Source organism: Oncorhynchus tshawytscha, linkage group LG07, assembly GCF_018296145.1.
Source record: "Oncorhynchus tshawytscha isolate Ot180627B linkage group LG07, Otsh_v2.0, whole genome shotgun sequence".
NCBI classification, from domain to species: Eukaryota; Metazoa; Chordata; class Actinopteri; order Salmoniformes; family Salmonidae; genus Oncorhynchus; species Oncorhynchus tshawytscha.
The window spans coordinates 10,525,347-10,597,435 of record NC_056435.1 but is presented as its reverse complement, the minus strand read 5'-3'; the positions used below and the strand labels follow the sequence as shown (position 1 = coordinate 10,597,435).

Below are 72,089 nucleotides of genomic sequence, written 5' to 3'. Positions count from 1 at the left end.
TTCATGATCTCTCCTGGATTTTCACACCCATGCACAGCCACACCCATGCACTTGCCTCTCCTAATGTTGTGGCTGGCTGGAAGTGCAAATAAACAATTGTTGGAAAAATGACTTGTGTCAAGCACAAAGTAGATGTCCTAACAGTCTTGCCAAAACTATAGTTTGTTCACAAGAAGTGTGTGGAGTGGTTGAAAAATGAATTTTAATTACTCGAACCATAAGTGTATGTAAACTTCCGACGTCACCTGTACATTCTGTATACACATACATGTATATGTATATATATATTTGCAAAAAGGTTATGGGTAATTGGAAGTGATGCAGACAGTTACATTGATGGAAGCTACAATCTATCTGCAATATTAAAGTTGATCTACCCCCTAAATTTCTTTATTTAAAGTGACAACAAAAATTACAATATAAAAATGTATTTTTTTGTTAATGCCTTGTCATGCTCCAAGTAGTCTTTGGATCCCTGAATCAAACAGTCAGTCACGAGAGACTTGGCTCCAACAAACATGCATCTGTAACCTAACTGTAAAGCCCTGCTGTTGACGCTACACTGATAAACCTTTCAAATATCCTGTATATTTCAAAGTTAAAGTCTGCAGTACTGCAGGTTTAGAAGTTCGGAGAGTGTTACTTCAGAGTGGCTAGATGCACATTACTGCTGCAGTAATTATACGTTCTAGTGAGGGGGGTCACCACCCGAGATAGTTTCTGAACCTTGACTGAAAGGGAATGACACAATAGATGAATTCATTCATCTTTCCTGCCCCCTCTACCCTCCTTCCACTCTTCTGTCTTGCCTTCAGCTTTCCTGATACCCAGATGTCAACAGTGTTGGGGGCTCGAAGGGAGGGGACAGGTGCCTGTCGCAGTTGGGGCTGAGAGATGAGATGACATTGAGGGTGAGATCACAAAGATGGCAATTCATCACTCTTCCAAACCGATAGATACCTATCGTGTTTCATGTGAGACCCAGATGCAGACAGTGTCGAAGTAACAAAAGTTTGTTACTAGTACAGGTCGAGGCAAAACGACAGGTCAGGGGCAGAGGGTCAGAGCAGGCACGTGGTCAATAATGAGTGTGGTGTGGCAAGTTACAGAACGGCAGGCAGGCTCAGGGTCAAAGCAGGCAGAATGTTCAAAACTGGGAAAAACAAAAAGAATAGGAACTAGCAAGGGGAAAACCACTGGCAGGTTTCACAAAACAAAACAAACTGGCAACAGACAAACAGAGAACACAGGTAGAAATACCCTGGGGATAATATGGAAGATTGGCAACACCCCGACAGGGGTGGAGACAAGCACAAAGACAGGTGAAACAGATCAGGGTGTAACAGATACCCCCCCGGACACTGTCTGTCTGAGTGGAGGGAGACGGACGAAGATATCTGTGCAGGGTCTAAGTACTCTTTGCCTTTCTTAATTAAGTAATTCCAGACCTTTGTAAAGGTTGAAAAAGTTGGTTGTATAGACCCCTTTCTATGTTTGCAAACATTGCTGCATGAGGGCGATGTGCGCAAGTTGGTGGCAGAACATGGGAGAGTTCTTCTAGAACGACAGCAAAAAAAGCCTCTATTTACATGTTGCTTTTGAGTGCATTTCACACTATTTTTAGGTTATAATTGGATATTAAGGCTCGTGTGAATGTCCTGCTTAATATAATGTTTATGTCATCGTCGAAAATCAACTGCATTACACTTAATGGCTAGGTGGCTAGCTTTTGCTACAGTAAATGTTGTTACAGGAAATGTTGTCAGCCCATGTCAATGAATGTTAGCATTCTAGCTAACAACTGCTGAATCCAAAATAGTTACTTTGCAAACACCACAACAAAATATATTTTCTTATTGTAAGCATATGTGAACCCCCAAAATATATTTTGTAATCAAAACATACGGGAGCAGATGGCGATGGCTTTCTTACTGCAACCAAAAGTCACTCTCATCTGAGCATGACTTCAACGTGCTGTGTCCTGAAAAGGGACCTACAGGTCATTGTACCCCTTTTATGGGTTTAATTTTCAAAATAGCCTGGAGATTGTGGAGACACTCAGAGTGTAGGACAATGTGCTAATCGGGAAGTGAGGTGCTTGGTTGATCTTTTATCCCAAACCATTGTTTAAATGACAGTCAGCGACACATTGACACATTGATAAATGAGCACATCCAAATGGCAAATGAGATGCAGGACACATATCTAAATGAACGTCATTTGTTGAGGCAGCATAAGACGTAAGCAATAATTGCTTCTGTGCACCAATGTTTAACATGAATATTAAGCGGGGACCTTACCTAACTTCATGCACAGTCATCCCTAGTTATATACAAGATTAAACTCTAAACTCTATGCAAATGTGGAATGTAACGTTTTGATTAAAATAAACAATCTGATTGATAGACATTAACCTTAAAACAATTACATTCCAGTACTTTTTGCATTCGATTGCAACTCTCAGTCCCAAAAATATTTTTTACAAGAATAATGTATTTGGTTTTGGCAATTTTGGCAAAGAGTATGGCAATTTCCAAAAACAGTGAATTGCTGTTGGTGCTATTTCGTAGAGGCACTTCCAAACATTCTTACTGTATATACTGTACAAATTGCTTTTTCATTTAAGAAGCCTGATCTGCAGAGGAGGAACATGATCTTGTAATGGCTGGAGCACACTGAGACACAATGTCTGTCCTCGGAAAGGGATTTAGTGGCCAGGGTCACAGTCCTACTGTCGCCATGTCCGCACCACTGGTCTCTCACGACATTTGAAACTTATTTGTATCATCCTCAGAGATTTGGATCTACATGCACTATGGGCCCTCTGGGACAAAATGCATTCTTCAAAACAGAACCAATGAAGATGCATTACGGAACAGACCACCTTACTGGAAAATGGATTCATTCTTGGAGAGTCAAGTGTCAATGCTATCCTCCCATTTCTTGCAAGTGATTATTGAACACTGTTTCAGTAAATTCTTAAATAGGGCATCATGTTTCATGATCAAACATTATTAAATGATGAATCCAACTCAAACTAAGCTCACGTAATGTGATACAAGCTCTTCATCTTCACGTGCAAAACAGTACAACAATAGTCAATAATGAATGTCGGGGCCGCAGAGGTATACTTTTCAGACATCCGATATCTTTTCAGATTGCAGCTGGACAACTCCCTCTGTCTCTTAGGCAGGTATGTTTTGACGTGTTAGAAGACACAGGTGAAAGGTTTGAAATGAGAAATGCCGTGGCCCTCAGACACGGGTGAACATAGCAGAGAGAATGTGTCGGGTCAGTGGAGCTGGGAAAGTTTTAAACAAGTGGGTTTAGTACTATTTTGATACAAGCTTGGCTAACAGTGTCAGTAATCACTTAGTAATCACCTCAATAGTGTGACTGTGTTGATTTGACTACATTGCAAGGCATTCGAAGACATTCCGGAGACAGAAACATCGGTTTATTCCCCTAATTCTAATATTTTTCAGGATCGGGTCCTTTAAGCCGGAATTATTGTTCAACATTTATCCAGCGCCGCCAACAAAGTACCGTCTGACTGTGGCCTCTTTGTAAAGGTTGTCTAATTGTTCAGATCTGATGGCGTCTCGGCCTCATCGCAGTATTGATGTATTGAATGCGACTCTATGTTTGGCTGCTGTGAAACCACAGACAGTATTTGCTCCCCATAGTTAGCCTGACCGCCTTCGTGTCCATTAAAGCAACAGCACCTCACTCTAATTGTGCCGTGGCCTTACCAGAAGAACATCAGAGAGAATAATGAGATCTAAAAACGAAGCATTTACAGGATGCCTGAGCTCAGCACAAATTCTGTCCAAGGCATTCTTGTGTTTCATGTTCCATTTACTGGCTTACTGAATTTTAACATTGAAACCTAAAATGGAGTTTAAAAATGTAATGTTTGTCATTTTGAGAGTTATTGGTGTTTTGTACAGGGGGTTTAAAAATATAAAAAAATTGGGGTATGAACGTGTTGATGGCATGTCTTATAATGCATAATAACTGCCTCACAATGCATTACATCCAGGAAATAAGTAGCATTACTACATGTTCATCATACATGATTTATGATAACCTACCCCTTAATCCTTTAGCTGAATTGTTCAGCTGCATCAAAGATAACAGCCATAAGACCAGCCATCAGCTGACGAAACATGACCATATAGATAAGATGTAATGTGGAATGGCTTTCCGCTTCAGCCCAGTTCACATTTCTCTAAGCTATTACTGAGCAATCTTGTCTCTCAATTGCCTCAATCTTGAGCAATCAGGCGCCACAAGGGTACAAGTCTGGCTGATGATGGCTAGCTACATTTTTAATGACAAAGAAAATGAACAGAGAGCGACAGAGGATACGTGCCAAATGGCACCCTATGCCCTATATAGTGCACTACAGTACTTTTGATCATAGCCCTATTAGCCCTGGTCAAAAGTTTTTTTCTGAACCATAAACACGTTTGACTTGCGAAAGTATTCACCTCCCTTGGCTTTTTTCTATTTTGTTGCCTTACACCCTGGATTTAAAATATATTTTGGGGGGGTTTGTATCATTTGATTTACACAACCTGCCTACCACTTTGAAGATGCTAAATATTTTTTTATTGTGAAACAAACAAGAAATAAGACAAAAAACAGAACTTCAGTGTGTATAACTATTCACCCCCCCAAAGTCAATACTTTGTAGAGCCACCTTTTGCAGCAATTACCGCTGCAAGTCTCTTGGGGTATGTCTCTATAATTTATCTTAGGGTTAAGCCCCTTTTTTTCTCAATTTCCGCCTGAATGATGTGACCAAAGTAAATTGCCTGTTGCTCAGGCCCTGAAGCCAGGATATGCATATAATTTGTACCATTGGAAATAAAACACGTTGTAGTTTGTAGAAATGTTAGGAGAACATAACACAACAGATATAGTCGGAGAAAATCCAAAGAAAAACCAACCAGAATTGTTTTGAGAGCGAGACCATCCTCTTACAATGGCAAGTATAAGGGCATACTGAAAATTAGCTCCCATGATGCAATTCCTATGGCTTTCACAGGCTGTCAGCAGTATATGTTCAAGGTTTCAGGCTTGTAACTTCCAAAACAAATAAGAAATATCAGTTTTAGTACAGGGACACAGTCTTGGAAATTCATGTTTGCGTGCGCCATGAAGACAGGATGCACCTGCTAAAATTGGTTTCCTATTGAACATACTACATTCTGTAAGAAATATTAGAATTTGATGACATTTTAGGGTATCGGAGTAGTAAATAGAAACTTACTTTGACTTGTTGAGACAAAGTTTAGGGGTATATTTTCAGATTCTTTCTCTGCATGTTGAACGAGTGGATTGCTCAAATTGATGGCACCATCTAAACAGACTTTTTGGGATATAAAGAAGGATTTTATCTAACAAAGCAACATTACATGTTATAGCTGGTACCCTTTGGATGACAAATCAGATAAATATTTTCATAAGGTAAGTGAATATTTAATCGCTATTTGTGAATTTATGAAACCTGTGCCGGTGGAAAAATATTTTGATGTGGGGTGCCGTCCTCAAACAATCGCATGGCATGTTTTCACTGTAATAGCTACTGTAAATTGGAGAGTGCGAATGTAAGCTTTCTACCGATATAAGACACTTATATGTACCAAAATGTTTAATATCCATAATTTGAATTATTATTTATTTGAATTGCGCGCCCTCCAGTTTCACCGGAAGTTGTCCCACTTGGGCACATCTAGCCACTGGGATTTTTGCCCATTCTTCAAGGCATAACTGCTCCAGCTCCTTCAAGTTGGATGGGTTCCGCTGGTGTACAGCAATCTTTATGTCATACCACAGATTCACAGATTCTCAATTGGATTGAGGTCTGGGCTTTGACTAGGCCATTCCAAGACATTTAAATGTTTCCCCTTAAACCACTCAAGTGTTGCTTTAGCAGAATGATTAGGGTCATTGTCCTGCTGGAAGGTGAACCTCCGTCCAGTTTCAAAACTCTGGAAGACTGAAACAGGTTTCCCTCAAGAATTTACCTGTATTTAGTGCCATCCATCATTACTTCAATTCTGACCAGTTTCCCAGTCCCCGCTGATGAAAAACATCTCCACAGAAAAACATCCCCACCACCATGATTCACTGTGTTCTTGGGGTAATGAGAGGTGTTGGGTTTGCGCCAGACATAGCGTTTTCCTTGATGGCCAAAAAGCTTAATTTTAGTCTCATCTGACCAGAGTACCTTCTTCCATATGTTGGGAAGTCTCCCACATTCCTTTTGGCGAATCCCAAACATGTTTGCTTATTTTTTTCTGGCCACTGTTCTGTTAAGCCCAGCTCTGTGAAGTGTATGGCTTAAAGTGGTCCTATGGACAGATACTCCAATCTCCTCTGTGGAGCTTTGCAGCTCCTTCAGGGTTATCTTTGGTCTCTTTGTTGCCTCTGTGATTAATGCCTTGTCTGGTCTGTGAGCAGCCCTCTCTTGGCAGTTTTGTTGTGATGCCATATTCTTTCCATTTTTAAATAATGGATTTAATGGTGCTCCCTGGGGTGTTCAAAGTTTTGGATATTTTTTTATAACCCAACCCTGACCTATACTTCTCCACAACATTGTCCCTGACCTGTTTGGAGAGCTCCTTGGTCTTCATAGTGACGCTTGCTTGGTGGTGCCACAGACGCTGGGGCCTTTCAGAACATGTGTATATATACACTGAGATCATGTGACAGATCATGTGACACTTAGATTGCACACAGGTGGACTTTATTTAACTAATTATATGACTTCTGAAGGTAATTGGTTGCACCAGCACCTTTTTTGTAAGAGTGTACTGGTCTGTAAATCTTTCCAGAATCTAAACCAGAGTTTATCTATTCACACTATCTAGTACACATCTGTAGAGCATCCTGGCACAAGGAATAGGATGTTTGCCACCTAAATCATGGAGGCAATATCTTATGGCATAAAAATATGTGCTGGGGCACAAGCAGGCAACCTCAAAGGCAATTCGTAGAACTTGGTACGGGAAAATAATTATTCCATTTAGTACGATACATTACATCAGGTTACAATAAGAATGGAATAGCGGTCATAGAATATCATACATATTAGAGGATGTATACTATCAAACATCTTATACGCAGTACAATATCATACGAATTGGATAACGTTACCTATCATTCATCTATGTGGACATATACAAGTATATGACTTTCTCTGAGACCAGGCTGCTTTTTGAGAGGTAATGACAAAGGTTAGGATAATTTAAGTTAAATCAAATCAAATTATTTGACACATGCGCCGAATACAACATTTCACCTTACAGTGAAATGCTTACTTAACCAGCCCTTAACCAACAATGCAGCCATACCAGGCCGAGCAGCCATACCAGGCAGTGATGCAACCAGTTAGGATGTTCTTAATGGTGCAGCTGTAGAACCTTTTGAGGATCTGAGGACACATGCCAAATCTTTTCAGTCTCCTGAGGGGGAATAGGTTTTGTCGTGCCCTCTTCACGACTGTGTCTTGGTGTGCTTGGACCATGTTAGTTTTTTGGTGATATGGACACCAAGCGACTTGAAGCTCTCAACCTGCTCCCCTACAGCCCCGTCAATGAGAATGGGGGTTAAGGTTAGGAAGGGTTAGAAAGGGTTAGCATAAATTCTACAGTTGTCCACGACACAACTTGAACACTCAACCGTTGGATTGCTAGATGGTTGCGGCATACGCACACCCATCCTCCCCTACCAACCTCCCTACTTTGGTTTCTGTCTAAAGTAACCAGACCATTAGTACATATCATACATGTTGGAGGTGCACACAAATACGTATAATATCCTTCGTAAGGATTTGAGGCCAGCCTGAAGCAGGAGCAAGCATGAATAGACAGTATGTAAGGACAGCAAAGGTCACAAATAGGCAGGAGAGGACATGTTCAGTTTTTCCTCCTTTGTGAGCTTCTTGTGACCTGGCCAACCTTTGGAGAGAATCACACAGCTGTGAGATTGTCCTTGCCCAATTGTAGGCTATCAGGTGAAAGTGAACACAATCTCTACAAGACTTTAAAAAATAATAATAATTGGTTGCTGTGGACAGACTGCCTCAAAGCAACTAAAAACAATGCCACTGTGACCTTTATATAAAATGCTACTTATTTTCTCCTTATATTCGCACCTGATCTGATTCAACCAGTGAGATATTGTCACGGCTGATGAAAGGAAAGGAACCAAAGTGCAGCGGTGTGAGCGTACATGTTCTTTAATTAAGAAAAGACGCCGAACAAAACAAGACACACTACAAAACAGTGCCATAAAGAAAGTCAACTTCCCACAAACACAGGTGGGAAAAAGGGTACCTAAGTATGGTTCACAACTCACGCCCTGACCAAACCAAAATAGAGACATAAAAAGGATCTCCAAGTTCAGGGCCTGACAGATATGTCAAGGGCAGAGCAGGATAAAGTATGAATTTAACATACTGAATGCATTTATTGAATGCTCATTCACCAGCCTCAGAAGGATCATAATTGTATCACCCTGTTGCAGGAATTCAAACTTGTGGTGGATTTGACATTTTAAAAGTTTTCTGAAGTTTGTAATTTCCACTTTGAAATTTCAGACTTGATTTTCCCGAACAAAAAAATTAACATACCCTACAAAAATATCCATGAACTATAATCCACATAATATTTCACATTTCTTTGTTGCAGGTTGCTTTTCAGAATAGTTTGTTTTAATATCTACTGTATGTTTTTGCATGCACATTGATTGATTAATTCATCTTATACAACACAAAGATAAATAAAAACATTCTTAACTAATCCAATCTGTAATTGGTTGGACTTATTTCGCTCGTTAATGAGATGGTTGTCAGTTTAGACGGGTTAGGTAGTCCCATTTATAAATCTTCCCTACCTTGGCAGTCATTCTAACTGTGATTAAAAGTTCAAATTATTTGGATTTCCTAACTCTGGTGATGGGAAACTGAGGCTTTCTGAAGGCTTCAGCGCTTTCACCAAATTGTGTCGAAAAATGGTTTGTTTTTCAGAGCTTCATTATCTGTTCACAATGCACATTAGTGACATCTGCAGGTCAGCAATAAATAGCAGCGTGTGATTATCAGATATATATTTTTTTTCTCCACTGTTTTCATTAAAACTTTGTGGTGCACCGGTAAGTCGTTGGCAGTGGTAGCCTATAAGTTGGAATTCCAATTTTACTAAGCTACTAGTCAGGTGAAACTTTTTGTCGGTGTTTGAAAGCAGAATTGAAAAAAGCACCGGAACCTCTGCAAAATCAGTGGAATCTCGCATTTTTCGACACACAGTTTAAAAAGAACATGATCAAATGAAGCTTCGGACGTCAGTGATGACGTACTTCTGATAAAGTGATACACGCATCGGCACACTGCTTCGAAGCTAGCTGCTTAGCGATTTCGACACATGCCCCTGAGCTCTGTATCAAACATAACATCACTACATAACTCTGGCTGGATTCCAATAGGAATTATATAACACTTTGCAAACCAGCATAACATGATTTGCCGATGTGGCCTGCAAACCAGGAGTTTCAGGACACTGTGTTATGGTAGAACAAGGCTGTCAAAGTATGGTATTTCAAAAAGAGTAATATTTTGTCATATAATAAATAATGTAATTTGTATTATAAAATATTAACCTGGTGAAGGCTATGGAACTGAAAGCTATCGAATGCAACAGCCATGTCTCTGTCACTAGAAAACACAGTCATGGGTGGTACTGGTACCTAAAAAAAAGTTACTCAAAAAGCACCCTGGGAAATATATATGCAAATAAGGCTCTACATCGTACAGTGTTAATCCAACATCGCCAAACTTGTTACTTTAACACAATAGATGTTAACACTGAGAAAGTGTAATAGTATCAGCTCTAATAAAGTATTCATTTGTCTGAATTTGCAAAACCCAAGGTGTTAGTGACGCAACAATCTAGGGGTGTTTGTTTATTAACCCTATTTTGGTGGGTTCATATCTAGTTACGAAGAAAGTGTTAAATGTGCTGTGTAGGAGTGCTTATTCAGACTGAATAGTATATTCAGACTGATAGTATAAACCCATGTATACTACTCATTCTACGCTGCATGCAGAATAAAATTAGACCTGGATTTCTCTGACATCATGACGCCAGGGGATTAAATTTGCCTTTGAATATCTTAAAACTTGTCTCATTTGAAAGAAGACCATCTTCTGTTTGTGTATGCATTGTATATTTTCTGTACATTTACTCATCTACTCTACAGTCTTTTGGGATAGTGAGTTTCTAGATGTTTCTAGAGGTTTTATAGATGCTACCATTTTTGCTGTCCCAAAAAAATATTATATTTTTCAGATCTGTGTACTTTTAATTGGAATTTGGGTAACAATAAGACCACGTATCTACTGTTGTGTAACAGACCAGGTAATGTCATTAAAAAGTTATTATGCACACTCTAGTAAGTCTAATAAGAATGGCACAGGATATGTACAGATCTCCAATACAGCACAACAACATTCCATTATCAGATGTACGTTTAGTTATCAAATTCCTAACAACTTCATTGGCATGGCAATAAATGGTGTATTTCACATATAATCTATCTTTACCATGATTTAATTGGATCCAGTTATCTTTGTATTAAACCTGAAACTAGTCCTTCAAAATTGCCTTTCAATTACATGAAAACACACAAAAACAAAACGCTGATTTTGGATGGCGTATTTGTCGTGTCCAACCAGAGTTGGAAAACTCAGGGTTTATTTAAAGCTGTTCTAAACCTTCCATCTGGCCTAATAGGGTTATGGCTGCTTGTGTACCCACAGAAAACAGATGTTGACTGGCCTTGCCAGTGCCTTGCCAGCCAACCCAACTGAGCACTGCATTATGTTATCTATGGAACAATGCTCTTATATCATCCAGGATGCACTTAAGCGTGTGTGTGTGTGTGTGTGTGTGTGTGTGTGTGCGCGCGTGCGTGTGTGTGTGTGTGTGTGTGTTGTGTGTGTGTTTAAAAATAAAAATGTAGGACAAAACACACATCACAACAAGAGAGACAACACTACATAAAGAGAGATCTAAGACAACAACACAGCAGAGCAGCAATACATGACAACACAGCATGGTAGCAACACAACATGGCAGCAGCACAACATGGTAGCAGCACAAAACGCGGTGCCAACATTATTGGACTCAATTTTTTAAATGTCTAATTCAATTTAATTAGACATTTAATGAGAGAAGAAACCAAAAGTATAAAAGTACAGAGAGAGCAGCAAGATCTGAAATATTATCGCAAATAAGTGATTAATAAATAAAATGACATGATTTATTAATTGGTTTAGAGCATCTGACCGTCCAATTTCAAATGGATACTGTTATAACATGAATAACACCACTTTCAGTCCGAATGACCTTGCTGGATTAATGGTGCAGAGATGATATGAGATAGATTAGGATTAGGTTTAGTATATGATGACTAACACGTTACAATGCAATAATCTGTGCTAGGCAATCACAATCAAATGCCAAGCAGCGTCTAATTAAATATAGGGCTGATGAGTTCATTATGGCATCTGAACTGAACAATCTATAATATGCGTCCAAATTGTTGGTCTCATGTGTTGATGCTATAGTGTGAAAGCACAGCGGGATATGCAAGTCCTGGCAAACGCTTGGGCGTCCGGGGAGCTGTCTGTGGTGCTGCATCTCTCTCTCGCTCTCTTTCTCTTTCTGTCTATTTGACACTTACTTTCTCTCTCACACACACACACGCGCGCGCTTGCAAATGAAGCAGGTGAGATGCTCACTGCGTGCTCAAAATTCTGATTGATTTCAAATTGGAGTCGCGACGATGCTTGTGCGTCGGAACGCACCAGAAGTAACCACCAATCCTTGATGAAGAACGTAAAGCAATTGTCCTTATAAATAGCGACTTTTGTTGCCTTGGAAACAACGTCTTTAAGATTATATTTGTGAGAGGGTCTCTACGATTTAATCACATGGCTTTTACAAAAATATTTCGAGGGTAGAGCTGGAAAGCGACAGGAACATTCTGAGTCCTGGGGCACACACAGGATCTATATTCTGGAGACCACGGGCAGATGCTGTACCGCAACTTGGATATTATGCCTGCTGTGTTGGCGAACATGAGCTCGAGAAGCGCCTCGTGGTTCTATATAGTCAGTTACTTTGTTTTAAGTATTTTTGGATCCATACATGCAGCAAGTAAGTCAATTGCAAGTCTGTTTACATCAGGCTAACCTATTCGATATCGTTGTTTAAGGTTGGCAAATATGTCTGTCACTCTGACACTCATCCAACTCAAGTTTCGTTGTGATATTTGAGAGGTCTATATATAACATTTTCCCACACTAACTCTGGTAGGATATTGTTTTAACACATTGGGACACTTATGTTAGGCTAAGAAAATGCATTTGGTGGGCTTTGGACGAATATTCAATTGTCTTATATACAATTGCATGGAGTCTATGTCGACTTCAAGTTGACAGGTGTTAAATGCTCATTAGGCTACTCAATGTAACTGTTTTGGAGGAGTCAGAGGAAGTAGGCTACTGTCTCAGGTGGTTTGCTGGGACATTCCCTCTTTCCCTCCTGGTGGTAGTGTTTCACACTGTTGTTCACTGTAAGGTATAAAATAACCAAGATCCTCTTTCAGATAATTGCAATGGACCATTGCTATCCGTTTTGCCTGAGTCCTCCTTCGAAAGCTCTTCAACATCCTCCAGCAGTCAGCTGCCTCACTCTGCTAAGCTGAACAGAAGAGAGGGTAAGTGTTGCCCCGTTCACTGGAAGCAAAATATTGTCAGTTCTAGTGAGGGATTTGGCTGTATTGGCCGGCATCATTAGAATATGAAGATTCAGAGTGTTTAATAGTCACATGTACAGGGTTGCAGGTGAGACTGCGGGGTAAAGTGAAAATTGTAGGCTCCGAGCTCCGACATACAGGACTAAGGGAAATAAAATCATGAAAATGGTGATTAAAAAAAAAAACAGCAGAAGAAATAGCACTATATACATCATAACTCTAGCAGTGATTAAAATAATAAGTGTCCATTGGGGTGGAGGTTGTTGAGAGGGAGGGGGGGACTGTTGAGTGTTGAGAGGGGGGTGACCATAGGGGGAGCAGCATGACCATTGAGTGAGCAGCATGACCATTGAGTGGGTGTGAGGACCAAGTGAAATAAAAACAATAACAATTATGCTCAAACAAAATACATAAATAATATACACATTAACAGCTGCAACAGTGATGAATGTCGTTGTTCATTGTCACAGAGACACAGATGCACACACACACACAAACACGGAGAGACACACACCCATTGTACCCTTTCCTGCACCAGGAGAGGGTGGCTGGGCCCCGGAGCGGTCAGACAGACAGCCGTGGCTCCAGCTGGACCTCAGGCAGAAGATGGAGGTCACGGCCATCGCTACACAGGGCCGCTCAGGGAGCTCTGACTGGGTGACCAGCTTTATGCTGCTGTTCAGTGACTCTGGCCTGGCTTGGAAGCAGTACGGACAGAGCGAAGACACTGGGGTGAGGCTCTGCCTGTCTGGCAGGTTGATGTTTATTGTCATGAAAATGCCCTGGAGGCAAGAAAGCGTCTTTTCCCGCTAGATGGGCCAGCTGCAATGTCAAAATTGGCTATGTCGTATAAATTCATGAACACTAAAATGTTACCATGTCACTGGATTTAAGTTAAAAGTTGGGTGAAAATAATATGAAATTCTGTTCCTCAGAATAGAGGGCATTTGAAGTTGACACGTCCCTTCAAAAAGCATAATGAGAAAAACAAGATTTGTGTAAGAAGTAGGGATTCATTTCAGGTTTTAACGGGAATCCTTCCGTGGCAGATATTATAAGACATTTTAAAGCTGTAAATTAGAGATCTTGGTTAAGTACATCACAGAAAAGTAGAATGCGAAAATGAAATGTTTTTCTGTAATTGATGGAAGAAAATAGGAAGAAAATCAGAAAGAATGAAAATCACACTTCTGAACATACTAAATGTAAACTTTTGTTCACCTCATCTACCCCCAGCTATTTTCTGCTCTCTGTACTCTCCCCCCAGAAGCTTCGGGTGGCCGCTTGAGAGTTACACAGAGCATAAAACACAGTCAACACAGTCTTCTGCCCTCTAGGGTCCAAGCTCTGCTGCCTTCCTTTTTGCTTGACTTGAATAACTTTATTTTGGGGGGTTTGTTTTATTTGAACAACTTCTGAATTGATTTGTGTGGCCACTGGGCCCACCAGAGACAGAGGTCGCTATTGCTTCTTCTCATGCTGAAAAGCGAAACAATTGGGCTCAGATGGGCTTAGGCCTCCACAGAAGAACCAATGCAAGTCATAAAAGAGCTTCATCCTCCCCTTAAATCTCATGTTCCTCCTCATTCTTCTCAAACGTTTTGGGGAAGAAATAGAAAAACTGCATCTTGACGCAAAAGCAAAGCCCTCATTTTCCCCCATTAGGTCTGGTTACTATTCGTGGCTTTTTTTCACACAATCTTTAAATGAATGATGACTTTTCATGATCTGTTACCAATTGTTAAAAACTTTGATTTGAATGTGTTTTGACCAATCTAGAAAATATCTATTCTCCCGCTCCTCTTCCCAGCAGACGTACACAGGGAACACTAACTCAGAGGGTGTGGTCCAACACAAGCTGGTCCATTCCATCGCAGCGAGGTTCCTACGCTTCGTCCCACTGGACTGGAGCACTACAGGATGGATCGGTCTCAGAGTGGAGGTCTATGGCTGTGTATACAGTGAGTGGGTCATCACATCAGGCTGTCTCTAGTCAGGATATTGTTTGTGTCAGTTGTTTGATCACCCGCAACCGCCCGACTACATGTGATAGTGAAAATCGGAGGCCCGCAAATATAGAAAATGTGCTGTACTCTGACTGTACGGCACATTTTCTATATCAGAGATGGCAAAAACATTTTTGACAGGCCTTTTTATGTTTCTGCTTATAATTTCAGATTTTTTTGTATGTTATTCGTTACTCAACTTGTCTATAATTTAGGTACATGCAGCTTCTCTTCTGTCATCACTTGTTGCTCTCGAAGACCAAATAAACCCTTGCTCACCAGAATAATGTCATAAATTGACAGAATTAATGCTTCAATCTAGTTGACATCACTAAAGTTTGTTTTCGCTTTCCTCTTTAATCTCTGCTTCTCTCGCGCAGCAAAGACGTTTAGGGACCGAGGAGAAAATGCAATAATGAAAAAAAAACTTGCCAGGGTCTGGGAGCACTAACAGAAAAGATTGAAAACACTATTTTGGTGTGTTGAGTCCAGTTAGGAGCAGAATTAGATATCTTCTCTTTCGGTGCCATTTCCTCCTTCTAAAGCAGGGCCGCCCAACCCTCTTCCTGTAGATCTACTGTCCCGTAGGTTTTCAGTCCAACCCTAATTCAGCATATCTGATTCAGCTAGTTAAGGTCTTGTTGAGCAGCTAATTCGTAGAATCAGGTGTGTTAATTAGGGTTGGACTGAAAACACACAGGACGGGAGCTCTCCAGGAAGAGGGTTGGGCAGCCCTGCTCTAAAGCTTCTTAACACCATTATAATGCTTTAAATCCTGTCTAGTGCAGAATTAAATCCATATTTCTGAAGTCTCTTAATGTTTCACGTTGTGTTATATATTTGCCATTTTATACCATTTTGGCAGACATTGTCAGGCGTAGTGTTCAAATCACCAGCAGTAGCTGTAGATTGTCCTGAAAGAATTGAGGATTCTGCACCTGCCTCTTTTGTTGACAACCACGTTCTTCATATTATTCTTTGGTATTATGGCGGTCCACAAATAAATGTTAAATGTGCCTGGCGCCACCTACAGTATTGGCTGTGTATCAGTCTACTATTTTGGTAGTATAAATTCATTACACTTTGTGAAAAAATTGCCCTACCAACTAACCCTACACCCATTGAAACCTAAAACTATTCCACTACTTGGTACTATCTGATCCTACACCAGGCCAGCAGCCTGGGAGGACGGGACACTATTGTTCAAAACACCTTGTAACTCTTCTGCAGTAAAATCTCATACACTCAAGTACTTCTCTGCAACTGCCACCACAACATCTATCCTCTGTGATTTACGTTCCAGTCCTGCAGTACAGTTGACAACATTGAATGTGGGAATGAGTGCTGTCCTCAATGAATGTCAATTTTCCTGACGGTTTTGATATCCATTCATCAGGATCTATTACATCTCATGGCCACAACAAGCTGTTTTAATATAATATAGAAATATACTTTTCTTTCTTCAAACATGCATACAGAAAGACAACATTTGGAATGGCCCACAATCTTCTAAAAACAGAGTCGTGTGGCAAGATAGAAAATGTAAGGTGATTCAAACTAAGCGCTTCTAATGAGGGATGGTAGGTAGCCTAGTGGTTAGAGAGGTGGGCCAGTAACTGAAAGGTTGCTAGTTCAAATCCCCCAGCTGACAAGGTACAAAATCTCTCATTTTGCCCCTGAACAAGTCAGTTAACCCACTGTTCCTAGGCTGTCATTGCAAATATGAATTTGTTCATAACTGACTTGCCTAGGTAAATGAAATGAGTTCAATCCCTACATTTTCTCTCTGGTTATCCTCATGAAAGATACTGTACTTAAATTTTGAGCAACATGTTCATTTGGATTTATTCTAACATTATTTTTGGTCAAATGAAATGAACAAATCATTGAAATGACTTTGACAAATGTATTGAGAGGGGATACAGATGTGGGAGAAACAGATTGAAGGGAGCGTGGAATTTAACCCCGGTCTTCAGTGGCGTGAGGAGTGATGTGTCTAAGTCAGCTGCGTTAGGCCTACCGCTATACCACGTGCTCTGCATGACTTGCATTCATTTTTATTAAGTACTGTGTATATAGTGCATTCGGGAAGTATTCAGACCCCTTTCCACATTATGTTGCATTACAGCCTTATTCTAAAATGGAATATATATTGTTTTCCTCATCAATCTACACACAATACCCCATAATGACAAAGCAAAATAGATTTTTTGACATTTTAGCAAATGAAAAAATGAAATATCACATTTACAGAAGTATTCAGACCCTTTACGCAGTACTTTATTGAAGCACCTTTGGAAGCAATTACATCCTTGCGTCTTCTTGGGTATGACGCTACAAGCTTGGCACACCTGTATTTGAAGAGTTTCTCCCATTCTTCTCTACAGATCCTCTCAAGCTCTCTCGGGTTGGATGGGGAGCGTCACTGCACAGCTATTTTCAGGTCTCTCCAGAGATGTTTGATCGGGTTCAAGTCCAGGCTCTGGCTGGGCCACTCAAAGACATTCAGAGACTTGTCCCGAAGCCACTCCTGTGTTGTCTTGGCTGTGTGCTTAGGGTCATTGTCCTGTTGGAAGGTAAATCTTCACCCCAGTCTGAGGTCCTGAGCGCTCTGGAACAGGTTTTCATCAAGGGTCTATCTGTACTTTGCTCCGTTCATCTCTCCCTAGATCCTGACTAGTCTCTCAGTCCCTGCCGCTGAAAGACATCCCCACAGCATGAGGCTGCCACCACCATGCTTCACGTTAGGGATGGAGCCAGGTTTCCTCCAGACGTGACGGAGCATGGTATTTAGGCCAAAGAGTTCAATCTTGGTTTCATCAGACCAGAGAATTTTGTTTCTTATGGTCTGAGAGTCCTTAAGTGCCTTTTGGCAAACTCCAAGTGGGCTGTCATGTACCTTTTACTGAGGAATGGCTTCCGTCTGGCCACTCTATCATAAAGGCCTGATTGGTGGAGTGCTGCAGAAATGGTTGTCCTTCTGGAAGGTTCTCCCACAGAGGATCTCTGGAGCTCTTTCAGAGTGACCATCGGGTTCTTGGTCACCTCCCTGACCAAAGTCCTTCTCCCCCGATTGTTTTGCCGGGCGGACAGCTCTAGGAAGAGTCTTGGTGGTTCCAAACTTCTTCCATTTAATACTGATGAAGGCCAATGTGATCTTGGGGACCTACAACTCTGGATACATTTTTTGGTACCTTTCCCCAGATCTCTCCCTCGACACAATCCTGTCTTGGAGCGCTACTGACAATTCCTTCAACCTCATGGCTTGGCTTTTGCTCTGACAAGCACTGTCAACTGTGGGACCTTATATAAACTTTCCAAATCATGTTCATTCAATTATATTTACAACAGGTGGACTCCAATCAAGTTGTAGAGAAGTCTCAAGGATGATCAATGGAAACAGGATGCACCTGAGCTCAATTTTGAGACTCATAGGAAAGGGTCTGAATACTTATGTAAATAGGGTATTTCTGTTTTTCATTTGTAATCCACTTGCAAACATTTCTAAAAAGCTGTTTTCACTTTGTCATTATGGGGTATCGTGTTTAGATTGATAATAATGATTTTTTTTAAATCAATTTCAGAATAAGGCTGTAACGTAACAAAATGTGGAAAAATGGAAGAGATCTGAATACTTTTAGAATGCACTGTATGTTGGTTGTTTTGTGGAGTCAATTTCTATTGACCCCAGAATCATTTCTTACAGTGTTGCTGTGTGGTTGAGCGGGTGAAATTCCAACAAAATGTACTATGTTATTGCCCCTCCTGTTTCTAATCTGTCCCAATAAAGCATTGAAAAAATGAAGGTGGAATTCAACAACAAAAAATGATCCATAGGCCACGTCAATCAATTAAACCATTAATTGTATGAGAAACATGCACTGAACCACCCCCCCAAAACTTTTCACAACACTCCCTTAAAAATACCATTATTCAAGTTGAAGAACCACTTTGGGGGGTGTTTCAGACTATTTTGTTTCTGTGTGTATTAAAACACTCGCATTGGGTTTACATTCAAACACCCCCTAAACACCAGATCTCAGATTAGGTATACTACTTTTCATGGTTATTTTTACAGTGTACCTGTCCTTCCTCCACACAATATTTGTGTGTGTGTGTGTGTGCGTGTGTGTGTGTCTGATTATACACTAATGCACTATAAAGCATTAGCACAAATTTTAACGTTATGCTGATATTCAGTAGATGGGTAATCTGACCGTGCTTTCTTCATGTTTATCTTCATCCACTATTGGTTCACAGAGTCAGATGTGGCAGACTTCAACGGCAGGAGTGCTCTGTTGTACCGGTTTAACCAGAAGTCCCAGAGAACGGTGAAGGATGTGATCTCCCTCAGGTTTAAGAGCTATGGGGCAGACGGGGTGCTGGTTCACGGGGAGGGACACAGAGGAGACTACCTGACATTGGAGCTGCACCACGGGACCCTGGCTCTGCACCTCAACCTGGGTAAGCACAGTCCAATGGTCCCAAATCACTATTCCCTTATAGTAGTTCTATCATTAGGACAAAATCAAATGTACAGTATGACATGCTGATTCTGAAGACTCCTCATTGAACCTCTGTGTGTTGTACTCTTCTTCTTCCCTCCTGCTCCTCCTCCTCTTCCTCCTCCTCCTCCCTCTCTCTAGACGACGCTAAGCTCTACCCCAGCAGTGCGAATGTGTCAGTGTTCCTGGGCTGTCTCCTGGATGACCAGCTCTGGCACTACGTCCTAGTTAAACGCTCCAACAAGCAGGTCAACCTCACCATGGACGGGCACACACGTCACCTCAGCACCACAGGTGTGGAAGACTCACTGGAGGTGGACTATGAGGTGCGTCATCACTCATTAATGTACTGTATTTCATTAGAGCCATTGCAAACTATAAATCATTCATTCATCCATACATTACTGAATTAAATATATTTAGATGTTTTTTAGGGGTGTGATCAAATCAGTAATATTTTGTTTTGAATCCACTCTCTTTGTGTCTCAAAGCTCAGCTTTGGAGGTATTCCTATACCAGGTAAACCAGGAAGCTTCCTTAGGAAGAACTTCCATGGCTGCATAGAGAACCTCTACTATAATGGAGTCAACATTATCAACCTGGCCAAGCGACGCAAGCTCCAGATCCACAGTGTGGTAGGTATACTTTAGATAAAGCATACTGTATGCACACGCTGCACTCCAACAAGAATGACCATTCATTAAAATAATGAAGTAAATTATGCCTAAATGAACCAGTATGGATGAATGTGGGGTGTTTTGCATTAAAAAACCAGGCGGTTCGAGCCCTGAATGCTGATACTCTGAAAGCCGTTGTATATCAGACCATATAGCATTGGTATGACAGAAACACATATATGTTTTTGCTGGTTTAATTACGTTGGTAACCAGTTTATAATAGCAATAAGGCACCTCGGAGGTTTGTGGTATATAGCCAATATATCATGGCTAAGGGCTGTATCCAGACACCCCGCTTTGTGTCGTGCATAAAAACAGCCCTTAGCCGTGGTATATTGGCTATATACCACATCTCCTCGGGCCGTATTGCTTAATTATAAATTAGTTTTGTGTCATGAAGGTTCACACCTCTCAAAATACATTTAGAAAACTACAATGCTGGAAGACAATGCATATATACAATTGAATGGTGGTTAGGAGGAGGCAAAGTAGATGAAGTTGTCTCAGTCCATTACAGAACGCCTCTGCTCGGTCTATTTTAAAATAATAATGTACAGCTATCTCTAGAACCCTTTGGTGACCAATTACAGGCGGGCGCTGAGCCATGGACACCCACTCCCTCCCAGCCGACGGTGAGCACTGTCTGTGGAGGTAATGTGTATGTCCCAAATGGCACCCTATTCCCCATATAGTGGTCGACAAAAGTAGTGCACTGTAAAGGGAATAGGGTGTCATTTGAGGCGCAAGCCAACGTGAATATGTGGTCGATAGACATGTTGAGGAGGCGGCAGTAATGAGAAATGAAAGGAAGCCACTTGTCATTCTTTTCAGCCCACCTGGGCAACTGTGCAGAAGGCGTACCTGGCACATTGCATAGAAGCCACTTTTGTTTTTGGACAATACTTGCCCATTATTGGCCATCTTTATCATTCAGCTTATCATTCTTATCATTTATCATTTATTTATTCTTATCATTTATCATTCTTGCTGCTGGTGATTCTCTGATCCACCTCTACGCAGACGACACCATTCTGTATACTTCTGGCCCTTCTTTGGACACTGTGTTAACTAACCTCCAGACGATCTTCAATTCCATACAACTCTCCTTCCGTGGCCTCCAACTGCTCTTATATGCAAGTTAAACTAAATGCATGCTATTCAATCGATTACTGCCCGCACCTGCTCGCCCGTCTAGCATCACTACTCTGGACGGCTCTGACTTAGAATATGTGGACAACTACAAATACCTAGATGTCTCGTTAGACTGTATACTCTCCTTCCAGACTCACATTAAGCTTCTCCAATCCAAAATTGTATCCTTCACTCATGCTGCTAAACATACCCTAGTAAAACTGATCATCCTACCGATCCTCGATTTCGCCGATGTCATTTACAAAATTGCCTCCAACACTCTGCTCAAAAAATTGGATGCAGTCTATCACAGTGCCATCCGTTTTGTCACTGTCGTGTCTTTGGCTATGCCGGATGAAGTGATATGACTTCCTATTCTATAAAATAATTTCTCTGTAATTAATATTACCTGATTGAGCTAATTATGTAAATGTAATTAACTAGAGAGTTGGTGCACTACAAAATCATATTTATAGAGCTGTTATCTTCCGAATAAACTCTTAAAGACCTAGTAATATTTTACATCAATAGCAGTCAATATTAATCGTCACCTTAATTCAGTCTCATCTGAAAGTTGTAAATTCTTGGTTATCTGCATGACCCCTGGCTAACAAGTTGAATGAGCAATGCAAAATTGGGTTTAATTATTTATTTACATAAAATACCTACATTACATATACACATAATTAATCATAACTTGATTACAAATTACGTCATAAAGGAAAACGTCCCTAGCGGGCGGAACAGATATGACAGCTGGTTACACAAAAGAAAAGGGACTGGGTTTGAGTGAAAGAGCGGGAAGACTGAGGGACACAGGGAGAAGCTGTGCTATCGTAAATACAGTATTCTATGCATTCTAAATTACCACCCATTTGAAAGAGGAAAATGCAATAAATATTTACTCTGAGCTGCGCTTCGGTAGGTTGGTGGTAGATGGAAGGCCGTGTTGCCCAACCGAGTCCTTTGTCCTTTGAAGAATGTATCTGCTGGTAAATTGAATACGTTGTAGTAATGTCGTTGTGTGGTAGACGGGATACTCTGTCTGTTCCTTCCTAACCTGCGTTTGCAGCTGCTGTTGCTAACTTAACGGCTAGGAGGTATCACTTCTGTAGTGAATAAGAGTTCAAAGTTCATACCATTCACAACCAAAGCTCACGCTGATGTTGGCTTCGTTCTGTAGTTATTATCTGAACCATTCTGACATCGGACCGTCGTCCTCACATCCTCCGAACAGGAGGTTATATGGTCGTCAAGGCTTTAAATAGGAAGGGAGAAAAGGGGTGTGTTTCATAGTTTACAACCTACATGTATGTCTCCTCACGTGGGCGGGCCACTTAGTCAGGCCTAATTCACTCATGAAAACCCAATTCTCACATTTTAGAAGCTAAAATCACATTTCAAACCATCACGAATAATTTCATATTCAAACATCTAAATTGAACAACAATTCCATGTGAATCCGATAACTCTGATGTGTAGACTTTACACTGTAGAGTTTGTCATCTTATCATTGATGAGAATGTCTCAGATGACAACCGACATCATATTCATTAAGTACCACTGCATATGTTCAATTGGTCGGATTACCAGAATGAATATAAGTGAATGTAAGTGCTGTGCTTGTTGAATGTCCTTCCCTATAAGCGTGCTGCAAGTCCATTGTCAATTTGTTTACTGTAAAATAGCATTGTATCTGGTTAAACACATATTTAAGGGTTGGTAACAGGCTGATTGGTTGGCTATTTGAGCCAGTAAAGGGGGCTTTACTATTCTTAGGTAGCGGAATGACTTTTGCTTCCCTCCAGGCCTGAGGGCACACAATATCTAGTAGGTTTAAATGGAAGATATGGCAAATAGGAGTGGTAATATTGTCCGCTATTATCCTCAGTCATTTGTCATCCAAGTTGTCAGACCCCGGTGGCTTGTCATTGCTGATAGACAACAATACTTTTTTCACCTGTTCCACACTCACTTTAGGAAATTCAAAAGTACAATTTTTGTCTTTCATAATTTGGTCAGATATACTTGGATGTGTAGTGTCAGCGTTTGTTGCTGGCATGTCATGCCTAAGTTTGCTAATCTTGCCTGTGAAAAAAACATGAAAGTAGTTGGCAATATCAGTCGGTTTTGTGATGAATGAGCCATCTGATTCAATGAACGATGGAGATGAGTTTGCATTTTTTCCCAAAATGTTATTGATGGTGCTCCAAAGCTTTTTTACTGACATTCTTTATGTCATTTATCTTTGTTTCATAGTGTAGTTTCTTATTCTTTTTATTCAATTTAGTCACACGATTTCTCAATTTTCAGTACGTTTGCCAATTGGTTGTGCAGCCAGACTTATCTGCCATTCCTTTTGTCTCATCCCTCTCAACTATACACATTTTCCATTCCTCATCAATCCACAGGGATTTAACCGTTTTCACAGTCGTTTTCTTAATGAGTGCATGCTTATTAGTAACTGGGATAAGAAATGTCATAAAAAAAATGTGTCAAGTCCAGATAGACAGCCAGCGCCTAAGTTCTGTTCTCCTCTGTGGCAGGCAGCAGGATCGAGGATGTCTTCATAGCTAGGCTGAGCATTTGTATCGGACAAATACTGAACTCTGCATTCACTCTCACTGGTCCTTCATTCTCCCTGGGACATAAAAGCTGAATTAGTGATAACATTTGACATTTCCATGGCCTTTCCACTCAGATGACCATGAATAACATTGTATCTGCTAGTGTGTGTGTGTGAGACGTACAGTATTGTCAGTGACGCATGCACATTCCTTCTGTATATGTCACAGGAAAGGACAGCAGAACAGGCACACAAAAGGAATTACTTTCCATACTGTATACAATGTCCATCTCTTTGAACAGTTTCTATTTAGCAACTAAACTAACTAAATAAAAGACATTAGTAGGCTACCACTGAATGGGTATAGTATTGATCCCTACTTGTCCTTTCCCCTGTTCCCCAGGGCAACGTGACCTTCTCGTGCTCTGAGCCCCAGCCCCAGATGGTGTCCACCACCTTCCTGTCCTCCAGCAGTAGCTACCTGTCTCTACCCCTGGAGCCTCTTGGGGTGTGGGGGCTGGACGTACACTTCCACTTCAGGACCTGGAACCAGGAAGGACTTCTGTTCTCCACCGGCCTGGCACAGGGATCACAGCACCTGGTTTTGCAAATCAGCAGAGGCCAACTGCACCTAATGGTCCATGGAGCTGCTGAGCAGAAAACAAACATTTCCATAGGTTAGCAGCTAGCTAGCTAGAAAAAGGCACCGAATGGCATGTCAGAGTGACTTTACGGTGGCTAATGTTTGCTACGTTTGCTAATAACAATGAACTGGCAGCATTATGGGACTGCAGTAAATGTAGCATAACCCATGCTGTGTTTTTCTGTGTTCTGTTTTACTAGAAGGCAGTGTAACTGATGGCCTGTGGCATTCTGTTAGTCTGAGCTACAGAGATTTGATGGTTTCCCTGGTCTTGGACAATGAGCCAACATCTACGGTGGACGTACAAAGTCATGCAGACTCAGGCAATAGTGTATTTTTTGGAGGTAAGATGGCAGTCTTTTAGCTATTGCTTATTATTGGTGGAAAATTGGTAACGACTGTGTCTTAAATTATGCTTGAATTTCTTAGGTGTGTGTTTTAATTAGATAAGTGCTTCATCGAAATGTGTTTGATTACTATTTCTGGAATGATTTAGCAATACAAATATTGTCATGATTTCCAACAGGTTGTCCCCAATACAGTGGTGGCTGTAAGAACCCTACTGTGGCTTTCCAGGGGTGCATGCGTCAGATCCTCCTAAACAACCAACTTATGGATCTACCCCGTGTGCAGCAAGGGCTTTTGGGTAATTACAGCAAGCTTCAGTTCGACATCTGTGGGATCCGCAACAGGTATGCTCACAAAATCTCAACAATTCATGTTTTTATATCTTGTATATTTCTTTAGTTACTGTAGGTGACACTTTTCTATTCCATATAAGGGAAAGTATCTCTGTTTCTGTCTCTTCAATCTATCAGTATGACATGTGTATGACCTTAGATGAGATGGAAGGACTCCCATTACAACAGACAGTATGACATGTGTATGACCTGAGATGAGATGGAAGGATTCCCATTACAACAGATAGTATGACATGTGTATGACCTGAGATCAGATGGAAGGACTCCCATTACAACAGATAGTATGACATGTGTATGACCTGAGATCAGATGGAAGGACTCCCATTACAACAGACAGTATGACATGTGTATGACCTGAGATGAGATGGAAGGATTCCCATTACAACAGACTGTATGACCTGAGATCAGATGGAAGGACTCCCATTACAACAGACAGTATGACATGTGTATGACCTGAGATGAGATGGAAGGACTCCCATTACAACAGACAGTATGACATGTGTATGACCTGAGATCAGATGGAAGGACTCCCATTACAACAGATAGTATGACATGTGTATGACCTGAGATGAGATGGAAGGACTCCCATTACAACAGACAGTATGACATGTGTATGACCTGAGATCAGATGGAAGGACTCCCATTACAACAGATAGTATGACATGTGTATGACCTGAGATCAGATGGAAGGACTCCCATTACAACAGACAGTATGACATGTGTATGACCTGAGATCAGATGGAAGGATTCCCATTACAACAGACAGTATGACATGTGTATGACCTGAGATGAGATGGAAGGATTCCCATTACAACAGACTGTATGACCTGAGATCAGATGTAAGGACTCCCATTACAACAGACAGTATGACATGTGTATGACCTGAGATGAGATGGAAGGACTCCCATTACAACAGACAGTATGACATGTGTATGACCTGAGATGAGATGGAAGGACTCCCATTACAACAGACAGTATGACATGTGTATAACCTGAGATCAGATGGAAGGATTCCCATTACAACAGACAGTATGACATGTGTATGACCTGAGATCAGATGGAAGGACTCCCATTACAACAGACTGTATGACCTGAGATCAGATGGAAGGACTCCCATTACAACAGGTAGTATGACATGTGTATGACCTGAGATCAGATGGAAGGACTCCCATTACAACAGATAGTATGACATGTGTATGACCTGAGATCAGATGGAAGGACTCCCATTACAACAGACAGTATGACATGTGTATAACCTGAGATCAGATGGAAGGATTCCCATTACAACAGACAGTATGACATGTGTATGACCTGAGATGAGATGGAAGGATTCCCATTACAACAGACAGTATGACATGTGTATGACCTGAGATGAGATGGAAGGATTCCCATTACAACAGACTGTATGACCTGAGATCAGATGGAAGGACTCCCATTACAACAGATAGTATGACATGTGTATGACCTGAGATCAGATGGAAGGACTCCCATTACAACAGACAGTATGACATGTGTATGACCTGAGATGAGATGGAAGGACTCCCATTACAACAGACAGTATGACATGTGTATGACCTGAGATGAGATGGAAGGACTCCCATTACAACAGACAGTATGACATGTGTATGACCTGAGATCAGATGGAAGGACTCCCATTACAACAGACAGTATGACATGTGTATAACCTGAGATCAGATGGAAGGATTCCCATTACAACAGACAGTATGACATGTGTATGACCTGAGATGAGATGGAAGGATTCCCATTACAACAGACAGTATGACATGTGTATGACCTGAGATCAGATGGAAGGATTCCCATTACAACAGACAGTATGACATGTGTATGACCTGAGATGAGATGGAAGGATTCCCATTACAACAGACAGTATGACATGTGTATGACCTGAGATCAGATGGAAGGACTCCCATTACAACAGACAGTATGACATGTGTATAACCTGAGATCAGATGGAAGGATTCCCATTACAACAGACAGTATGACATGTGTATGACCTGAGATGAGATGGAAGGATTCCCATTACAACAGACAGTATGACATGTGTATGACCTGAGATGAGATGGAAGGACTCCCATTACAACAGACAGTATGACATGTGTATGACCTGAGATGAGAAGGAAGGACTCCCATTACAACAGACAGTATGACATGTGTATGACCTGAGATCAGATGGAAGGACTCCCATTACAACAGACAGTATGACATGTGTATAACCTGAGATCAGATGGAAGGATTCCCATTACAACAGACAGTATGACATGTGTATGACCTGAGATGAGATGGAAGGACTCCCATTACAACAGACAGTATGACATGTGTATAACCTGAGATCAGATGGAAGGATTCCCATTACAACAGACAGTATGACATGTGTATGACCTGAGATCAGATGGAAGGATTCCCATTACAACAGACAGTATGACATGTGTATGACCTGAGATCAGATGGAAGGACTCCCATTACAACAGACAGTATGACATGTGTATAACCTGAGATCAGATGGAAGGATTCCCATTACAACAGACAGTATGACATGTGTATGACCTGAGATCAGATGGAAGGATTCCCATTACAACAGACAGTATGACATGTGTATGACCTGAGATCAGATGGAAGGACTCCCATTACAACAGACAGTATGACATGTGTATGACCTGAGATCAGATGGAAGGATTCCCATTACAACAGACAGTATGACATGTGTATGACCTGAGATCAGATGGAAGGACTCCCATTACAACAGAGAGCTTTTTCCTGGGCTGGATCCTAAATGGCACCATAGTGCTCTACTTTTGACCAAAAGTTGTGTACTATATAGGGAATAGGGAGCCATTTGGGACGCATACCCCTGGACTGTATGCCTGTACTGTTACACTGCCAAAGCCAGAAACATCCTCTGAATAATTAATTTGTGTGTGTGTGTGTGCGTCCCATCCCTCCCTGGGCATCTTTCCCTGCCAGTATTGATTTGCCCGTGTGCCAGCTCTGACCATTAGGCTGAGTGAGAAATATGTTGTGGCTGTGCCAGAGCACGCAGCAGTGATTAGGTTGACGCGCTCCAGGAGTCACACTCTGTTTCCTCCCTAAGCCTGCTCTATTGAGGAATGGAGAGACGGAGGGGTGGAGGGAACAGGCAGAGGAGACAGCACAGACAGTGGCTATATCGAGGGTTATAGACAGTGGATATGCAAAGACACAACACTATGATAGAGGAACTGCCTTATATATCTCTTTTATCTTCTATTAATGGCTTTTCATGCTACTGTATGCAGCTCTGCAGTCATGAGTTATGTTTGGAGTATGAACATGTCGATCTCTCTCTCCGTAGATGTCTGCCTAATTTTTGTGAGCATGACGGACGATGCACCCAATCATGGGATACTTTCTACTGTGACTGCTCAGGGACAGGCTACACTGGAGAAACCTGTCACAACTGTAAGTCAACCTGTCACAACTGCGGCCCAATTGTAATGCCCGTGATAAATTTGGGCTGACTTTGGATATCCCTTTGCGTTGGGTAATTTACCGATGGTCTCTAACTAAGGTACATGGGACAATGTGTTCAAATTCCAATAACTCCAAATTTCAAATGCTTAAAATCCTCAAACCAACTAAACATTTTAGAAATTCCTATACAAATATTGAAAGCATTTAATGAGAACTAAAAGGTGTGTAATATGAAAATATTGTCTCATTTACATTGTGTAATTTATAGATGGTCCCTAACTAGCCACAGGGATAGGCTATCCAAAGTCAAACCAATTTTGCCATGCTCGCACACCAGCTGGCTGAAGCTAATTGGCTAAATTATTTGGTTAACTCTTCCCACCGGCGAAGACACACAAGAGACCCACATCAAACTACACCCCAAAACCAACTCAGTCGCCCTTTAAACCAACTCAGTCGCCCTGTCTCCGTCATGATGATGAAAATATTTACCTGTGAAAAGATACTGTACAAATACACTCAGTGGACAGTTTATTAGGTACACAACCCTGCTCGAGAAAATGGTTCGCTCCGACAGACTGTGAGTCGCGTTGCCATGGCTTGCTACATAAAGCAAGCAGACAGGCATCGAGGCATTCAGTTACTGTTGGATTGAACTTTAGAATGGACAAAAATGAGTGAGCATGGTGTGAGCCATGCTCACCGGTTCCAGTATCTCAGAAATTGCCGGCCTCCTGGGCTTGTCACGCACAACAATGTCTAGGGTTTACCGAGAATGGTGTGATGAATAAAAAACATCCAGTCAGCGGCAGTCCTGTGGGCAAAAACAGCTCATTGATGAGAGGTCGAAGGAGAATGGCAAGAATCATGCAAGCTAACAGGAGGGCCACTAACAGGCGAATAACGGCACAGTACAACAGTGGTGTGCAGAACGGCATCTCGGAACGCACAACTCGTCGGTCCTTGTCACGGATGGGCTATTGCAGCAAACGACCACACCAGGTTCCACTCCAATCAGCTAAAAACAGAAAGAAGAGCCTCCAGTGGTCATGCGATCACCAACACTGGACAATTGAGGAGTGGAAAAACTTTGCCTGGTCCGACGAGTCCCAATTCCTATTGCGTCATGCTGATGGCAGAGTCAGGATTTGGTGTAAACAGCATGAGTCCTTGGCTCATCCTACCTGGTGTCCACCCGGTACAGGCTGGTGGGGTATTGGTGTGGGAAATGTTTTCCTGGCACACATTAGGTGCCTTGATACCAATTGAGCAACATTTCCATGCCCAAAGAATTCAGGCTGTTCTGGGGGCAAAGGGGGTGTGACCTGGTACTAGACGGGTGTACCTACTAAAATGGCCACCGAGTGTATATTATGTTTAATATACTGTACAGAGTGACTAAAGTTACATTAGTGTTTCCACTATTTCCCATCACTGAACTCTCATTGATATTCCCATCAGGGTGTCATAAATTGTGAAGTGGAGGGCACTTTACTGACTGCTGAATTATAATGTACCTCAACCCCCGGTTAAAAGCTGCCGTGGATTTCTTCTTCAAACCATTACCGTTCACACATTTTGCATGTGACAAGAAAATGTAATTGAGTGCTCTTGGCATACGTTCATACATTTACAGAAACACGCGTATGGGCTATTGATATAAGTACTCATCTTGCTTCCCACAGCTATTTATGAAGCGTCGTGTGCGGCACACCGACAAATGGGGAGTACGTCTGGCTACTTCTACATTGATACAGATGGGAGTGGTCCTCTAAAGGCAACACTGGTCTACTGCAACATGACTGGTGAGCTCATGGCTTGGCATAGCCTGGTTAAACCAGACTGATTTCTAGTGAATCAATGGTGAGCACAGCGTTTGGTAACCAGGCTAGGCCAGGGAAGCTACTGGTGCAGTTTTTGGATATTCTCAATTAGATAATATGAGGCTAATGCGATTAAGGTCTCTCTTGGAAAAGAGATGTTATCTCAATGAGAAAAACCTGTATAAATAAAGGTCAAATAAAAAAATATTTTAAAGTGTGTCCACCACTGTACACATCTTTGTTTATCTCTGGTGTACTTTCCATACAGTTGACTAACCTGAATTAAATTAACAATTAGAAATGTGAAGGACACCTATCTTGGAAAACAAAATTACATTCTAGAAGTCTTTCTCATGCTAATATGATAATCTGGATGATCCACTGTTCTGTTAACCTGAATATCCTGTATATAAAGTAGAATGCCTGTTCTGTCTTCCCTATAGAGGACAAGGTATGGACAGTAGTGGACCACAACAACAGAGGGTTTGTGAATGTGACTGGAGCCACAACAAAGAAGCCGTATGTGATGCGGTTCAACTACACAGCCTCCCTGGAGCAGCTCCGCACTCTGATTGGACGGTCTGAGCACTGTCAACAGGAAGTGGTCTACAGCTGCAGGAAGTCCCGTCTCTTCAATACTTGGGGTGAGTCTTAATTGGAAGCCTGATAAGTGCAAACAGTATACAGAGAGCTCAAGTTTAATTCAAATTACATAATGGATTTCTGCAAAAAAAAGTTGTGCGAAAATATTCAGTGAGTTCTAAGTATTGCCGAACCCTCTGCTCCCTTTGAATCCAACTCCCACTGTGAAGAAAAGCCTCACTGAGTTCTTCTGCTGTCTCGCCTGGGGATTTTTTGTTTCTCATATGAAATATTGATGCAGGCGGTCTTGTTTTAGATACAGGCAAGACAATATGTCAAGACGAGGTATTTCACCAACTGGCGGTGGAATTGCCTACAAAATCAATTAGTCTCCCTAGGCAGACGTTTGCCTCCCACGGCGTGCGTCGTAGGGCCGGGTTTACAGGACTAAAAATCAATCATGTGTTTTCTATTATGGCAGAAGATGAACCTTTGTGTGTAGCAGGTGAACATGTTCTATGTGCCAAGCAGATCACATTGGCCAGTCAAAGAGGAGAGTTGAACATGTAATACATTGTTTTCTTTTCATAGAGTTTGCATGATGGAAATAAATGTGCCTTGGTTGTAGACGGGAGGCCCCTGTCGTGGTGGCTGGACCGGAGTGGAGAGAAACAGACCTACTGGGGAGGCTCTGTACCTGGGGTCCATCAGTGCTCCTGCAGCCTGGAGGAGAACTGCATTGACATGAACTACTTCTGCAACTGTGATGCAGACACACACTTATGGTACAGTGGATGCCAATGTGTTTTATGACCTGCATTAACAACATTCATGTGTTTTTACCAATCAGTCTTTCCTTCTCTAAATGGATCATTTCTCAGAGCTTTGAGTACATCTTTAAATTGAGTAAACTGAGGTTGTGTTTAAATTTATTTTGCCTTTTTCCAACAGGGTAAACGACACAGGATTGCTGTCCTACAAAGATCACCTACCACTGACTGAGATTATAATAGGAGACACCAACAGGACAGGCTCAGCAGCTGTATACAGAGTCGGCTCCCTTCACTGCAACGGTGACAGTAAGTTTAGTTCAGTTCATATAATTATCCCAAAAGCGAGTGTGCCAATAATAATTATATTTTTTGTTCATACAGACTATGCCAACCAAAAAGTTCTGTATTTTTGTAACAGTAGGGGGAGGTCAGGTAAATTGTCCGAGTTATTACATTTTCAGTTACTTTATTTTAACTGTACTTTCCTGTATTTGCAGGGTTCCTGTGGAATTCAGCCTCTTTCTATCCTGGGTCGTCGTCCCTCCACTTCCCTAAGTTCCAGGCTGAGCTCAGTGCGGACATCTCCCTGTATTTCAAGACCACAGCTTCCTCTGGTGTTCTCCTGGAGAACCTGGGGACCGCTGACTTCATCACCCTGAAGTTGACCAGTGAGTCTGTCTCTCCCTGAATCTCAAATCAACCAAACCCTAACTCCTCTCTAGTCACTTGTGTAAATGATCACCTCAAGTTGAAACCTTTTCTGTTCTAGATGAAAGATGACTTGGACTTGATTAGATAGTTCTGATAACCTTATGGACAACTGTGGTTTAGTCGGGAGAATACATTGGCCCAGGAGCCAAAGACTCCAAGGCAAAGACAAATCCATCTTAAACAAAAGTGGGCCACATTTTGAACTTGAATTTCTGTCTGTCCTCCTCAGCTCCCTCAGCTATAACATTCATCTTTGACGTGGGGAATGGCCCGGTGGACTTGACGGTGACGTCCCCTGTCCCCTTGAATGATAAGCAGTGGCACTACGTTAGGGCTGAACGCAACCTGAAGGAGGCTTCCCTGCAAGTGGACCAGCTGCCCCTACACACTCTGGAGGCCCCCTCTGAAGGGCACTACCGCCTGCAGCTCAAAAGCCTACTGTTCATAGGTAGGCACTAGACTCAGGTCAAACCATAACAACACTTTCTTTGCATATTAGATACTGTTTCCTTCCACATTGGAAGTAGTATTCTTCTATTTCAAGAGCAGTTTAAACGTACTGTTTATACTTCCTGTGTTTCCTACCGCCTACTTCCTGCCAGGAGGATCCACCTTCAAAGAGAGCAGTTTCCTGGGCTGCATCCGTGCATTGACCCTGAACGGCGTGACCCTTGACCTGGAGGAGCAGGCCAAGTTGACCCCAGGAGTGACCCCAGGCTGCCCTGGCCACTGCAGCAGCTCTGCTAGTGTCTGTCATAACAGAGGGCGGTGTATGGAAAAAAACAGTGGATATGTCTGTGACTGTACACACTCTGCCTACAATGGACCACACTGCAAGAAAGGTGAGTAACCCCAACAAACAGCAATAAGCTAAAAAAAAAAGATTGCGAGAAGCTGAGTTAATGACTCTCTTTGTGTTTAGGAAAATGTATGAATGTATGAAATTAGATTTAGAAAAGTATTATTTCAAAAGATTTTGGAAGTGTATTTGATCAAAGGGGTGATCAAAGCATGTATTAAAAAGATCAGAGATGCTTTCTTTTCAATCCCTTGGGCTCTTTCATTTCCATTAATCCGAAACTAATAGGACGGGCCAGGACATATTTTCTGTTGGACTGAATTCCATTCAAAAGCTGTGTTCATGCTGGCCTGACACACAACAGGACTCCTGCTGAGACCACACCACCCATTATGGATGAATCCTGTATTCATCCACTGGCATCAAAGCAGGTTTTATCACTTCAGATATTCAGATATCACCTATTCACAGCGTTTTGAATGGACAGGGTCATGCTTTAGGGGTAGGGGCACTTGGTACCTCAGAGAATTTGAGACTTCTGTTTGATCCATTGATGATCTAGCCGTGTTTCTTTGAGTTTTACTCTTTCAAAGCATCCCTTTTGTTCTGACCCATTCAACATTCAGATAAGCCGGTTCTTGCAAATGCTGTCTGAATCCGTGTCTGAGATCAACAGCACAACACAGCACTACTGAATGAGGAGCATTCTAACACTAATAACGGCGTCCGTGTTTGTATCCCTGTGACAGAAGTGTCAATGTCCTTCGAGAGTGGCTCCTCGGTGACCCTTACCTTCCAGATGCCTTTCCCAGTCATGCACAACAGAGACCGAGGTAGCCAGTCGTCTAGCCGTCAGCCAATCCATAGCCAGTCGTCTAGCCGTCAGCCAATCCATAGCCAGTCGTCTAGCCGTCAGCCAATCCATAGCCAGTCCTCAGGCATCTATGCCCACGACGGCGAGTCCAGAGAAAACGTTGCCCTCAGCTTTCTGACGACTCGCACCCCTGCCATGTTACTCTGTGTCAGCACCTACCATCAACAGTACCTGGCTATCATCCTGGCTAACAACGGTAGCTATCTTTTTGCTATCTCCGTCCATTGTTCTCTCTGTGTTTATCTCATAACAGCACCGTAAGAGGAGACGCTTTTTATGATTTTCTTAAACTTTTGTAGGGAGTCTGCAGATCTGGTTCCATCTGAACAGAGAGGAGAGAGCCGAGAACTTTACTCCCAAAGCCTCCAGCCTAGCCGATGGGCAGCTCCACCGTGTCCAAGTACACCGGGAAGGCAAAGACCTTTATGTCCAGGTCAGTGATATCTATCTGAATCTATTTCAGCATAGCAAAGCATTATGCTTATAGCATAGACAGTCAGCCCACCTTGATGGTATGTTCAAGTGTATTTGGAAATGTTTGCTTTTTTCTTCAACCAGATTGACAAAGACATCGACCAGAAATACAACCTTTCTTCTGACCTGAAGATGAACACACTACGATCTCTGACTTTGGGTAAAGTCACAGCTACATCAGCAGGACATGCTGGTTTGGCTGAGGAGGTGCTTAGGGCAGGATCCAAGGGTTTCATTGGCTGCCTGTCGTCTGTCCAGTTCAATCATTTGACACCGCTGAAGACAGCCATTCTGAATCATGGAAGCTCATTGGTCCATGTTCTTGGCAATCTAGTTGAATCAAACTGTGGAGCCTTAGCTGATAGTACAACTTCACAATCAACATCTGGTGAGTTTAATAGCATTGATGTCAATCATGTTTGGCTTCACAATATGGATTTTATTTATGTAATTCTATTAGCATACAGTGCATTCGGAAAGTATTGAGTTTTCCCACATTTTGTTACATTACAGCCTTGATTCGACCATTTTTTCCCCCTCATAAGTCGACACACAATACCCCATAATGACAAAGTAAAAACAGTTGTTTGTTTTTTTCCTCAGTACTTTGTTGAAACACCTTTGGCAGCGATTACAGCCTGAAGTCTTTTTGGGTATGACGCTACAAGCTTGGCACACCTGTATTTGGTAGTTTCTCCCATTCTTCTCTGCAGATCCTCTCAAGCTCTGTTAGGTAGGATGATGAGCTTCACCACACAGCTATTTTCAGGTCTCTCAAGAGATGTTTGATCGGGTTCAAGTCTGGGCTCTGGCTGGGCCACTCAAGGACATTTAGAGACTTGTACCGAAGCCACTCCTGCGTTGTCTTTACTGTGTGCTTAGGGTCGTTGTCCTGTTGGAAGGTGAACCTTCACCCCCAGTCTGAGGTCCTGAGCACTCTGGAGCAGGTTTTCATCTCTGTACTTTCCCCGTTCATCTTTCCTTCGATCCTGACTAGTCTCCCAGTCCCTGCCCCTGTACAACATCCCCACAGCATGATGCTACCACCACCATGATTCACCGTGGGGATGCTGCCAGGTTTCTTCCAGACGTGACGCTTGGCCTTCAGACCAAAGAGTTCAATCTTGGTTTCATCAGACCAGAGAATCTTGTTTCTCATGGTCTGAGAGTCCTTTAGGTGACTTTTGGCAAACTCCAAGTGGGCTGTCATACCACCCTGCATACCACTGCTGGCTTGCTTCTGAAGCTCAGCAGGGTTGGTCCTGGACAGTCCCTGGATGGGAGACATGATGCTGCTGGAAGTGGTGTTGGAGGGCCAGTAGGAGGCACTCTTTCCTCTGGTCTAAAAAAAATATCCCAATACACCAGGACACTGCCCTGTGTAGGGTGCTGTCTTCCGGATGGGACGTTAAACGGGTGTCCTGACTCTCTGAGGTCAATAAAGATCCCGTGGCACTTATCGTAAGAGTAGGGGTGTTAACCCTGGTGTCCTTGCTAAATTCCCAATCTGGCCCTCGAACCATCACAGTCACCTAACAATCCCCAGTTTACAGTTGGCTCATTCATCCCCCTCCTCTCCCCTGTAACTATTCCCCAGGTCGTTGCTGTAAATGAGAATGTGTTCTCAGTCAACTTACCTGGTAAAATGATGGATAAATAAAAATAATAAAACCTAATAGACAGATGTGTGCCTTTCCAAATCATGTCCAATCAACTGAATTTACTACAGATGGACTCCAATCCATTTGTTGAAACATCTCAAGGATGATCAATGGAAGCAGGATGCACCTGAGCTCAATTTTGGGTCTGATAGCAAAGGGTCTGAATACTTATGTAAATAAGATATTTCTGTTTTTTATTTGTAATACATTTGCAAAAAAAATTCTAAACCTGTTTTTGCTTTGTCATTATGGGGTATTGTGATGTCATTATGGGGTATTGTGCTTAGATTGATGGGGGAAAACATTAATTTAATCCATGTTAGAATGAAGCTGTAACGTAACAAAATGTGGAAAAAGGGAAGGGGTCTGAATACTTTCCGAATACACTGTAAATCCAAATTATGCAAAGGATTGTAACGACTGTAAGTACCACAGAGTGGGTCTTTAATGACTCATTAACTTGACCTATCTCTTTTAGATTTTGACATGAGTAGGCATAATTACTCAATTAAATGACTCATTGATTGAAATGCCTTTATAAATTCCACGTAGCCTTTCATCGTCCACCGAATATAATTGAAGGTCATGTCTGACATCTCCTTTGTTTGCTTGCTTCCTTTCTTCTGGAATAAATCATTCAGAGGGCGTCGATAGGGGCATAGATCGACTGAAGAAGACAAGAAGTGATTCAGCAGTAATTGGAGGTTAGCCAGAAGATCATCCCCAGTTATCTGTTTCTTCATAATTGCAATGATGTAGCAAATTATTTAATTTCTGTCAGTGTACAGCCTTTCTCCCTGAAACAAATACTCTTGACTTTAGAGATATTAAAATTTACCAAGTAACCCCCAGAATTATTCACTTTAAAGTAAAAGCAATGTTCTCTCTCTCTGGCTCTCTCTTCCCAGGTCTCATCACAGCTGCGTTCCTCATCACCCTCTGTGCCGTGGCCGTGACGTCGTGCTTCCTGTACCGCCGCTGCAGCCACACCCACCCCCAGGAGAAGTCCTCCATCTCACAGAAGAAGGATCCCAGACACAGCCCGGAACACAGCTACCCTGCAGGCCTGGAGAACAGCTATCCTGTAGACTTGGTCTTGGATCTAAACCTGGACCTGCTCAGCTCTGTGAGTCACAGCAGAAAGGAGTACTACATCTGATGCCACCATAGCCTTCATTGCCCAATCTCCTGCATCCTGTTCCGCACACTGTTCTGCCTGGCCTCAAATACAGAACAGGCCCCCCTGGGTAGGTTAGTCACCTGCCTGTCCCTGGGCTTTCTAGGAGCAGTGATCATTGGTGATCCATTCCCTGTGTGGCTCCAAGAATGACCCAATGGAGGATGGTCATTCCGCAGTTTTATATCTCAAAGGCTGTTTATTGGGGCATGGGAGCTGTACCACTTTTTATGTGCAATGACAATTGGAGAACATTTATTATATATATACTTTATATTATATTGCCCTAACGTCGGGAGACAAAAAGCCTCAAAGAATCAGATCCACCCCAGTGACTTTATAAGCGCGCTTTATATAGCCTTCCATTCTGAATGTACAATTAAAGGGATTTATCCGTTTGGGGTTGGTTGGGCACCGGTACTCTAACTCACTTACTTGTATTCACTTGTGGATTGTGAATGTGATAACGACTGATTAATGATGTTCGCCCATCTGCCAAGACAAGTTCTGGGCAAGCAATGCACCTGCTCTTGCTCCCTTGGCTAAACCACTGATCAAATCCCACTGAGAAGCATTGTGACTGTGTGCCAAGGACCTTGTGGCTGGCCCCTTTTGTTCTCTGAACACATCGGTTTTCTGTTCCCAGTACGTTGTTTTGTTGGGCCCTCACTGTCAATAACCCTTTCATTTTTTATTTGTTTTGCATCCACCATCACTGACGTCCTGCGACATGTTATGATTTTATGAATCACCAAAGAGTGGTACAGTAAACGGATACTAGATGTCTGAAAGTCAAAGTGTAGTACAGTACAACGTTATGTGATTGTGCTAGTAACTTTTGAAATGAATTATCTCATAGACCTTAAGAAGATAATCAGAGGGAGTTTAGGGTATAAAGGTCGTTTCATTCTCAGGAGAGCGCTTGTCCTGGTTGTCGTCGTTGTGAGTTTTGTTGAACGGAGAAGTACAGTGTTGTACACATTTGCTACGGTCTCCTCCAGAAACCATGTTACTTGCTCTTACGTTGGTGAAATGTCAAGTCTTCATATTTTGCGCAATTAGCAAACCAACAGAACAAGTCAATTGTACAACAAATCTGTGTGGCAAGCTTGCTATACAAACGGAACATGTCGGGGGACGATTTTTTTGTCATGAAAGACCCACGATAAAGGATTGTTATTGGCTGTTTATATTATTTCAAGTGCATTAGGTCATTTATCTACAGGATGTTATTGTAAAAGATGTACCTCACTGATACAATGAATTTAAATATTCTATTTATTTTGAATTTGTTTCATAGAATTATTCAGGTATATTGTAAACAAATGTATATTTAATAAATACATTTTTACAGCTTTAAAGTGAATAACAGTATATGTCGTGATTTGATATGTGTTATTCTTATCTCGCTATCCCAAATCTCTTTTGCCTCTTCCAGCTGAGCTTGGGTCAGTACAAAGTTACACACTGTTATCTGTCATAATGTGCTGAAAACATATATGATCAAAGTCTGGCATTGTGATTTATCCGCAATATAATTTACCCCACACTTTCACAAACCAGGAAAAGAAAACTCCTAAAAAGTGCGGGAAGAGCATATTTATGAGTAATCCTCTTATGCGGCCATTTGTTTCTTTTTTTTTCCCCTCCAAGGCAAGCTTTAGTTTTAGGAGACTAGGGAAAAGCAGGGTGGTTGGATGATTGAGATGACTTGTGACATCATAGATCACTCGGGAAGAAGCGGTTCTAGAGGCCCAGAGTGATGAAGTAGACCATTACCCTCTCCCCTGCCCTCAGCTAGTTAATAATACAATTACAAGCTGGGGGCTGATCCTAAAAACCAAAACCGTGCTGTTATACTCTGGTCCACACCACTGCTGTTGTTCTCCTCTCCTTCCTCCTATCAACATAAAATGGCATGCAGTGGAAGAAGAAGGCTCGTTCAACATTCAAAAAGTGGTACTAAGCATTTGCACATCAGCAAAGTTGTGCACCTCCTACTAGTTCAACTCATTATCAAGCAAAAGGGAAACATTCAAAGAAATCTAGTCTGGATGTGGAGAAACAAGAAAGCCAGCAACATTGGCCTCCGGTTGGTTACAGAGGAGCAAATAATAGAACAGTTGACTGAGTCCTTTTGGGACACATGCCGGTAATGAGACGATGTGTCTTCCTCTAGCTGCTGTGACAGCTACAGAGATATACATGGTGAGGAGGAGGATGATGCCACATTACCCGAGAGCTTTGTCTTCCCTAGTTCCTCACCTGTGTATGATTATCAAATCGTATTTGTCACGTGCGCCGAATACAACGGGTGAAATGCTTCCTTTACAAGCCCTTAACCAACAATGCAGTTTTAAGAAAAATGTGTTCAATAAAAAAATATAGATACGTAAAAAAAAGAAAAGTAAAACAAAATCATGGAAGAGAAGCAGTACAATAACAGTAGCGTGGCTACAGTGGCAAGAAAAAGTATGTGAACCCTTTAGAATTACCTGGATTTCTGCATAAATTGGGCATCAACAATAGACAGTGTGCTTAAACTAATAACACACAAAGTATTGTATTTTTCTTGTCTATAGTGAATACATCATTTAAACATTCACAGTGTAGGTTGGAAAAAGTATGTGAACCCCTAGGCTAATGACTTCTCCAAAAGCTAATTGGAGTCAGGAGTCAGCTACCAGGAGTCCAATCAATGAGGCAAGATTGGAGATATTGGTTAGAGCTGCCTTGCCCTATAAAAAACACTCACAAAATTTGAGTTTGCTATTCACAAGAATTATTGCCTGATGTGAACCATGCCTCGAACAAAAGAGATCTCAGAAGACCTAAGATTAAGAATTGTTGACTTGCATAAAGTTGGAAAGGGTTACAAAAGTATCTCTAAAAGCCTTGATGATCATCAGTCCACAGTAAGACAAATTTTCTATACATGGAGAAAGTTCAGCACTGTTGCTACTCTCCCTAGGAGTGGCCATCCTGCAAAGATTACTGCAAGAGCACAGCGCAGCCACTGCTGTCCAAAAAATAACATTGCTGCACGTCTGAAGTTTGCAAAAGTGCACCTGGATTTTCCACAGCCTACCGGCAAAATATTATGTGGACAGATGAAGCTACAGTTGAGTTGTTTGGAAGGAACACACAACACTATGTGTGGAGAAAAAAATGCACAGCACACCAACATCAAAACCTCATCCCAGCTGTAAAGTATGGTGGAGGGAGCATCATGGTTTGGGGCTGCTTTGCTGCCTCAGGGCCTGGACAGCTTGCTATCTTCAAAGGAAAAATTAATTTCCAAGTTTATCAAGACATTTTGCAGAAAATTTTAAGCTATCTGTACTTCAATTTAAGGTGATGCAACAGGACAATGACCCAAAACACAGAAGTAAATTAACAACAGAATGGCTTCAACGGAAGAAAATACCCCTTCTGGAGTGAACCAGTCAGAATCCGAACCTCAACCCGATTTGAGATGCTGTGGCTTGACCTTAAGAGAGCAGTACACACCAGACATCCCAAGCATTCCAAGAACTGCTGAACTGAAACAGTTTTGTAAAGAGGAATGGTCCAAAATTCCTCCTGACCGTTGTGCAGGTCTGATCTGCAACTACAGAAAACGTTTGGTTGAGGTTATTGCTGCCAAAGGAGGGTCAACCAGTTATTAAATCCAAGGGTTCACATACTTTTCCCACCCTGCACTGTGAATGTTTACAGGGTGGGTTCAATAAAGACATGAAAAAGTATAATTGTGTATTATTAGTTTAAGCAGACTGTGTTTGTCTATTGTTCCGACCTAGATGAAGATCAGATCAAATTGTATGACCAATTTATGCAGAAATCCAGGTATTTCCAAATGGTTCACATACTTTTTCTTGCCACTGTATATACAGTGGGTACCGGTACAGAGTCAATGTGCAGGGGCACCGGTTAGTCGAGGTAATGGAGGTAATATGTACATGTAGGTAAAGTTAAAGCGACTATGCATAGATAATAAACAGAGAGTAGCAGCAGCGTAAAAGAGGGGTGGGGCAATGAAAATAATCTGGGTAGCCATTTTATTAGCTGTTCAGGAGTCTTATGGCTTGTGGTAGAAGCTGTTTAGAAGCCTTTTGGACCTAGACTTGATGCTCCGATACTGCCTGCCATGCGGTAGTAGAGAGAACAGTCTATGACTAGGGTGGCTGGAGTCTTTGCCCATTTTTAGGGACTTCCTCTGACACCACCTGGTATAGAGTTCCCTGGTGGCCGGAAGCTTGGCCCCAGTGATGTACTCTGCCGAACGCACTACCCTCTATAGTGCCTTGCAGTCGGAGGCCGAGCAGTTGCCATACCAGGCAGTGATGCACCCAGTCAGGATGCTCACAATGGTGCAGCTGTAGAACTTTTCAATGATCTAATCTTTTCAGTCTCCTGAGAGGGAATAGGCTTTGTCGTGCCCTCTTCACGACTGTGTTTGGACCATGATAGTTTGTTGGTGATGTAGACACCAAAGAACTTGAAGCTCTCAACCTGCAGGATGCTAGGTACTATCTAAAGAAATTATCATGACTGCAAAAAACTACTTCACCTGGATTGATTTGTTTATTACATTAATTACAGTCAGGAACTTATTGTGTTTTTCACAGTAAAAGTTATGAATGAATAGTTCATTAGTAGGCCATTTTCAGTCCGTTACTAGACTGAGTGAAAGAGGAGAGCGGCATGGTGCTTAGTCTTTGACTGTAATAATGCAGTAACCAGCATCCATTATGCAGAGAGAGATAGTGAAACAGATAAAGAGAGAGAGAGAGAGACAGATTGAGAGCGTCGCTCCGACAGTGTCTCCCTGACCTTTCCAAGCATCCCGCCATCTCTGTCCTGCCTTCCTCCGCTCCCTCATTACACCAGGTTAACCTTTCCCATAAGCTTCCAATCTATCCATCTACCTTTCCTCTGACTGATGAGGGTAAGTGCAAATGTGACTACTTCAATTCTACTTCCATTTGCAAACTAACGGAATACATTGGCCTCTTTGAGTTATATTAGGGAATGAGGAAATGTCTAACGTGGTCCGTAACGGGTCAAAAAAAACTGACAGAACATAGGAGAGAAAATGGGCATTGGTGAATGTGCCAACCTTGTAGATAGGATATGAAACCTAAAAATAACTAGAAAACAAATAAGACATGTCTAAAAGCATTTAAGTCAAGGTGAGGGCAGCGGACAGTCGTGTCAGAGGAATAAACAACTTGGCCAACAAAATGACCAGCTGTCACTCACAGCCTATAGTGAAACATGGACCCTCAGATCTTTGTCCAGGGACACTCGTGAAAAATATCCCCAAGTCTCAGCTACCGTAGCAGTGCACTCCTTTAACACCAGAGCCACATGACAGCAATTTCCTAGCGAGTGGCTAATTTATTTGAGACTTGTCAAATAAAAATGACAGTAACAGTGATCAGTGGGACCTTTCAGTCTCCTGAGTGAGGGTTTGAGAGTCCTTCCTCGGACTGAAGGGCTAACTCTAAACTGAAATAACTCACGGAGAACAGAGATTGATAAGGAAGTACTTTGAGCTTCAATGGGTGTAGCTGTTTGAACCAAAGACTACTTGCTACAGGGAACACAAGAAAACCTTTATTTGTATGGTAGGCCAGGAAGTTGAGTCTCTGTGTGGGAGGATTATAATATTCTGTTCTGTCGCTCACCACTTCCATACAGTAAATTGCTTGTCATGGCATATTTGCACTTCCAGCCAGCCACAACATTAGGAGAGGCAAGTGCATCTCAACCTAGTGTGTGGCTGTGCATGGGTGTGAAGATCCAGGAGAGATCATGAATATACCTCTTAATTATAGCTGTATAGTGTTTTTGACAACATCTAAGTAAATCTAGCAAAAAATAATGACCTCAGAATAAGACTCTTTTGAAGGTGGTAATCAAGAGAAATTGACTGTGAAGAGGCACATCTCGTACAGTATGTTGATTACCAGTCTTGAAATTGCTCTGTCATGATCGTCGTAAGGAGCGGACCAAAATGCAGCGTGGTATGTGTTCATAATGATTTTTTTATTAAAGAAAGCACTGAACACTGAATACAAACTATACAAAACAATAAATGAATAACGACCGTAAAGCTATAATGAGAACTGTGCTGACACAAGCAACTAACATAGACAATCACCCACAAACAAACAGTGAAACCCAGGCTACCTAAGTATGATTCTCAATCAGAGACAACTAATGACACCTGCCTCTGATTGAGAACCATACTAGGCCAAAACATAAAAATCCCAAAATCATAGAAAAACAAACATAGACTGCCCACCCCAACTCACGCCCTGACCATACTAAAGAACGACAAAACAAAGGAAATAAAAGGTCAGAACGTGACATGCTCAGGTACAAAGTAGGATAGATGTTTTTCTAACACTTACAGTTGAAGTCGGAAGTTTACATACACTTAGGTTGGAGTCATTAAAACTTGTTTTTCAACCACTCCACATATTTCTTGTTAAAAAACTATAGTTTTGGCAAGTCGGTTAGGACGTCTACTTTGTGCATGACACAAGTCATTTTTCCAACAATTGTTTATAGACAGATTATTTCACTTATAATTCACTGTATCAAAATTCCAGTGGGTCAGAAGTTTACACATACACTAAGTTGACTGTGCCTTTAAACAGCTTGGAAAATTTCAGAAAATGATGTCATGGCGTAAGAAGCTTCTGATAGGTTAAGTGACATCATTTGCCAAGACCTCAGAATTAAAATTGTAGACCTCCACAAGTCTGGTTCATCCTTGGGAGTAATTTCCAAATGCCTGAAGGTAAACACTATGGGACCACGCAGACATCATACTACTCAGGAAGGAGACATATTCTGTCTCCTAGAGATGAACGTACTTTGTTGCAAAAGTGCCAATCAATCCCAGAACAATATCAAAGGACCTTGTGAAGATGCTGGAAGAAACGGGTACAAAAGTATCGATATCCACGGTAAAACAAGTCCAATATCGACTTAACCTGAAAGGCCGCTCAGCAAGGAAGAAGCCACTGATCCAAAACCGCCGATCGTACTTTTTGGAGAAAAGTCCTCTGATCTGATGAAACAAAAATAGAACTGTTTGGCCATAATGACTATCGTTATGTTTGGAGGAAAAAGAGGGAGGCTTGCAAGCCGAAGAACACCATCCCAACCGTGAAGCACGGGGGTGGCAGCATCATGTTGTGGGGATGCTTTGCTGCAGGAGGGACTGTTGCACTTCACAAAATAGATGCCATCATGAGGAAAGGAAAGTATGTGCATATATTGAAGCAACATCTCAAGACATCAGTCAGGAAGTTAAAGCTTGGTCGCAAATGGGTCTTCCAAATGGACAATGACCCCAAGTATACTTCTAAAGTTGTGGCAAAATGGCTTAAGGAAAGCAAAGTCAAGGTATTGGAGTGGCCATCATAAATTCCTGACCTCAATCCTATAGAAAACTTGTGGGCAGACCTGAAAAAGCGTGTGCGAGCAAGGAGGCCTACAAACCTGACTCAGTTACACCTGCTCTGTCAGGAGGAATGGGCCAAAATTCACCCAACTTATTGTGTTGTGGTTGAATGTCAGAAAGGCAAGAAACAACCAGGGGAATTCCACACAACAAACATCCACGCACGCACGCATGTATGCACACACACACACACACACAACGCAACACAACCCACGACACTGTCCCATCCTACCTGAACTGCATAGTCAGCCAATCAATACGTTGATGTGATCATGCCACCTATTTTCTGCCTGTCAAATATGGACCAGGATTTTAGTTCTAGTCCGTAGGCTACTTATTATGTAGGTAATGTACTTAGTTTAAAATTACAATTTAAATGACTTAACAAACTTGTGATTAAACCTGCCAAGTGGGCATTTTCATATTTGTTAAGTCTGTAGGCCTATTTCACAGGTAAATGTTTGTCTTTGTAATTTGTGTAATTGCCTGTACAACTGAGCACCATCTGGCCCTGCTTTGAAACCGTTTAGCATCCGCAGACATGACAACAAACATTAGTTTCAGTATCACTGGAAAAGGGGTGGCGATTAAAAAGTCATTATGTTTACAGATCACCTACCTTGACTGCTATAACGACACTCAACTAGCAGTCACAGAGGGAGACAATGTGTAGTAACACGTAGTTGTTATATCTCATTTAGAGGGAGAGATTCAGCTTTGTTCTAAGAGTCTGTAACTCTTTTCTGTCTTGACACTGCCTAGCTGTCCAGACCAGGACTGGTGCCATTTTTTAAAACATTTGAGTCATTTAGCAGATGCTCTTATCCAGAGCAACTAGGTTTAAGAGCCTTGCTCAAGGGCAAGTTGACCAATTTTTCACCTAGTTGGCTCTGGGATTCAAACCAGCCACGTTTTGGCTACTGCCCCAACTCTCTCAACTGCTAGGCTACCTGCCGCCTAGGCTAACTTCCGCCAGTCCACCCTATAGGTTTCAGTCTTCCTGTGTACGTCTCTCTCCCCCCTCCATAACCCTAGCCCTCACCCTGTCCCAGGACCCTATCCGTGTGACACTATCACTCTACACTACAGTAGGTCCCAGGCTTCCTGTGTGTGCCTCCACTCCTCCCTATCCCAGCCAGTTCCATTGTGTGCGACAATCACCCAGTAGCTGTGGCCCATTTGTAAAAGGGAGGGGCCTGCATGCTTAACTCGTGGCGACGTAAGAGACCTTGTCTACCAGGAGAATTAGCAGATCAGCTCACAGAGCAACAAATGTGGCCCACACCCATTCAAGGGAGAGAGAGAGAAAAAAAAACACATTGCGCATAGGTCTCCAACTTAACACTCCTGTCAACTTAACATCATAACAGTTGCACAAATTCATCACGGAAAGGGAGTTGAAAGAAAACGTATTGCTTGACTTGGACTTGGTGAGTTCTGCATTTCTTGCCTGTTATTGTTTCTATTAAGGAGATTGTATTGTCGTTCTATGATCGACCTTGTAGACAAGTTGCCCTGTGAGAAGGACAGAGAGAGAAAGTGAAGAGAGCTTCACGCCAACGTCCTTAATAGCTGTATTAATTCTGTCATGTCGGTGATTTCTAAGAATGAGGAATAATCCTGATAATGCTTGTAGCCACTGGCGTAATGTGGGTGGTTTTGAATGGCGACATGCCCCACTTTGACTGTATGAGAAAAATCCACTCTTAACTGTTATGAAATTCTATATATGTAAAAGGGGCAAGGGGCTATGTTTCATTTATGAAATGAATCTCTCCAAATAACCCATTCACTATTTCTCTGTGTTCTGTATGTCCAGTATTGACTGTTCATCATGGAGGCACCAACAACAGCAGGTACAATAAGCCACTCGGCATCGGAAGAGGCCTTCAGCCACATGGTCAGTCACATCATAGAACTCTTCACACAGCCCTCCGTAGCTGGTGAGTGTACCACATTCTTCCACACGATACAACCATAGACCTACTAGGTACTACTCTAGGGGTATTTAGGGAGGTGGTGGACAAGACAAGAGAGGACAAACTTTGCTTGGACCAGCTGTGAAGACAAAGCAAAGGATTTCCCAGTTTCAACTGTTCTGCATTATTATTATACGATCATGCTGGTCATTTATGAACATTTGAACATCTTGGCCATGTTCTGTTATAATCTCCACCCGGCACAGCCAGAAGAGGACTGGCCACCCCACATAGCCTGGTTCCTCTCTAGGTTTCTTCCTAGGTTTTGGCCTTTCTAGGGAGTTTTTCCTAGCCACCGTGCTTCTACACCTGCATTGCTTGCTGTTTGGGGTTTTAGGCTGGGTTTCTGTACAGCACTTTGAGATATCAGCTGATGTACGAAGGGCTATATAAATACATTTGATTTGATTTGATTTGATGATTTGTATCCTGTTGGACAAAACCTAAAACCTTTATGTAGGGGGAAATATTCAGACTATAAGATATTCTTAGGCCAAAAGGATCGCCCACAATCCTACTACTATCCTCCTAAGTCATGTTTTATTCATGTTCTATGCAAACTCATTAGGAAATACAAGTATATTAATTCAATCCCACACTGTTCTAAAGCAGGCTCTCAGACAATGGCCTCATTCCAAATGGCACCCTATTCCCTATATGGAGCAAAGGGATTTAGGTACCATTTGGGATGCACCAAGAATCTACGCCAACATTCCTAGAGTGTCAGAGCCCAGAGCAGGTGACTGAGGAGGTTGGAGGTTGTCCTAGAGATGGTCCGGTAGAAGAGAGCTTTAGACAACAGAATGAACCTCTTCGTTGTTAGTTCCTCCTCAGGAAGAAAAGATGACTTTGAAAGAGTGAAGAAGGTAGAGAGTAGAGAGAGAGAGAGAGAGAGAGTCCCCAGAGAGGGTTAGAAGGGTGTGTCACACTATGGACCTGCAGATTATGGGGAGTGTTTGTTAATCAGCCAGCCAAGTCTGGGTAGGAAAGCCTCCAGCACCACAAGTTCTGCTCTAGTGATAAGGACAGACTGACTGGTTGCAGCTCAAATTCACCCTCTCTCTCACACACACACGCTCACGCACACGCACATGCACATGCTCATGCACACACACACGGGAGCTCTCTCACATACTCTGAAAATACTCAAATTAGCATCTGAATACCGTGTGGATGAATACAGACCTTAATTTGATCACCCTTTTGCAGGAGCACTTTCTTGCAATGCAGAAAATGTAAAACCTATACTGTTAATTATACTTAACTTGAAATGTTAAGTATACAGGCCAATTCTTGTGGGAATTGGCCTGTATGGATAGTTTCTTATAGAATGTTTAACAAGTCTTCTGAAGTTTGCAATTTCCACTGAAATTTCAGACTTCATTTTCCCTTACGAAAAATGTATCAACCCCTACAATATGTCCATGAATTAATTATGTTATTTAAATGATAGGAGGCCATCTGCGCTCTTTAAAGGTTACTACTCTATAGTGTTGGTTCCAGGTGCATGGGAGTCCAAATAAGAATACTGGAGGAAATGGAGATCCAAAACTGAATGCAATAAAGAGGCTAATTTGAACATCATGGTGCCCAAAAAAATCGAAACAAAAGTTTCAGCCTCGGGCCATTCTCAGTATAAATGGTCGGCACACACACCTGTTTCTTTTTCAAGGAAAATTGCATGTCACATGATCAAGCAAGAATATACATCAGAAAATCTATAATTGGTACCTAGTACAATAGAATGCATGATCTGCATTATACAGTATATAAAAGCAGACAGAGAAATATCATAAATGATTGGTACTATGATTTTTTTGGCCACCATGATGTTCAAATGAACAACAGCTTTCCGCGTGGCATGTAGCCTAGCGGTTAAAAGCATTGGGCCAGTAATTGAAAGGTTGCTGGTTTGAATCCCTGAGCCGACTAGGTGAACAATCTCACAATGTCCCCTTGAGCAAGGCAATAGCCATAATTGCTCCTGGAAATCTAAATTACATAAAATCTTTATTTTGCATTCAAGCCTCAGTTTTGGATTTTATTTATTTGTTCAGGCAGTCTCCATCTCCATCTCCTCCATTAATTATAATCCACTTTTCGTGCAGGATTATTTTCCTGCTGTAGCAAACTGACTCAAATTAAGATCCTACATGTGTATTGGCGCAAAACTTGCATGATATACTTTTTTTCCCTCCATCTATTCAAGTTACTGACCCAATGCTCTTAACAACTAGGCTATCTGCCACCCTACCAATTAAATTCAAATGTGGTCTAAAATTGTTCCAAAGATTTCACAAGAGAGTAACAGCCTCCCAATTAAACCAGTGTTTCCCAACTCCGGTCCTCCAGTACCCCTAACAGCACAGATTTTTGTTGTAGCCCCTGATTCAACTTGTCATGGGCTTGATGATTAGTTGACAAGTAGAATCAGGTGTGCTTGTCCAGGGGCCATAACAAAAAATATGTACCGGTAAGGGGTACTTAAGGAACAGAGATAATTGTGCTCCCATTGCTTTTATAAATGGTAGGGGAACATATCGTGAGACAGTTTTGAAAAGAAACAAATGTGTCTTTCTGTTTCTCTCTTGTTAAATCTTTGGAACAATATTAGACCACATTTGAACTGAACTTGAACTGTTCACTGACAAAGCTTCGTCATTGTTCAACGCGGTGTTATGACGAGATAATCTTACAACAAGGAGAGAGTCACTTTCTCCCACTGGCATACAATCATGTGGGCTATCTACATGAAAACATTCCTGTGAGAATCTTCTCCGCTCACAATCCCCCTCGGGTTTGTTCGACAGCGAACAGCTATCACAGTGCCATCCCACACAGCTTGTCTCACCAGTCAAAGTGACCGAATTAAACCCTTAGCCCCCCTTCAGTGACGGGACCCATGTATGCCTGCATCAAAGTGACTCCGTACTGTAGTTGTACGACGGACTCGTGATGCTGTCTGAGAGGAAGGCAATGCCATCTGAATAACAAAGGGACACAGCATGCGTTGTACTGTCAGAACAGCCTTGGGAGACAGTGAAGAAGCAAAGAGATCATTCTAGAATGCACTCACTGGTTAGAGTAGAATTGTAAGGCAGTAAATTTGTATAATTTTGTGAGGGAGAGTTCATTGGAGGCGAGACAATCAGATGTTGATTAGCAGGTGTGTGACTATCTGCTATTTCTTTATGCTTATGTTTCCTGGTGACTTAGATGCTACAAATGTGTCTAAAACGAAGTAGTGTTGTTCCCAAGAGAGCAGTACTGAACGTCAGGTATTAAAACATAGTTTACATTGATCAACCTTATGGACTGAAGACAAACAACTTTTTTGCTACCAATTGTGTTCAAACTAAAGTAAAAAGAAAGAAGCACAACAGGATTCAAATAATATGGACGCTAGTAGCAGTTCCTCAACTTAAAATACATGATAAATTCCAAATCCACTACCACCCTGGTATGTGGATCTTAACTTGCCTTCCTGTCAAAAATCTCACTATTTTACGTTACCATTCTGTGTTAATTCTCCCTTTACACTCATAGGAATTGGCCTATGTGGATTGGTCTAATTTGAAATGTTCCTTACAGAAGAAAGCATACGCATGGTGACAATTGAAAGGGAACAGTTTGGAAACTACACAACAGTTCACCTGACAAGAGTGAATCCAAACATTACACTGTTGATTTTATGTGCATTTTACATTTCACTGTACTTTTCACTGCATTTGTTGATAACGAAATGTGAAAATACTCTGGATACATTCAGTAACAGGATAAGAATAGTCCTTGAAAACGTGGGTAGGTGCAACATAAGACAACAACAAAAAAGGACAAGAGTTTGAGTGGGAGAACTAACTGGTGTCTCCAAGTGGCCTAGAGCATGTAGATGTTTGTTTTGTTTGGAACTCAGCCCTGCATCCCCACCATCACACAATTACTGTTGCTGTTTACGCAATCCAAGAAAGGCCCACTTATACATCGCAATCATTTGAAAGCTTGTTCTATTGTCAAGTTATAAAATACGATCGTACAGTGTTACTCTTTCACAGGGCAAGTCAGAGAAATCGGCATTTTTGGTAATGAATGCATTCAGGTGCGTGTCCAACTGCAATTTTTCATCACAATAGACAAACATAGCCTGGGTTCTCCTGAACAGAATGAGTCTATGACACCATGTCATCTTGTAACTGTACATCAAACATACGGATCATAAACGTTGACACCGTATATGACATGAGTTTTATGATATGGGAAAATGTGAAGCGCGCATTTGGACAGGTGTTCGTCTTGCTTGTACGACATCAAAGCGGTATTTCTTTCGAAATACATAGAGTCATCTTAATTTACATCATTTCTCTCACTCTGACCTCAAAAGATTAGCGGGAGGGATGGAGGCAACTTCTTGTCGAGCGCGGTGCTCAAGTTCAAAACGACTGTCAGTCAAAACCCATACAGCATTGTGAAGCACTGAGCACTGACGTCATGTTTAGAATGTTATTGTACAGACACTGTGTTCCAATTTATGCGCTTATCAGTGCCCAAATCTGCCATTTTCAACCTGTACACATGTACAAGTGTAAAGGGCTACTCTAACATCTCACTCAGTTTGATCATTCAGTCTCATTAGTATCTTTCCTGCCTGTATTCTTGCTCCAGCTCAATGACCTGAGGAGTCAAGTCTGGGTCCACTGCCTCAAATGAGACCTGTTTCCTTTCTCTCCCTCTCCCCCTCTCTCCCTCTCCACCCCCCCTCTCTACTCTCTCTCTAGCCCCGTTTATACCTGGTTCTAGCATGCGTCCTTTGTCCTGATCTTATTCACATTCTGACTATGCCCACACTGTATCTGTTGCATCTACAGATGGTAGTAAGATGTGTCTCTTATCCATGTACACTGTGTCTGCATTGTGACCAGATATCCTGGCCCCTCCCTGTATGCAAAATTATTTGACAGTTATCCTTTCAATATTTATTTATTTATTTATTTTAAGACATATATTGATGCAATACGTCAATGGCGTTACCTGCCAACGATTCTAGAGGGAGGGATGATGATGAATGAATTGGTTTCACTGTCCAGATCGTTCTATACAGGTAGGATATTCAGACATAACGCGTGTCTGACTACCTACGGAGGGGGTCAGGACATCCGATCGCCTTCAGATCCCAAAGCATCTTTAAGTCATCCACACCTGTCTAAAAATGTGGGCACAATCAGAATGTGGACAATATCAGGACAAAGGATGAAAGCTAGAACCAGGTATAAACGGGGCTTCTCTCTCTCCCCCACCTCTCTTTCTCTCTTCACACCTCTCACAAGTTAATGAGAGGAAAGAAAGCATCTGTCAAGCATGTCAAACGGCCTGTGCCCAGTAGACCAGGCAGGGAACTCAAGGTCACGTCATTGGCTCAGAGCAGCACCGTAGTCAGGTCCTGGGAGAGTGCCTGCGCCATGGCCTTCGCCTCAAACTGCTGCTTTGACAGCTGGGAAATCAGAGTAGAAATACATTTAAAAAGCAAGAGGAGAAGGAGGGAGATAGCAGCAGCTCCTTCTATCTTAATCAGGACATGGATTGCTGTAAGTGTTGTAGCCTTGTTAAAGGAACAGCCACACACCTATAGGTAGCTCCTTCACAAAAGTATTATGTTGATCCAAATTCAATAGCCAGATCCAAATTATATGGTACATCCTCCATTCACTGGAAAAGACCACTGTGATGCTTTTAAATGCTTTAACGTTTGAACAACCTTCTCTCATGGGAAGGGCAGATACTACTGATGTTGCTGCCTTTGGGGCAATCACTATAGGGATAGTAACCCTTGGGGGAGTCACTATAGGGACAGTCACCCTTGGGGGAGTCACTATAGGGACAGTCACCATAGCAGAAGGGCAGATACTATTGATGTTGCTGCCCTTGGGACAGTCACTATAGGGACAGTCACCATAGCAGAAGGGCAGATACTATTGACGTTGCTGTCCTTGGGGCAGTCACTATAGGGACAGTCACCGGAGCAGAAGGGCAGATACTATTGATGTTGCTGCCCTTGGGACAGTCACTATAGGGACAGTCACCATAGCAGAAGGGCAGATACTATTGACGTTGCTGCCCTTGGGACAGTCACTATAGGGACAGTCACCATAGCAGAAGGGCAGATACTATTGACATTGCTGCCCTTGGGTCTGTCACTATATGGACAGTCACGCTTGAAGCAGTCACTATAGGGACAGTCACCCTTGGGGCACACTATAGGGACAGTCACCATAGCAGAAGGGCAGATACTATTGATGTTGCTGTCCTTGGAGCAGTCACTATAGGGACAGTCACCGTAGCAGAAGGGCAGATAGTATTGAGTAACAATAGCATAAGTTATACATATATACAGATACATAGGCCATACAGCATACTACAGCATAGCCCACTTACTGCGCTGGACTCTGACTGTACTATTGCATCATGGATGATGTCATTGAGGAGGAAAGGATGGGGATGTGTGTTGAGACCAGTTCTACACTAATCCTCCTCCAGAGCATCTAGCGTGAAGACGAAGCCCAGGAGGCCGTTATATAGTGGACTGGGTGTGGGGAGAACATTTGCTTTAGAATAGTTAAATATGCTGTAGGAAACGGTTTAGGGAAAGGGTCTAAGATAGTGTCGTTAACCTTAATAGAGAAGTACTCCCTTAAGTGTGGATATAGTAGATGTATCTGTAGGAACTATACAAATGGCAACCATTGTTGTTTCAGCAAATCTCTCTCGCTCTTTCCCTCTCTCTGACACCCACATGAATGCATAGATGTCCTTGTTTTAATCAGTTGAACATTTTCTTCGCTGAACAACCCCCTCAGATGCCCTCTAGCCCATATCCCCCCAGGCAATAATATACTTGTCCAACCTCTTAAAGCCATAACAATAAGTGAATGGCCCCTGCAGCACCAGGAAGCCCATACTTACAGTACATTACACCGCTCTCCTTCATATGAGGCTGTCTGTCTGTACCTCATTAACTACAGAGCGCTGGGCCAGAGCCCCAAATGATCTCACTACAAAGCCATCTCATCTCACCCTCCTCTCCAAGGACTTCTGCTTCAAAACAAAATAAATGTAAATGACCGTCATTTTGGCCCCTGCCTGGCCTATCAACCACCCTATACCCCTGGGCAGCTGAGGGGAGGTCAGAGAGAGGGGAAACATCAGAGGAATATATGGGGGAATGTTACAGTCAACCATCATCCCTTTATCAAAGGACCAAGCGACTGCCTGGAGTTAACATGGGAATCTGGGACGCCCTCATGAAAAGAACCCAGCTAATATCAAAGCAAAGCTCGTACTCTACCTTTCCATTGCAGTGATACTAGAGAATATTCTCCCCTATGTCATATTTGCATCAGCATTGTCTTGAAAATATTCAATACAACAATCGGACACAAACTGGGTCAAGGTTTGAATCGAGAACAACAAGCGCTCCAACTGTGTGTGCTGTACTAGAATTGAACTACAATTGCCACGTACAACTCCCCACTGTATTTAGTCTCCCCACTGTATTTAGTCTCCCCACTGTATTTAGTCTCCCCACTGTTTTGAGCTTACTTTGTATAAGGTAATAGAAAGTGGAAGTAGGAGACAATGTTGTTACCAGCGATGAACAGGAAACTATTGCCCCAAACTAAAATATTGTGTTCGGTTCCAGGTTGTATGTTAATTCCAAATAAAGCCAGAGCAGCAACAATGCTTGTTTCTAAAGCACTATCATCATGTAGCCTGCCATTAAGCTGTGGACCAGAGGAGATAGGAGATATGATGCCCCTGCCCTGGTCTCATGGAAAATATATACCAGCAGAGGCCTAAGCTGCGCAGGCAGCATTCAGATGATCGATTAGCTCTCCTTTTGGGAATGTATAATGTTCTCAGGCACATTTAGTCCTCATACAAATATTTGTCTCAGTCAGTCAGTGGGGCTGTGGAGTCTATTTTGTGCCATGCCACCAACTACCGGTTCAGTCCCCAAGGTTGGGCACCAGTGCAGCTTGTTTCCTTCCAGGGGGGGGACATCCTATGGACGGGGTTCTGCTCTGTCTTGGGGAAACAAATGTTCTGGATACAGAAACAGCAGAAGAGGTATGCACACAGCATACTGTGGTTATGTCCCAAATGGCCCCCTGTTACCTGTTTAGTGCACTACTTGAGACCAGAGCTCTATGTGACCTGGTCAAAAGTAGGGCACTATATAGGGAATAGCGAGCCGTTTGGGATGCTGATACTCAACAGCAAGGGGAACCAGCAGAGTCCCACCCTTAGGGGCAGAGAGAGACACTTCCTTGTTTGTTCTATTGATTAATCTTCTTAGCCCTAAGCTCTAGTGTACTGTAGCTTGCAGTGGCACTTGTTCAGTCTCTGAGCAAGAACTGTACTGTGTTGCGTTTGTAACTAATGTACCTATCTTCTGCAGATATGAGTCAAATTACCCTTCTTTAAATAAGTACCACCTTGCAACCAACATTGGAGAAGGGGTGTTTGCAGAGGGGCGTGGTTTATATAGCTAGATAGCTACTCTACTGGTGACAAAATGTGATTAAAAAAAAACAAATTGCCATCATTAATGCAATTCCAATGTTGTTTGAGTTGCTTCGTGTATCACCAAATTAGCATGAGAGGATTTTCCTGCAACACTGCTCACTACATCCACATTCCTTGACATAGGCGTTTCAAAGAGCTGTCAGTCAATGCGAGCTCATGACTATTAACTCCCTGCCCACTCAGCCTGTCTTTTCAAACTTCCAGGTAGTTAGCTATGAGAGAAAGAGTACTTTTTCTCAAATATTGAGCATTTCTATCCACACAAAATATTATGGGCGATTTAGTTTTTAGTCACTCAAAAGGCTATTTTACATGGGAGTCAGAATGACTGTTCGTGACGTTTAAGGACACACCTCAAATATTGCCACCCCTTCCACCTCAGCGCAAGTGATCTGATGTTAGACAGGTAAATTGCTGAACCTGGAGTTAGGGCTGGAAAATGCCAGTGCGCCAGTTTTCACATGACAAAATTGCAAACTAACGTGGGCTTGACACATGCGCCTCTTAACCGCTAACCAAAAATAGAACCAGTAGAGTTATGGTATTTTGGTTTTTACATTGTAAGTTGTAAGCCTTATTTGCATTTCTCCCAGGATGCCTTTCAAGTGAATGTGAGAGGTACCCACCCATGACAGTGTTTGTTAGTGACAGAGAAATGGTTGTTGCATTCAATAACTTCAGGTCCGGAAACCTTCACCAAGTGACTACCTACAGTAAGTGAATGTGTTTCAATTTCAAAGTAAACCCTTCATGACCTTATACTGTACTTGTCATAAGGCCTTTAGTTATGGCCAAGTTGTCCTCAACGTTGTGGTCTGAAAATATCGGATCATGGGTCACATCCAACCTGCAAAATCACAATAAGCTGGTTTGTGAAGTGATTAGTAGTGATGTTACGTTTGATACCGGGGCTCCGAGGAATGCGTTCATCTCTAAGCAGCTAACTTCGAAGAAGTGTGTCGATACGTGTAGCACTTTATCAGAAGTACGTCTTCAATTACGTCCAAGGCTACGTTTCATCACGTGTTTTTTTTCAAATCATGTGTTGCAAAATGTGAGATCCCACTTATTTCATTGTGGCTTTGGTGCTTTTATTCAATTCCAAGCTGCTTTCAGTCACTGACCCTTACTGGACACCGTACTTACGACCATAGTTAGGATTTTGCACATGTAGTTTCACTTGACTGGTAGCTCCGCAGGTAGAGTAGGGAACTATGGGATACTTTGTTATGAAGTCAAATCCTGTTGAAGGCAGCAAAGCTGCCTGCCATTCAGGACCTCTACACCAGGCGGTGTCAGAGGAAGGCCCTAAAAATCGTCAAAGACCCCAGGCACCCCAGTCATAGATTGTTCTCTCTACTACCGAATGGCAAGTGGTACCGGAGTGCCAAGTCTAGGACAAAAAGGCTTCTCAACAGTTTTTACCCCCAAGCCATAAGACTCCTGAACAGGTAACCAAATGGTTACCCGGACTATTTGCATTGTGTACCCCCTCCCCGCTGGGTAGCTGCCGCTACTCTCTGTTTATCTTATTTGCATAGTCACTTTAACTATACATTCATGTACATACTACCTCAATTGGCCCGACCAACCAGTGCTCCTGCACATTGGCTAACCGGGCTATCTGCATTGTGTCCCACCACCCGCCAACCCCTCTTTTTACACTTCTGCTACTCTCTGTTCATCATATATGCATAGTCACTTTAACGATACCTACATGTACATCCTACCTCAATAAGCCTGACAAACAGGTGTCTTTATATAGCCTTGCTACTCTTTTTTTCAAACGTCTTTTTACTGTTGTTTTATTTCTTTACTTACACACACACACACATACACACCTTTTTGTTCTTTTGCACCATTGGTTAGAGCCTGTAAGTAAGCATTTCACTGTAAGGTTTACACCTGTTGGATTCGGCGCACGTGACAAACTTAACAAATATTAGACAATTGTTTTATGTGAAACCACACTTTCTGCACTGTTGTTCGAGAGCCAAAAGCAAAGAAATATTAAAACATAGAAAAAAGAACATAGAATGCCCACCCTAGTCACACCCTGGCCTAACCAAAATAGAAAATAAAAGCATCTCATCAAATCGAGGACACGCTCCGTTGGGCGGATGTCGTGCCTCATGCACCAACACAGGAACTCTCTCATTACTCTCTCCTCCAATCTCCCCATCAACTCCTTCACTGTCTCTGCTTTGCTTCCTTCGCTCACCTCCAATTTCACCCTGACTGGCTCTGGTTCCACCCTTGGCTCCGCCGACCGTCCCGTGTGCCCCCTCCCCCTAAAAATGATTGGGGCTGCCTCTCCTGGCCACACTGCTTGGTCCTTTGGTGGTGGGTAGTTCTGTAACGATCCTCTTCCTGTGAATAACTGGACCAAGGTGCAGTGTGAGACGTGTTCATGATATTTGATTAAAATCAGAACACGAGAACAAAAAATATCAAAGAGGAAAACGAACAGTTCTGTAAGGAAACTAACAATACACAAAACAACTACCCACAAAACCCATGTGGGAAGAGCTACCTAAGTATGGTTCCCAATCAGAGACATAGATAGACAGCTGTCCCTGATTGAGAACCATACCCGGCCAAAAACAAAGAAATACAAAAACATAGAAAAAAAGAACATAGAATGCCCACCCTAGTCACACGCTGGCATAACTAAAATGGAGAATAAAAGCCTCTCTATGGCCAGGGTGTGACAGCGCCATTGCACTTGTACAAATTGTAATGGGGCTTTCATTTGTCTCTTTCAGCAATATGGTATTTTGTGTTTGTACCTAATGTATTGTTTTACTATGTGCTTGATTTCGCAGAAGATCTGACAACAACTTCTGCACATATGACTGAAACAATCTCAGACACTTCTGTGGGTAAGTACATTACTGTCTTCAAAAGAAAGCGTCTGTAACGATCCTCTTCCTGTGAATGACTGGACCAAGGCGCAGCGTGAGACGTGTTCATTATATTTTATTAAAATCAGAACACTAGAACAAAAAATAACAAAGAGGAAAATGAACAGTTCTGTAAGGAAACTAACAATACAGAAAACAACAACCCACAAAACCCATGTGGGCAAGAGCTACCTAAGTATGGTTCCCAATCAGAGACAACGATAGACGGCTGTCCCTGATTGAGAACCATACCCTGCCAAAACAAAGAAATACAAAAACATAGGAAAAAATAACATAGAATGCCCACCCTAGTCACACCCTGTCCTAACCAAAATAGAGAATAAAAGCATCTCTATGGCCAGGGCGTGACAGTACCCCCCGCCAAAAAGGTGCGGAATCCGGCCGCAAAACCTGACTTTCAAGGGGAGGGTCCGGGTGGGCCCTCTTTACCGCGGCGGCTCTGGTGCGGGACAGACACCCTGCTCCACCTCCGGCTTGGCCCACTTAGGTGGTGCCTTTGGAGCGGGGACCCTCGCAGTTGGCCCCGGACAGGATGGCAACTCTGGCAGCGCCGGACAGGAGGGCGACTCTGGCAGCGCCGGACAGGAGGGCGACTCTGGCAGCGCCGGACAGGACACAGGCACAGGACTCACCAGGCTGGGGAGACCTACTGGAGGCCTGGTCCGTGGAGGAGGCACAGGATAGACCGGGCTGTGGGGGAGCACTGGAGATCTGGTGCGTAGCCTTGACACCACTCTTCCAGGCTGAATGCCCACTCTAGCCCAGCACATGCGGGAAGCTGGAACAGGCCGCACTGGGATCTCCTGGAGAACTGGGGAAACCGTGCCTAGAGCCGGCGCAGGATATCCTGGCCCGGGGAGACGCACTGGAGGTCTGGAGAACAGGGATGGCACCATCCGTCCTGGCTGGATCCTCACCCTAGCCCGGCAGATGTAGGGAGCTGGAATGTAGCGCACCAGTCTAAGAACGTGTATTGGAGATCTGTAGTGCCAAGCTGGCACAAGACGTGCAGGGCTGGGGATGCGCACAGGTGGCCTGGTAGGTGGGGCTGGCACAGTCTTTACCAGACGGCTAGCACGCACCTCAGGAAGAGTATGGAGAGCTGATTCAGGTGACATCAAATCAAGGACATGCTCTGTCGGGCGGATGTCGTGCCTCATGCACCAACACAGCAACTTTCTCATTACTCTCTCCTCCAATCTCCCCATCAACTCCTTCACCGTCTCTGCTTTGCTTCCTTCACTCACCTCCAATTTCACTGGCTCTGGTTCCATCCTCGGCTCCGCCGACAGTCCCGTGTCCCCCCCCAAAAATGATTGGGGCTGCCTCTCCTGGCCACACTGCTTGGTCCTTTGGTGGTGGGTAGTTCTGTAACGATCCTCTTCCTGTGAATGACTGGACCAAGGTGCAGTGTGAGACGTGTTCATGATATTTTATTAAAGTCAGAACACGAGAACAAAAAATAACAAAGAGGAAAATGAACAGTTCTGTAAGGAAACTAACAATAAAGAAAACAACAACCCACAAAACCCATGTGGGCAAGAGCTACCTAAGTATGGTTCCCAATCAGAGACAACGATAGACAGCTGTCCCTGGTTGAGAAACATACCCTGCCAAAAACAAAGAAATACAAAAACATACAAAAAATAACATAGAATGCCCACCCTAGTCACACCGTGCTCTAACCAAAATAGAGAATAAAAGCCTCTCTATGGCCAGGGCGTGACATCTTCATTGCACTTGTGCAAATTGTAATGGGGCTTTCTTTTGTCTCTTTCAGCAATATGGTATTTTGTGTTTGTACCAAATGTATCGTTTTACTATGTGCTTGCTTTCGCAGGAGTTCTGAGAACAACTTCTGCACAAATGATTGAAACAATCTCAGACACTTCTGTGGGTAAGTACATTACTGTCTTCAAAATAAATCCCAATTGCACTTGTGTAAAGTGCAAAGGGCTTTCTTTTGTCTCTTTCAGCAATATGGTATTTTGTGGTTGTACCAAATGTACCTTTTGACTATGTGCTTGCTTTCGCAGGAGCTCTAACAACAACTTTTCTACAGAAGACTGAAACAATTCCAGATGCTTTTGTTGGTAAGTACATTACTGTCTTCAAAAGAAAGCGTCTGTAACGATCCTCTTCCTGTGAATGACTGGACCAAGGTGCAGTGTGAGACGTGTTCATTATATTTTATTAAAGTCAGAACACTAGAACAAAAAATAACAAAGAGGAAAATGAACAGTTCTGTAAGGAAACTAACAATACAGAAAACAACAACCCACAAAACCCATGTGGGCAAGAGCTACCTAAGTATGGTTCCCAATCAGAGACATAGATAGACAGCTGTCCCTGATTGAGAACCATACCCGGCCAAAAACAAAGAAATACAAAAACATAGAAAAAGAACATAGAATGCCCACCCTAGTCACACCCTTGCCTAACCAAAATAGAGAATTGAAGCCTCTCTATGGCCAGGGCGTGACAGTACCCCCCCCAAAAAAAAAAGGTGCAGAACCCGGCAGCAAAACCTGACTTTCAAGGGGAGGGTCCGGGTGGGCTCTCTTTATGGCGGCTCTGGTGCGGGACAGAGACCACGCTCCACCTCTGGCTTGGCCTACTTAGGTGGTGCCTCCGGAGCGGGGCCCCTTGCGGCGCCGGACAGGAGGGCGACACTGGCGGCGCCGGACAGGAGGGCGACTCTGGCGGTGCCGGACAGGAGGGCGACTCTGGCGGCGCTAGACAGGAGGGTGACTCTGGCGGCGCCGGACAGGACACAGGCACAGGACTCACCAGGCTGGGGAGACCTACTGGAGGCTTGGTCCGTGGAGGAGGTGCAGGATAGACCGGGCTGTGGGGCAGCACTGGAGATCTGGTGCATAGCCTTGACACCACTCTTCCAGGCTGAATGTCCACTCTAGCCCGGCATGTGCGGGGAGCTGGAACAGGCTGCACTGGCATCTCCTGGAGAACTGGGGAAACCGTGCCTAGAGCCGGCGCAGGATATCCTGGCCCGAGGAGATGCACTGGAGGTCTGGAGAGCAGAGCTGGCACCATCCGTCCTGGCTGGATCCTCACCCTAGCCCGGCAGATGCGGGGAGCTGGAATGTAGCGCACTGGGCTAAGAACGCGTATTGGAGATCTGTAGCGCCAAGCTGGCACAAGACGTGCAGGGCTGGGGAGGCGCACAGGAGGCCTGATGCGTGGGGCTGGCACGGGGTATGGAGAGCTGACTCAGGTGACATCAAATCAAGGACATGCTCCGTCGGGCGGATGTCGTGCCTCATGCACCAACACAGCAACTCTCTCATTACTCTCTCCTCCAATCTCCCCATCAACTCCTTCACCGTCTCTGCTTTGCTTCCTTCACTCACCTCCAATTTCACTGGCTCTGGTTCCATCCTCGGCTCCGCCGACAGTCCCGTGTCCCCCCCCAAAAATGATTGGGGCTGCCTCTCCTGGCCACACTGCTTGGTCCTTTGGTGGTGGGTAGTTCTGTAACGATCCTCTTCCTGTGAATGACTGGACCAAGGTGCAGTGTGAGACGTGTTCATGATATTTTATTAAAGTCAGAACACGAGAACAAAAAATAACAAAGAGGAAAATGAACAGTTCTGTAAGGAAACTAACAATAAAGAAAACAACAACCCACAAAACCCATGTGGGCAAGAGCTACCTAAGTATGGTTCCCAATCAGAGACAACGATAGACAGCTGTCCCTGGTTGAGAAACATACCCTGCCAAAAACAAAGAAATACAAAAACATACAAAAAATAACATAGAATGCCCACCCTAGTCACACCGTGCTCTAACCAAAATAGAGAATAAAAGCCTCTCTATGGCCAGGGCGTGACATCTTCATTGCACTTGTGCAAATTGTAATGGGGCTTTCTTTTGTCTCTTTCAGCAATATGGTATTTTGTGTTTGTACCAAATGTATCGTTTTACTATGTGCTTGCTTTCGCAGGAGTTCTGAGAACAACTTCTGCACAAATGATTGAAACAATCTCAGACACTTCTGTGGGTAAGTACATTACTGTCTTCAAAATAAATCCCAATTGCACTTGTGTAAAGTGCAAAGGGGCTTTCTTTTGTCTCTTTCAGCAATATGGTATTTTGTGGTTGTACCAAATGTACCTTTTGACTATGTGCTTGCTTTCGCAGGAGTTCTGACAACAACTTCTGCACATATGACTGAAACAACCTCAGATGCTTTTTTAGGTAACTACATTACTGTCTTCAGAAATCACACATTGATGAAGGCTGAAGGGGGAGAGAGAGAAATTCCAACATGTGAAGATACCTATAGCGGCGGACAAATTCAATTGAAGTCGGAGGATTACATACACCTTAGCCAAATACATTTAAACTCAGTTTTTCACAATTCCTGACATTTAATCCTAGTAAAAATTCCCTGTCTTAGGTCAGTTAGGATCATCACTTTTTTTTAAGAAGGTGAAATTTTTTTCAGCTTTATTATCTTTCATCATATTCCCAGTGGGTCAGAAGTTTGCGTACACTCAATTAGTATTTGGTAGCATTGCCTTTAATTGTTTAACTTGGGTGAAACGTTTTGGGTAGCCTTCCACAAGCTTCCCACAATAAGTTGGGTGAATTTTGGCCCATTCCTCCTGACAGAGCTGGTGTAACTGAGTCAGGTTTGAAGGCCTCCTTGCTCGCACACGCTTTTTCAGTTCTTCCCACAAATTTTCTAAAGGATTGAGGTCAGAGCTTTGTGATGGCAACTCCAATACCTTGATATTGTTGTCCTTAAGCCATTTTTCCACAACTTTGGAAATATGCTTGGGGTTATTGTCCATTTGGAAGACCCATTTGGGACCAAGCTTTAACTTCCTGACTGATGTCTTGAGATGTTGCTTCAATATATCCACATACTTTCCTTTCCTCATGATGCCATCTATTTTGTGAAGTGCACCAGCCCTCCTGCAGCAAAGCACCCCCACAACATGATGCTGCCACCCCGTGCTTCACGGTTGGGATGGTCTTCTTCGGCTTGCAAGTCTCCACATTTTTCCTCCAAACAGAATGATGGTCATTATGGCCAAACAGTTCTATTTTCGTTTCATCAGACCAGAGGACATTTCTCCAAAAAGTACGATCTTTGTCCCCATGTGCAGTTGCAAACCGTAGTCTGGCTTTTTTATGGCGGTTTTGGAGCAGTGGCTTCTTCCTTGCTCAGTGGCCTTTCAGGTTATGTCGATATAGGACTTGTTTTACTGTGGATATAGATACTTTTGTGCTTGTTTCCTCCAGCATCTTCACAGGGTTCTTTGTTGTTGTTCTGGATTGATTTGCACTTTTCGCACCAAAGTACGTTCATCTCTAGGAGTCAGAATGCGTCTCCTTCCGGAGCGTTATGACAGCTGCGTGATACCATGGTGTTTATACTTGCGTACTATTGTTTGTCAAGATGAACGTGGTACCTTCAGGCGTTTGGAAATTTCTCCTAAGGAGGAACCAGACGTGTGGAGGTCTTCAATATTTTTTCTGAGGTCTTGGCTGATTTCTTTTGATTTTCCCATGATGTCAAGCTAAGAGACACTGCGTTTCAAGGTGGGCCTTGAAATACATCCACAGGTACACCTCCAATTGACTCATATGATGTTAATTAGCCTATCATAGGCATCTGAAGCCATCTCGACATTTTCTGGAATTTTCCAAGCTAGCACATTCTGAATGGCTGTTGGCCAAGCCTTGACACACCCACAACTTGTTTATTCATATAAACCCAGGCCTTTCCCGCTACCGCCAGCAATTGTGCCCATAATTGTGGTTGTGAAAATAGCTCAAATATTTCTGCCCCCTCCACATGTGTTATTACATAACACAAAAAAAGTGCAATAGCATCAACTGTAATAAAGTGTTAATTTAAGTCTAAATTTGCAACACCCATGGTGTTAGGGACCAACACTCTAGGGGTGTCAGTTTGTGAACACTATTTCGGTGGATCACAAGTGTTAAATTGAACACTGTGGGTGTTACTGATCTAAAATGTGCTGTGGACATACAACTGTTTATTATAGTGAAGAAGGTCAATTACAACCGACAAGTAAGAAAAACGGAAAAGTAGGGTAAGAATTAAATGAGGAAAGTAGAAAATTAGGACATACCAAAACAGGATAAAACAAGAGACGGCCACACTGGACAGGACCGGACAAGACAAAGCATGACTTGTGGAAAAGTTGCCTGTTACCATAGGGCTGTTAGTAGGTAGGAGGTACCATTTGAATGTTGTCTGAGGTGGCCTGCGGGCAATGTAGGATAGGAATGGTTCCTAGATTGTGTCCTTCAGTTTGTTATTTTGTGGATCTCTCCAGGGAGGCCAGGTCAGACATTAAATGAAGCCAGTGTATGGTTGAAACATTGGATCTGCTTATCCAGTTTAGAAATATCCCCTTATGGGCGACTGTTAATGAAATCAACAGGAAATGTAGTTTGTCCTTGGACATAGAGGAAACAAAGGTGGACGTCATCATCAAAGTAGTGGAGGATGCAGAGTTTTGGGGATGCAAGAATGGTAATATGGAGGATGACTGAGGGAATGCTCAGAACTTTTTTCCCAGTAATTCTCAAGGATGGGACAAGACCAGAATGCAGGGAGGTGAGTGTCAGGAAAGTACTTTTGGCAGACTGGACACAGAGGCGATCAACAAGCCCCACCAGGGACAGAAATAGGGAATTATTACTGAAAAGAACAATGTTGGCAATACACAGTTGAAGTCGGAAGTTTACATACACTTAGGTTGGAGTCATTTAAACTCGTTTTTAAACCACTCCACACATTTCTTGTTAACAAACTGTAGTTTTGGCAAATCGGTTACATCTACTTTGTGCATGACACAAGTCATTTTTCCAACAATTGTTTACAGACAGATTATTTCACATATAATTCACTGTATCACAATTCCAGTGAGTCAGATGTTTACATACACTAAGATGACTGTGCATTTAAACAGCTTGGAAAATTCCAGAAAATGATGTCATGGCTTTAGAAGCTTCTGAGAGGCTAAGTGACATCATTTGATTCTGTGCCTTTAAACAGCGTGCTCCATGGCAAAATATGTGGTTTGCTTCAAGTTTACGGTCTTGTCATCAACTCCAATTCGAATGCTCATCCGTCATAGCCGAGTTTGTTAAATGTGTTGAACATGCTTGCAGTCCACATTGTTGTAATTGCATTGCTTCAATGTGGAAATACATGGTTAAACATAGGCGGTAGGATTTGGACGGGGACATACCAAACATGGTCAATAAGCAAGATTCAATTCACTCGGCTATTGATGAGACCTGAAAAGACTGTGTCTAACTCTGATCGAATTCTAATATGAATTTAAAAAACAACCTGTTTTAAATAGGCTAAGTCTGAATACAGTTACAGGCACCATAATTGCTCCCAGAGGACGTGTAATACAGCTGGTTTTGCGCACATACATCCAAACTTTTCACAGGATCTAATATAAAGAGAAGGAGGGGGGGGTTCTAAATAGGATCGGTTCTGAGGCGTGATGTCATAAATGGCTTCTCTCGTTCCATGACACTGAATGTCTTTCCGCATAACAACACACATCTATCCACGCCTCTCCTGTCAATTGTATTGTTGCCGATGTGCAAGGCAGATTCTCAAAACAAATCTGCCATTGATATGACATTATACACTCTTAGAAAAAGGGGTCCCAAAGGGTTCTTCGGCTGTCCCCATAGGAGAAGGCTTTTTGGTTCCAGGTAGAACCCTGGGCACTGTGCGTCGTGGCTGGATTGGCTGCTCATCTCAAAACCCATTCCATTATCAACTCCATTACCGTTAAGATGGTCTTTTTGTGAGTCTTAACATGTCCTGTTTTGCGCTGAATGAAATGGTCACTTCTGCTTGTGTTTTTAAAGGTTGCGGATGGTCAAAATCATGTTTTGCACGACATTTGATTATATTTAGATGAGACGTTGATAAAGTTTGAACATAAAGTTACTGGGCCCCTCCCCCATGTCAAACACTTGGATTCGGGAGGCGGGATTACTAAGGGGATAGGGGGACATCATCCTAACTATCATTTTAATACCACAAAAATAAAGAAAATAAATTAAAATAAATGGTATGAACAAATATATTGGCACCCAGGAGAATACTTTGGTTATACAGCATTTGGCAAAGATACACTACATGACCAAAAGTATGTGGACACCTGCACGTCGAACATCTCATTCCAAAATCATGGGCAGTAATATGGAGTTTGTCCCCCCTTTGCTGATATAGTAGCCTCCACTCTTCTGGGAAGGCTTTCTACTAGATGTTTGAACATTGCTGCAGGGACTTGCTTCCATTCAGCCACAAGAGCATTAGTGAGGCTGGGCACTGATTATGGGGTGATTAGGCCTGGCTTGCAGTCGGCGTTCCAATTCCTCCCAAAGGTCTTCGATGGAGTTGAAGTCCGGGGTCTGTGCAGACCAGTCAAGTTCTTCCACACCGATCTTGACAAACCATTTCTGCATAGACCTCGCTTTGCACGGGGGCATTGTCATGCTGAGACAGAAAAGGGCCTTCCCCAAACTGTTGTCATAAAGCTGGAAGCACAGAACCGTCTAGAATGCCATTGTATGCTGTAGCTATAACATTTCCCTTCACTGGAACAAAGGAGCCTAGCCCGAACCATGAAAAACAGCCCCAGACAATTATTCCTCCTCCACCAAACTTTCCAGTTGGTACTAGGAAATTGAGATCTGCCGGACTGCCAGATGAAGCGTGAAGCGTGATTCATCACTCCAGAGTCCAATGGGGGCAAGCTTTACACCACTACAGCCAACGCTTGGCATTGCGCATGGTGATCTTAGGTTTGTGTGTGGCTGCTTGGCCATGGAAACCCATTTCATGAAGCTCCAGATGAACAGTTCTTGTGCTTACGTTGCTTCTAGAGGCAGTTTGGAACTCGGTAGTGTGTGTTGCAACCAAGGACAGACAAAGTTTATGTGCGTCCCGCTTCAGAACTCGGCGATCCCGTTCTGTGAGCTTGTGTGGCCTACCACTTCGCGGCTGAGCCGTTGTTGCTCCTAGACGTTTCCACTTCACAATTAAATCCCTTACAGTTGACCGGGGCAGCTGTAGCAGGGCAGAAATTTGACCAACTGACTGGAAAGGTAGCATCCTATGACGGTGCCACAAGTCTCTGAGCTCTTCAGTAAGGCCATTCTACTGCCAATGTTTGTCTATGGTGATTGCATGGCTGTGTGCTCGATTTTATACACCTGTCAGTAATGTGGCTGAAACATCCGAATCCACTAATTTGAAGGGTGTCCACATACAACTTTGTATATATAGTGTATTTTTCACTTTGGAGTAGACAACATGTTTGCAGTTCTCTCTCACCCTTCTATCTGTACAGTGCCATGCAAAAGTATTCATTCCCCTTGGGGTGTTTCCTATTTTGTTGCATTACAACCTGTAATTTAAATATATTTTTATTAGGATTTCATGTAATGGACATACACAAAATAGTCAAAATGGAAAAGATAACTTGTTTCAATAAATTCAAAGAAATCAAAAATGGAAAAGTGGTGTGGGCGCATGTATTCACCCCCTACGTTATGAATCCCCTAAATAAGATCTGGTGCAACCAATTACCTTCAGAAGTCACATAATTAGTTAAATAAAGTCCACCTGTGTGCAATCTAAGTGTCACATGATCTGTCACATGATCTCAGTAAATATACACCTGTTCTGAAAGGCCCCAGAGTCTGCAACACCACCAAGCAAGCAGCACCACCAAGACCAAAGAGCTCTCCTAATAGGTCAGGGACAAAGTTGTGGAGATGTACAGATCAGGGTTGGGTTATAAAAAAAAAATCTGAAACTTTGAACATCCCACGGAGCACAATTTAAAACATTGAAAAAATATGGCACCACAACAAACCTGCCAAGAGAGGGCCGCCGACCAAAACTCACAGACCAGGCAAGGAGGGCATTAATCAGAAAAATGCAAAGGGGGTGAATACTTTCGCAAGCCACTGTATCTATGTGTGATTTCTGAAGACTGTAATATTTACCTATAAAAAAGGTGTCCACATACTTTTGGCCATGTAGTGTATGTATGAATATAAAAAGGGAGATATATGCAAATGTTGTATGAACAGGCAGGGGGATATGGATATGACAAGGCTGGGTGTGAGGAGACAGAGAGTGAGCACGAGCAATCTCTCCCTGAAGTCTCTCACTGTGTGTGTGTGTGTGTGTGAGTGAGTAGACAGAGAGAGCAATCTTTCCCTGAAGCCTAAATGCCTCAGTCTCAATTACCATCCTGTCTCTGACCTCAAACAGTGAGAGTTAATAAGGCCTGTGAACTCTCCTCTCCCTGCTCAAACATGTATTCTCTCAGTACTGACACACACACTACTAACACCTCGTACCCTCTTTCACCCCCGGGGTAGCTAGTCTTCTGAATGCAGCAACCTCACGCTCTCAGTTCAACCTCCGCCATGTCATCCACTACACTTGTGCCCCCTTGTTCAGGGAGGGTGGTTATCGACGCATGTATCCTGATAACGACTTGGTGTGCGCAACATACACTATAGAGTGTGCTACTTTTTGACCAGAGCACCAGGGGCCCTGGTCAAAAGTAGTGCACTATGAAGAAAATTGGGTGCCATTTGGGAGGCATCCTTGGAAGGGGTTGCACATTTTGCGATAGTGATTAATGAATCATTAATGATAGGCTGAACTCCTCTGATGAAGCAGGTAATTAAGAGTTAATGAGGTATTGCACACCGACGCGTCCCAGCACACTTCTTGTTTTTTTTTGTTGCTTGGCACTTTTGAAATGTGACTTTTTTTCCCTACACACCTGGAAGTGTGTGTGTGTGTGTGTGCGCGTGTGTGCGTGTGTGTGTGTGTGCGTGATGCACTGTAAGATTGGTTGGGGGGAGGGGATGACACACATTGAGCTGATTGGAGTGTTTGTGTGTGTCCCCCCCCCCCAGCTAGATTAAAGTCAAGGTGGATTGGACAGCTGTTCCATTGCAATAACTTATACTTAGCATCTCCTTCATCACTCTTTATTTAGTCTCCCTTCCACTTTTGACAGGCAGAAAGGCACCTTCTACCTGTCACTGTTGAAGCGTGAGAATAACATTCAGTCAACAGGGCCCTGCGCTCGACTAGCATCCAAACCAGGGGGTGTACTTGTACATCAAGCTGCCTTCATGCTTCCGAACACAGGAGAATCAGGCTACTTACTGTCGACAGTGTAACTGTACTCAAAGCCACATCATATACTGTACACATGAATCTGTCACTACTGTATAGTCTAAACCAGAGTCAAACTACGGAGACAAACAACGCAAGCAAGCGTCAAACAAGCTAGTGTAATGAATGTACGGTGAAATCTGAAGGGAAGTGTAATGATGTAAATCAGTAGGTACCGTACATGTCTGTGTGTTGACTACGAGGCTCTGTCTCTCTAATGTCATTATCGTGTTCTCTGTTCTGGTGTCATTTGCAGTGGGAGCCGCCATCGTAAAAGGTGTATCCTTTGAAGTCCTTTTCGTAGGTGAGAAATATATCAATCACAATGTATTTATAAAGATGTTTTTATATGAGCAGTTGTCACAAGGTGCTTTACATTAACCCCTAAGCTTTAGAGATGGTTATCCAGATGTGGAAGCATTATTGTTCTCTCTATAGTCTGAAAATGGAACTAATCCCATGAGTATACGTAAATGGAAAGTCCTCCACTCATTGTTTCTGGTTTCACCGTTTCCCTCGTCAGAACGTTGTTGCCTCAGCATGGCATCTTTTTTTTTTACTCTATCAAAGAAATGTCATTTATTTTACTTACATTTGAAGTCAATTCGCAGGTGCTCTTATCCAGAGAAACGTATAGAGGTGCCTCTCTCAAGGGCACGTCGACAGATTTTTCACCTTAGGGATTTGAACCAGTGACCTTTCGGTTACTGGCCCAACAATCTTAAAACACTAGGCTACCTGCCGATCCACCTACCTAAAAATCAATGAACTAACACGTAAAAATGTAATGTTTCTTTGATGTTCTAGATCACGATTACCCCTATGATAACGTGTCTTATGAAAAAACATATTACTCTTTAAAAGAGTATTCTATATTTTCAGAGACTATTCTCCCCTCTGTCAGTCTAATTTATATCCATCTCTCTCCCTTCCCAGGAGTCATTCTTGTGGTGGTACTGGTGGTGGTACTGGTACTGGTGCTGGTACTGTGTCACAACGGCAAGCATAAGGGCACTTACCACACCAACGAGGCCGAGTGTGGTGATTCTGATTCTGTCGACACGTATGGTGTTGCCTCTCAAAGCGAACTTGAGATTTTGAATGAGGAAGAATAGAAAGAAGTACACTTCATTTGAAACAGGACTTTTTCCGATTCTAAACCGGGGCCAGTTGTCAACTCAAGATGCCAAATATTTTCTACGGAATTGGTAATGCCTATGATGGTCATCTAATTTCAAGGCAACATTTATATGGGGCATACAACCATCTCAGCTCTACAGATTTTGCCACGAAGAGACAGAATCGTTAGATCACTTATTTTTGTATTGCCCATATATACACTATATATACAAAATTATGTGGACACCCATTAGTGGATTTGGCTATTTCAGCCACATTACAGCCTTATTTCCCTCATCAATCAATATAAAGAAACACTTTAATAAACAATTAATATTCATTACATGTGACTAACTTCAAGCTTACAATTAGTACAGTAGTTAAACCAATATCAGATTGTTGAGGTTTCGAAAAGATGTAAAAACTAGAGAAATTTTACAATCCTTTTTGTCTTCCTTTTAAAAAAAATGTTTATACTCAAAAGATAGTACCTTGTTTGAATTTCTATTATGAGGGTGTTGAGCGAGCTTAATGCATAATAATGTATAGCATTGCTGAATGTAATATCTGTTTTCAATTTTTTTCTAAATTGACGTCCAGTAGTAATCTGAGCTTGTAAAATGAAATCAAGGCACAGGCATCTTTCCTAACGCCAAACTGGATGTTTTGGTTTTTTTGGCCTGAAGGTACCAATAACTGAGTAAAGGAAATGTTACGGCAAGGACCATAAGAACACACAAAAATACTTTCATGAAACTTGAGACATTTCACCTATGACAATACTGGGAACAAAACAGTCAAAAAAATGTAAATTCCCCTTCTTCTAATGCAAGTCTCTGTAACTAATATATTACCATGTGATTAAAGAGAAGCGACCTTGTTTTGCCTGATGAAAACAGTGTCTAATTAGCAGTAAAACACTTGTTCCAGAGAGGAAGGACTTTTTGTATCAACAAGGCAACAACAGGGAAGTTTCAAAAGGAAACTGAAGACAGCCGAATCACACTGCCCCAGCTAGGTGGAAAGGCTTCCATGTAGTTCAGAGAGGGCATATCAACAGGAACGGCCTGATAAATGCTCAAAGTATTAACATCCCAAAATACTGTATCTGTGACTAAATGTGGTCCAGTTTCTGTTGACGATAATGCATGTCTGTTGTTCTATCATGTGAAAGTCCCATTCGATTAGCGTTGCGTATGTATCAAGCTACACATTTGATAAATTTGCACAGTCATGGACTAAATTGTTTTTTTTGTTTTTTCAAATGAAGAGTTTACTTGTATACCCAGTCGAAAAATCGGATTATTCAACACAACATCTGGGTTCAGAAAACCAAGATATAGGAGCAAAAGTCTGCACTTCA

The 72,089-nt window shown here is 42.6% G+C and overlaps 2 protein-coding genes across 5 annotated transcripts; both read left to right on the top strand.

The window, feature by feature from the left end:
- The first annotated feature begins 12,903 nt into the window (after positions 1–12,903).
- LOC112255186 (contactin-associated protein-like 5) lies at positions 12,904–38,767 on the top strand. The gene is made up of 22 exons (XM_024428230.2): positions 12,904–12,919; positions 13,370–13,563; positions 14,645–14,792; positions 19,098–19,301; positions 19,484–19,668; positions 19,834–19,974; positions 24,120–24,393; positions 24,560–24,703; positions 24,886–25,051; positions 28,410–28,516; positions 30,214–30,333; positions 30,795–30,995; positions 31,562–31,718; positions 31,885–32,012; positions 32,204–32,374; positions 32,647–32,865; positions 33,020–33,259; positions 33,966–34,286; positions 34,390–34,523; positions 34,649–34,952; positions 36,867–36,929; positions 37,134–38,767. The coding sequence occupies exons 1-22, from the start codon at positions 12,904–12,906 to the stop codon at positions 37,382–37,384; spliced, it is 3,888 nt and encodes a 1,295-aa protein (XP_024283998.1). The 3' UTR covers positions 37,385–38,767.
- A 7,367-nt stretch (positions 38,768–46,134) lies between these two features.
- Positions 46,135–71,606, top strand: LOC112253969 (cell adhesion molecule 2). Of its 4 annotated transcripts, XM_042324092.1 has the most exons (9): positions 46,135–46,312; positions 46,702–46,825; positions 58,264–58,320; positions 60,203–60,259; positions 60,399–60,455; positions 62,327–62,383; positions 62,524–62,580; positions 69,864–69,911; positions 70,544–71,606. In XM_042324092.1, the coding sequence occupies exons 2-9, from the start codon at positions 46,717–46,719 to the stop codon at positions 70,720–70,722; spliced, it is 621 nt and encodes a 206-aa protein (XP_042180026.1). In that variant the 5' UTR covers positions 46,135–46,312; positions 46,702–46,716; the 3' UTR covers positions 70,723–71,606. The 4 variants fall into 4 exon arrangements, with proteins under 4 accessions (XP_042180026.1, XP_042180027.1, XP_024281899.2 ...); XM_042324093.1 differs by lacking the exon at positions 60,203–60,259; XM_024426131.2 differs by lacking the exon at positions 62,327–62,383.
- The last annotated feature ends 483 nt before the right edge of the window (positions 71,607–72,089 follow it).

What these genes read in the sequence shown, in the direction of transcription:
- LOC112255186 (XM_024428230.2), top strand. An exon ending in GAAAACAAACATTTCCATAG is followed by an intron (nt 24,394 to 24,559) that starts GTTAGCAGCTAG and finishes CTGTTTTACTAG; the next exon opens with AAGGCAGTGTAACTGATGGC. An exon ending in CAATAGTGTATTTTTTGGAG is followed by an intron (nt 24,704 to 24,885) that starts GTAAGATGGCAG and finishes GATTTCCAACAG; the next exon opens with GTTGTCCCCAATACAGTGGT.
- LOC112253969 (XM_042324092.1), top strand. Translation starts at nt 46,717, where the DNA reads ATGGAGGCACCAACAACAGCAGGTACAATAAGCCACTCGGCATCGGAA. An exon ending in AATCTCAGACACTTCTGTGG is followed by an intron (nt 60,260 to 60,398) that starts GTAAGTACATTA and finishes TTGCTTTCGCAG; the next exon opens with GAGCTCTAACAACAACTTTT. An exon ending in AACCTCAGATGCTTTTTTAG is followed by an intron (nt 62,581 to 69,863) that starts GTAACTACATTA and finishes TGTCATTTGCAG; the next exon opens with TGGGAGCCGCCATCGTAAAA.